Source organism: Neofelis nebulosa, chromosome 1 (genome assembly GCF_028018385.1).
Source record: "Neofelis nebulosa isolate mNeoNeb1 chromosome 1, mNeoNeb1.pri, whole genome shotgun sequence".
Classification (NCBI taxonomy): domain Eukaryota; kingdom Metazoa; phylum Chordata; class Mammalia; order Carnivora; family Felidae; genus Neofelis; species Neofelis nebulosa.
The window spans coordinates 74,877,464-74,949,552 of record NC_080782.1 but is presented as its reverse complement, the minus strand read 5'-3'; positions in this window follow the sequence as shown (position 1 = coordinate 74,949,552).

Here is a 72,089-nt window from a genome sequence, read left to right as displayed (position 1 = left end):
TGGGTAAATTCCTAGCAGTGCTATTGCTGGGTCATAGGGTAGGTCTATTTTTAATTTTCTGAGGAACCTCCACACTGTTTTCCAGTGTGTTTTCCAGAGTGGCTGCACCAATTAGCATCCCCATCAACAGTGCAAGAGGGTTCCCATTTCTCCACATCCTCTCCAGCATCTATAGTCTCCTGATTTGTTCATTTTGGCCACTCTCACTGGCGTGAAGTGATATCTGAGTGTGGTTTTGATTTGTATTTCCCTGATGAGGAGCGACGTTGAGCATCTTTTCATGTGCCTGTTGGCCATCCGGATGTCTTCTTTAGAGAAGTGTCTATTCATGATTTCTGCCCATTTCTTCACTGGGTTATTTGTTTTTCGGGTGTGGAGTTTGGTGAGCTCTTTATAGATTTTGGATACTAGCCCTTTGTCCGATATGTCATTTGCAAATATCTTTTCCCATTCCGTTGGTTGCCTTTTAGTTTTGTTGGTTGTTTCCTTTGCTGTGCAGAAGCTTTTTATCTTCATAAGGTCCCAGTAGTTCATTTTTGCTTTTAATTCCCTTGCCTTTGGGGATGTGTCAAGTAAGAAATTGCTATGGCTGAGGTCAGAGAGGTCTTTTCCTGCTTTCTCCTCTTAAGGTTTTGATGGTTTCCTGTCTCACATTCAGGTCCTTTATCCATTTTGAGTTTATTTTTGTGAATGGTGTGAGAAAGTGGTCTAGTTTCAATCTTCTGCATGTTGCTGTCCAGTACTCCCAGCACCATTTGTTAAAGAGACTGTCTTTTGGGGCGCCTGGGTGGCGCAGTCGGTTAAGCGTCAGACTTCAGCCAGGTCACGATCTCGTGGTCTGTGAGTTTGAGCCCCGCATCAGGCTCTGGGCTGATGGCTCGGAGCCTGGAGCCTGTTTCCAATTCTGTGTCTCCCTCTTTCTCTGCCCCTCCCCCGTTCATGCTCTGTCTCTCTCTGTCCCAAAAATAAATAAAAAACGTTGGAAAAAAAATTAAAAAAAAAAAAAAAGAGACTGTCTTTTTTCCATTGGATATTCTTTCCTGCTTTGTCAAAACTTAGTTGGCCATACGTTTGTGGGTCTAGTTCTGGCATTTCTATTCTATTCCATTGGTCTATGTATCTGTTTTTGTGCCAGTACCATGCTGTCTTGATGATGACAGCTTTGTAGTAGAGGCTAAAGTCTGGGATTGTGATGCCTCCTGCTTTGGTCTTCTTCTTCAAAATTACTTTGGCTATTTGGGGCCTTTTGTGGTTCCATATGAATTTTAGGATTGCTTGTTCTAGTTTCGAGAAGAATGCTGGTGCAGTTTTGATTGGGATTGCACTGAATGTGTAGATAGCTTTGGGTAGTATTGACATTTTGACAATATTTATTCTTCCAATCCATGAGCAGGGAATGTCTTTCCATTTCTTTATATCTTCTTCAATTACCTTCCTAAGCTTTCTATAGTTTTCAGCATACAGATCTTTTACATCTTTGGTTAGATTTATTCCTAGGTATTTTATGCTTCTTGGTGCAATTGTGAATGGGATCAGTTTCTTTATTTGTCTTTCTGTTGCTTCATTGTTAGTGTATAAGAATGCAACTGATTTCTGTACATTGATTTTGTATCCTGCAACTTTGCTGAATTCATGTATCAGTTCTAGCAGACTTCTAGTGGAGTCTATCAGATTTTCCATGTATAATATCATGTCATCTGCAAAAAGTGAAAGCTTGACTTCATCTTTGCCAATTTTGATGCCTTTGATTTCCTTTTGTTGTCTGATTGCTGATGCTAGAACTTCCAACACTATGTTAAACAACAGCGGTGAGAGTGGGCATCCCTGTCATGTTCCTGATCTCAGGGAAAAAGCTCTCAGTTTTTCCCCATTGAGGATGATGTTAGCTGTGGGCTTTTCATAAATGGGTTTTATGATGTTTAAGTATGTTCCTTCTATCCTGACTTTCTCAAGGGTTTTTATTAAGAAAGGGTGCTGAAATTTGTCAAAGGCCTTTTCTGCATCGATTGACAGGATCATATGGTTCTTATAATTTCTTTTATTAATGTGATCTATCACGTTGATTGATTTGTGAATGTTGAACCAGCCCTGCATCCCAGGAATGAATCCCTCTTGATCATGGTGAATAATTCTTTTTATATGCTGTTGAATTCGATTTGCTAGTATCTTATTGAGAATTTTTGCATCCATATTCATCAGGGATATTGGCCTGTAGTTCTCTTTTTTTTGCTGGGTCTCTGTCTGGTTTAGGAATCAGAGTAATCTGGCTTCATAGAATGAGTCTGGAAGTTTTCCTTCCCTTTCTATTTCTTGGAATAGCTTGAGAAGGATAGGTATTATCTCTGCTTTAAACGTCTGGTAGAACTCCCCTGGGAAGCCATCTGGTCCTGGAATCTTATTTGTTGGGAGACTTTTGATGACTGATTCAATTTCTTCATTGGTTATGGGTCTGTTCAAGCTTTTTATTTCCTCCTGATTGAGTTTTGGAAGCGTGTGGGTGTTTAGGAATTTGTCCATTTCTTCCAGGTTGTCCAGTTTGTTGGCATATAATTTTTCATAGTATTCCCTGATAATTGTTTGTATCTCTGAAGGATTGGTTGTAATAATTCCATTTTCATTCATGATTTTATCTATTTGGGTCATCTCCCTTTTCTTTTTGAGAAGCCTGGCTAGAGGTTTATCAATTTTGTTTATTTTTTCAAAAAACCAACTCTTGGTTTCGTTGATCTGCTCTACAGTTTTTTTAGATTCTATATTGTTCATTTCTGTTCTGATCTTTATTATTTCTCTTCTTCTACTGGATTTAGTCTGCCTTTGCTGTTCTGCTTCAATTTCCTTTAGGTGTGCTGTTAGATTTTGTATTTGGGATTTTTCTTGTTTCTTGAGATTGGCCTGGATTGCAATGTATTTTCCTCTCAGGACTGCCTTCGCTGCATCCCAAAGCGTTTGGATTGTTGTATTTTCATTTTCGTTTGTTTCCATATATTTTTTAATTTCTTCTCTAATTGCCTGGTTGACCCACTCATTCTTTAGTAGGGTGTTCTTTAACCTCCATGCTTTTGGAGGTTTTCCAGACTTTTTTCCTGTGGTTGATTTCAAGCTTCATAGCATTGTGGTCTGAAAGTATGCATGGTATGATTTCAATTCTTGTATACTTATGAAGGGCTATTTTGTGACCCAGTATATGATCTATCTTGGAGAATGTTCCATGTGCACTCGAGAAGAAAGTATATTCTGTTGCTTTGGGATGCAGAGTTCTAATATATCTGTCAAGTCCATCTGATCCAATGTATCATTCAGGGCCCTTGTTTCTTTATTGACTGTGTGTCTAGATGATCTATCCATTTCTGTAAGTGGAGTGTTAAAGCCCCCTGCAATTACCACATTCTTATCAATAAGGTTGCTTATGTTTGTGAGTAATTGTTTTATATATTTGGGGGCTCCTATATTCGGTGCATAGACATTTATAATTGTTAGCTCTTCCTGGTGGATAGACCCTGTGATTATTATATGATGCCCTTCTTCATCCCTTGTTACAGCCTTTGATTTAAAGTCTAGTTTGTCTGATATAAGTATGGCTACTCCAGCTTTCTTTTGACTTCCAGTGGCATGATAAATAGTTCTCCATCCCCTCACTCTCAATCTGAAGGTGTCCTCATGTCTAAAATGAGTCTCTTGTAGACAGCAAATAGATGGGTCTTGTTTTTTTATCCATTCTGATACCCTATGTGTTTTGGTTGGTGCATTTAGTCCATTTACATTCAGTGTTATTATAGAAAGATATGGGTTTAGAGTCATTGGGATGTCTGTAGGTTTCATGCTTGTAGTGATGTCTCTGGTACTTTGTCTCACAGGATCCCCCTTAGGATCTCTTGTAGGGCTGGTTTAGTGGTGACAAATTCCTTCAGTTTTTGTTTGTTTGGGAAGACCTTTATCTCTCCTTCTATTCTAAATGACAGACTTGCTGGATAAAGGATTCTCGGCTGCATATTTTTTTCTGTTCACCACATTGAAGATCTCGTGCCATTCTTTTCTGGCCTGCCAAGTTTCAGTAGAGAGATCGTTCACGAGTCTTATAGGTCTCCCTTTATATGTCAGAGCACGTTTATCTCTAGCTGCTTTCAGAATTTTCTCTTTATCCTTGTATTTTGCCAGTTTCACTATGATATGTCGTGCAGAAGATCAATTCAAGTTACGTCTGAAGGGAGTTCTCTGTGCCTCTTGGATTTCAATGCCTTTTTCCTTCCCCAGATCCGGGAAGTTCTCAGCTATTATTTCTTCAAGTACACTTTCAGCACCTTTCCCTCTCTCTTCCTCCTCTGGAATACCAATTATGGGTATATTATTTCTCTTTAGTGCATCACTTAGTTCTCTAATTTTCCCCTCATACTCCTGGATTTTTTTCTCTCTCTTTTTCTCAGCTTCCTCTTTTTCCATAATTTTATCTTCTAGTTCACCTATTCTCTCCTCTGCCTCTTCAATCCGAGCCGTAGTTGTCTCCATTTTATTTTGCAGTTCATTGATAGCATTTTTTAGCTCCTCCTGGCTGTTTCTTAGTCCCTTGATCTCTGTAGCAAGAGATTCTTTGCTGTCCTTTATACTGTTTTCAAGCCCAGCGATTAATTTTATGACTATTATTCTAAATTCACTTTCTGTTATATTGTTTAAATCATTTTTGATCAGTTCATCAGCTGTTGTTATTTCCTGGACGTTTTTCTGAGGGGAATTCTTCAGAAATAGTCCCTGGAGTGTTGCAGGACTGCGGGGCACTTCCCCTGTGCTGTCTTGAATAACTTGCGTTGGTGGGCGGGGCCACAGTCAGACCTGATGTCTGCCCCCAGCCCACCACTGGGGCCACAGTCAGACTGGTGTGTGCCTTCTGTTCCCCTCTCCTAGGGGCAGGATTCACTGTGGGGTGGCGTGGCCCGTCTGGGCTACTTGCACACTGCCAGGCTTGTGGTGCTGGGATCTGGCATATTAGCTGGAGTGGATCGGCAAGGTGCCCAGTTGCGGGGGGGGGGGGGGTAGGGGGAGGCAGGCTCAGCTCGCTTTTCCTTAGGAGATCTGCTGCTTCGGGAGGGGCCCTGCGGCACCGGGAGGGAGTCAGACCCGCCGGAGGGATGGATCCGCAGAAGCACAGTGTTGGGGGTTTGCGGTGCAAGCAAGTTCCCTGGCAGGAACTGGTTCCCTTTGGGATTTTGGCTGGGGGATGGGCTAGGGAGATGGCGCTGGCTAGCGCCTTTGTTCCCCTCCAAGCTGCATTCTGTCATCCGGGGTTCAACAACTCTCCCTCCCGTTGTCCTCCCGCCCTCCCGCTCTCCAAGCAGAGCTATTAGCTTATAACCTTCCAGATGTCAAGTCCCTTTTGCTGTAGGAACACACTCCGTCCAGCCCCTCTGCTTTTGCTAGCCAAACTTGGGGGATCTGCTTGGCTGGCGGGCCGCCCATCTGCCCTGCCTCCCTCCCGCAGGTCGGTGGAGCGTGCACCGCCTCTCCGCCCTTCCTACCCTCTTCCGTGGGCCTCTTGTCTGTGCTTGGCTGCGGAGACTCCGTTCTGCTAGTCTTCTGGCAGTTTTCTGGGTTATTTAGGCAGGTGTAGGTGGAATCTAAGTGATCAGCAGGATGCGCGGTGAGCCCACCGTCCTCCTATGCCGCCATCTTCCCCAACATTTCATTATTATAGCAGCCCTTTCTCTTGACAGATATCTATTCACAGTAAATAATTTCTTATTCTGAGGGTAAATATGCCTGCATGTAAACTAAACTAATAGTGCTAGTTTTGCTGTCTTGAACAACACAGAAAAAAAATCTCTTCCACCTGATAGTCCTTTTCATATTACAATGTGAAACCTGTGCTCCATGATTTGTTTCTCTAGACTAAATTCTTCACATTTTTCAACTAGTTAAAATGACATTTTCTAGAAAAGAAAGACTTGGAGTGCCAAAGTGACATTCAGGACTTTTCAAATCCCTGATAAAATTAATAATTCGACCCTGGGTTGTTATTATTGCTCACCCTATAAATTCTACTTCATACAAATTGGTCTGTCCATATGTAGACTGTAGACTTTCCCACCTTTATGCTTATGTGCTTACCCCTGCCTAGAATTAACATTCATTTCCTGCCTATTCAAATCCTACCCATTCTTCATAATAACATATATTTAATACTATGTGTATAAAATATCTAAAGTTTTACATGTGTTATATTATTTAACTTAATAAAAACTGTGAGGGACCCTGTCATTCCCAGTTTCACAGACAGAGAATGTGATGCACATTATGCTAAAGGCACACAACGTGACAAATCCACATAGTTTCACTTTAACTACCTCATTGCCTTCAAAACCTCATTCATATGCTACCTCATAAAATACATTTTTTTTGTAGTAATCTTATATCTCTTTAGGGACAGTAACCAAGGTCAGGATATCTTTAGATAAGCTAAATCTATGAGATACCTTTGGAAAATTCATTTACAATGCTGTTGTATTAAAATGGAGCATTCATAGGTTGAATATGGAAAAAGCAGCCAAGATTTAGAGTTTTCTAATCATGTGTTATAAATAAAGAGAATCAGGTTTAGAAAGGATTGAGAAATGAGCAAGATTCACAACTACAGGGATTACAGAATAAAACAAATGGCTAAAGAAGGACTTCTCAGAACAAAAACACGTATATAAAACCAGGTGCACTTTCATTTGTGCATCACTTTGCTCAAAAGATAGAAAATAAAAATGCCAGATAGTGAAGGATAATAAAACTAAATTATCTGCTTTGTATTGTTGGCATCTGTTCATAAGCTGGGTGTTTATTAAAAGCATATCTAATAAATTATAATTGAGCTCATATGATCAAGCTCACAATCAATATGGGAATGGACTCCAGAAAGACATAGGTACCCATGGGCATGATTTATTGGGAAACATGAATGTAATAATCTACCACAACCTGTTCTCTGAACCCAATGATTTGGGACTCTTTCATATGCAAACTACACTCACACTCGCCCAGAACCCCCAAAATATCTCGTCTTTTCATGGTGTTCAAGAAAATGAATTTGGTGCTATTAGGAAGGATGAATAACTTTTAAGACTGGAAAGCTTAATTTTGTCTAGAAAGATAGAACTCTAGAGTGAAAGAGGGGAGAAGACTAGAAAAGGAAGAGAAAATCAGCCCCTGACACCAGGGATGGATCTGGTACTAACATATAGGCCACAGTGTTAGGAGCTGTCTTGGTATTTTCAGGTAGATTGCAGTATTCTTCTGGTGAAAATAAATAATTTCAGAGAACACAAACACAAGATAAAGACAGTTTGAAACCATAATGAAATGAAACAGACAAAAAAATCACCATTACATAATTGTGTCTAAGCACAAACAAAAACAAGATCATTATGATGAAAATACCCCTTTTCTGGCTAAAATTAACATCCACTAAGTACTTACCAGTGATAGCTTTAGCTTCACTCTAGTATTTCCTCCTTCTAGATAATATTAAGATATCAAATCTTTTTTTTTCATTTTTTTAAATGTTTTTATTTATTTTTGAAGGAGAGAGAGAGAGAGACAGAGCATGAGGAGGGGAGGAGCAGAGAGAGAGGGAGACACAGAATCAGAAGCAGACTCCAGGCCCTAAGCTGTCAGCACAGAGCCTGATGCGGGGCTCGGACCCACAAACTGTGAGATCATGACCTGAGCCGAAGGCGGCCATTCAACCGACTGAGCCAACCAGGTGCCCCAAGATATCAAATCATAAAGTCACTTCTACCGCCTAAGAAAATTAAATTTAGAGCAAAACCTCACTTCCTGGAATCCTCTCTCAAATTACAGAACACAAGCCCAAATTCTACAATAAGCAGTTTCTAATATCCTCTTACTGAAATGCCCCATGGTTTCCCATAGTGTTCATTCTCTCTCAGTGCAGTGAGTCGATAAATCCACCCTGTTCTGTTAAAGGTGTATCGTGGTGGTCTTTGGCCGGAGAACATTGGCATTGGCTCTGTCATACCTGAATTCCCTGATCTGCTCATCTTCATGAGGTCTGGGTGAAGATGAGGCTTCGCAATTACAGCTACTCTTGATCTTAAGATCTCAAAACCAAAACAAGCAAACAAGCAAGCATCCACTCTATAAATGTAGACAAAGGCAGGATAACCATAAAAGCTGCTTGAATTCTTTCAAAAAGGGGAGGAGTGAGAGACTTTACTAAATGCCTCTCAGTAATGATTCTGAAATCTAGCTGAACGTAGGTTTACAGGGTCTCCTCTTCTAAGGGCAAGGAGTATTCCTTGATTAGCATCCTGTTCTGTTCCCTGGGAATGGTCCCTAATCTATTATTCTCTCTAGTATTGATTCTACTCTCTGAGTGTTTGGCTCTGCCCTCTGAAATGTGTTTCCATTTTCTTAAGAAATGGGTGCATTTGAAGCTGAATAGATTTTTGACGTCCAATCTCTGCAAAAAGTTGATGGTCCAGAAGCTACTTTTTATTTTGGATTGTTTTTGATCTTTTGTATCCAAACTCACAACTATCTTAAAAAATTCTCAGTTTCCTGTGAATCTAATCATGGCTTATTACATGCTCTAAAAACCATATCCAAAATTCTTTGTGCTTGTTAGACTTCTGTGTAATAATATCTACAAGTTGTTGTTTTAGTTCCTTGCTTAAAGTTCATGTATTCAGACATTAACTTCACATTTCTAAGGTCTTAACACTCTCAAATGATCCTTAGTATGAAGACATTTCTTTGAGAATCTTCTGTTTTAGGCAGGCAGAAGGGGTTTCATAAAGAGTTTTATTTTTTGACCCACCAATTCTCAGGTGCTCTATATTTCCTTAAAATTCTACTTGAAAACTAAACAGTTCTTTCTTCACTTTCTGTCTATATTCCTGTACCTCTGTCTGTCTGACTGTGCCGCTAAAAGCAGCCAGACAACTCTGTACATGTTCTATCATTTTGCCGCCACAGAACCCTCCTTCCAGCCTCCAGGAATGGTTTCCTCACTGTCTTTTCAACTTTCACTAATGGTCTGTTCACCATTCCTCTACCCTCCACTCTGTGCCAGTCACAAAATCAATGCCATATGTTTAGTGTTTTTGAAGGGTCACATCCCAGATTTAAGTTCCAGTTTCTCTTTCAGTTACTTAAAACAACAACTAGTTATTTGCTTGCTGTTCTACAGTATGGACTGAACTCAGATGGACGGTTTAGTCACATTGCACAGGTTCAGTCATCTAACGATTTAGGGCTAAGTGATCCAAAAAGGCTAGAGCCACGTGGCTGGAAGTTAGCTGGGGCTGTAGGTCAGGGTAGTTTGGTTCTCCTCCACATGGTCTGTTTTGACGCATAGCCCGGGATTTTTACAAAGCAGTGGCACTCTTTCAAGAAAACAATCACCAGTGCTGAAGTGTTTATCAGGCCTCAGCTTGTATCATTTTTGCCGATGCCTATTTACCAAAGCAAATCACAGGGACAAGCTCATTTAAGTAAGCATATACTAAGAGATATGAAATATTAGTGGACACTAATGTAATCACCTACCAATTTTATCCATACGTACCTGGACAGTGGGTAATAATATTTTTTCTGGATTTTATATCTTACTTAAAATGAGATTTAATTAGCTTTATAATAAAGATATTAACATATATTTAATGTTAACATATCTTAATGAATTCTTTCCTATGTAATCATGTTGTTTCAAAGACAGAAGTAATAAGTTTGGATTTGAATACATTTAAATTTTATACTTTATAGTATATATGGTTAAAATTTACAAGGTGATTTATAGCTTGTCAAAACAATAAAGACAAATTTCCAATATTGTGCTGCTAATATTTAATAATATTCTTATTTTTTTTTCTCTCTTCACCTATATGCTATGACACTGTACTAATATACTACAAGAATCTTCACAAATAGAAAATGCATGTAATTTCCATTTTACTTAAATACTGTACTTATGAAGAAGAGTCAACACAGTTAGGAAAATTCATACTTGACCATTTTATTCAGTACTTATCTGATACTTTGATACATTTCAAAATAAAATTCACACCATCATTCAAATTTACTTTATTTTCTGTCTTTCAAGAACAATGATTTCTCCATTAAATACTCTCCAAGAAACCCACTATGCATAACAATTTTAGAAGGTCATATTGCCAATGTGTTGTAACTGTCTAACATTTTTAAAAGTCCCAACTAGAAAGATTTTCTTTTTTTCAGTGAAGTACCAAATAACACAAATGCTTTCAGGTGCTTAGACTAGCTTAAAATCTATGTATTTGCCTGTATCTTCTAGTAATTCAAATGTTTCTAGCCACATAAAATTTGGCTAAATTAACAAATCCTTTCAGTAAATACAGCAAATAAAATATTGTAAGGAACACCCTTTATTTTCCATTCAACACTTAGATAACATTTGAGGTCACATAGACTTTATTATGTTTATCCCACCATCCCTGCTGGTATTAATAAAAACCACATTTTATTTAAATTAACCATCTCCATCTCTTCCTACAGGCTCTTGTTCAGACAAGGTGAGCATAGATAATAGTTTGCAGAGAGTAAACATGCAAGCCCATGAACAACAACAACAAAGAAGAATGAAATAAATTGTTTCTTGATGTCTTATATCTAGGCTCACTTAATCAATTATAATTATAAATCCTCCACAATTTTATTTGATTTATTTATTGCTGACACAGATAGCCACCAAGTAGGAAATCAGAAAATGGGGGAGAAAAAAAGAAGATAAGGCAGAATTTGTGATTTATTCTATTTCTTATCATGTATACATGAGTACTAATGAGGAAATGTATCACTTTCTGGTGCATGGATATGAGGGGATTGTGCTACTTCCTACTTACTTAGTTTCTAATATGTGAATGCATGTAGACATATAGGTACAGGAAAGGAGAAAATAGTGAGCAGAATAGAAATCCAGTATGCCAATATCCCTTTCGATTTAATGAAGACATCTGGACACATAAACAGTGCTAGAATCTAAAATTCTGTGTGGAAGTTTTACTGGCTATTTTGCACAAATACTTGTTTTGTTGTGTCGTTTGGAAAGAAAACAATAGGGCTTAAGGGATAATAATGTTTGACAACAAAAAAGATATAGGAGGGGCACCTGCCTGGCTTAGTCAGTAGAGCATGCAACTCTTGATCTTGGGTTTGTGGGTGTGAGGACCACGTTGGGTGTAGATATTACTTAAAAATAAAATCTTGAAAAAGATACAGAATATATGGCTTACAATAAGAATCATGTCTGCTGAAAAAGTAGGGTCTGGCTATCTGAGACAGTATATTGAGCATGATGTGGTGAAACAGTAAAATGCTGAACTCTTGCTACTAGCCAGGAATAGGGATTATACTATATAAGCTTTACTGTGTATTTTATTATTGTTCTTAATGGAAATTTATTTTCAGAATGATCACATTCGGGGACTTGACTTCCTGAAAATATAAAACAGGCAGATAATCACACTTCCCAATACTGTAACATACAAAAAAACATATAGGATAGAACCGAGTGCTCAAATTTAATGGAGGGAGAGATTGAGAGGGAGCAGGTAGGGCATGATACAGCCACTATAGGTTAGCAAGTAAACTGGGAAGACAGCAATGAAACAAATCTCTTGTTTTTGCAGTTCCTCAGGTACATGGACCAACTTTGAGAAAGTGTACATGAAGTCAAATGAATATATACAATATTACCAAGGGATTCTAGTTCAAGATGGTGGAAGGAGCACAGCTCTTTGCCTCCTCTCGTCCTTATCTCATTTAGCTCAGAAAAAAAAAATCCCATTTACCCAGTAAAATAACTACCATAATAAAGGAGAAGAAGGGGGTTAAAAAGGTGGATGGGGTGGAGGCCACTGCAAGGCTGATAAAACAGAAAAAGGAATATTTTCATGAATTTCTGAAATATCCAAAGCAAAATGTGATAGTATCAGTAAATTAGAGCAGAGAAAACTCATACAAAACATTTGAAGACAACAGCTACAGCAGAGGTGGAAACTAATGTATTTGGCAGAATGCAACAGAACCCAGGATCAAATTCAGGCTTCCGGGAGGCATACAGGAGGACACGAAAGGACTGTGAGGCAGATAATTATGGACAGAAATTGTCAGACTACCCTAAGAACTGTCAGGTCAGTCAAAACCTCTCTTCCATGGATGCAAGGCTTCAGGCTGCAAAATTTAATTCTCACTGGAGTTCAGAGAAAGAATGAGTAAGAGTGGGAGATGTACCCCGGAGAGGGTACATAGTGTGGGTTTTGGAAAGGGGTGAGAAAAAGGGCAGATTCTAACCTTGCTGTGGAGTACCACAGAGAGTCCAAGAGTGAATAAACTGAACATTTATCCACATAAAAAAGGAAAAAGATATATATATATACATATATACATATATGTATATATATATACACGTAGATAGATAGATAGATAGATAGATAGATAGATAGATAGATAGATAGATATGTATATATATGCTAAAACTAAGTAATTAAGAAATCATTATTTTCTTTGTTGTTATTTTAGGATTCCTAGTCTGAAGCTAAAGGAGGATTACTCTCTTTTTAAAGTTATTCTTTTTCCTTTTGGCAAGCAGAAGAATCTAGTTTACACAGTGGTCCCTGAGTAACTTGACAGAGGGGCCTTGGTGTCAGGTCTGGAACTGTCTATTTATTCTTCCAAGGGCAGTGATAAAATAGAGATAATAAAATAAAGTGGATAAAGAATCATGAATTGAAATAAATTTTCTGGATTATAGATTGAGCTCCTTTACTTTAAATAATCTATTTCGTATTTGTTAATCCTCTTGCTTAATTCTGTCTAGAGTGGGAAATAGTGGGTATAGATGAGTTAAACTAAAGGGCAGGCAAGAGATTTTGAACAAGAAGGTTTTGGAAGTTTTAACAGCTTGTTTATAATACTGGAAATTCTTAGAACAGAAGGTACATAATTTTTAAAGGCTAACATGAATGATTCTGTTTCCCCTTATACTTGTTCCCCTTCATCAGTATGGATAATCACAAACTGAATAAATAAGAATATATGTTTATAATACTGTTAGAATCTGTTATTGTAATGGTATAAATACTGTTAATCAGATGAAATTGTATGACCTAAAAACAAGGAAAATCACACAGACTTCATTTGTCCATCCATTTCCTACACAAATAACTACATTGATATATAGAAAAGGATATAAAGATTGGTGGGTGAAGACTGTAGTTGACTCTTCCCTGTACATATTTACAAGTAAATTGTCAACTTTTAGCTTTACTTTAAACTGGGTTGTCATTGCAAGATTATGTTATGACTTTGGTGTCCATTTATTATTTTATAAAGATCTTTAACATATTTATTTAGATTAATTCATATACCACCAAACTGACTCTTTTAAAGTGTACAATTCAATATTTTTAGTATACTGAGAAGTTACAAGATGAGAACTAAAAATAGAACATTGGTTTTAGTGAGCTAGAAGTCATCAAGGATCTTGTCAAGAGCAGTGTCCATGGAATAGTAGGGAAAAAAAAAAACTGGGGTGGGTTTCAGAGAGAATGAAGGAGAGAAACTGGAAAACTCTCAAGTATTGAAAACCCTTTCAATAAGTTAAATTGTGTTGTAAAGGAGAGCGAGAAATAGAATAAGGAGAAGAATAAATAGGGTCAAAAGAAGGTTTATTTTTGAACTTGCAAAATTAAGTATCTAGAGAAGTTCATAAATTGACACTAAAGTGTTACAAATGAAACTACAAATATTATTGGTTTGTTTTTTTTCGCTCTAAATTCTGAGAGCATAATATATACTTAATTTTTGTTTATTTTATTCCACATAGCATTCTTTCTACCTGATGTTGATAATACCAAACTTTCATTGTGATGTTTTTCTCTTTTGATATCTTACTTACTAATAAGGCAGTGAAAATACTGTTTTTCCTTCTTAAGAAAAAATACTTAAAAAAAAAACACTCTCTGGATTTTAATTCACAGCATCATGTCCCTGCTGAGTCTTAAATAAAGGGAAAAAAAAGAAAGAAAAAGTTCTAAATGAAATTCTAAGAATCAGTAATCAGGCAATTGTTATCAATTTTCCAAAACACATGAAAAGGAAGCCATCAATGTATTTTGCAACTCTTGCAGACTCTAGACTGATATTGATTTCTTTATTGATTTTCTTAATATTTTCTGGGGAGTATTATATGTGCATACTAAGGTATTGGCATTTTAATATCTTTCTCTGGGGAAAAATGCATGCAAGTTTTTGTTAAAAAGAAATGCTAAGTAATTGCACATCAACTTCAATACAAACAGGTAAATGAAAGGTTGGCTGCTTTTGTTTATTGCGACTCATGTGTCTCCTGAGGCTTAGTTTCCCGGTAATCATTTTAAAAAGGCAAGTGTCTGTAGATTATTTACCTCTTTACAAGACTTTACAAGATCTTATAGGCACATGCCCCTTTTATTAAAACCTGATCATGATGTGCTAAATGTCAACAAAGTCATTTAATCATGCAGCACCATGCATTTTTTATAATGATTCCTTTTAGGGCTTTTACCAAAATGTTTAGCAGGCCCATCTCACAACTGTTTTGAAAGAAGTATGTTAGACTAGGAATAGAAAAGCAGCAACGGATCCTTGTCTTCACTCTATTTGGTGTCTGCTTTTTGGGCTTGAAGATAATTAATAATGGCAAATGAAAAGCCAGAAAATAGGCTGTCATGTTCTATTTCTGAAAAATCTCCTTGACATTAATGTCTTTTCAAGCTCTGTTTTAAAAAATATTTCCTCATCTTGCCATTGTTTCAAGATGACATGTAGTAATAATATTTGTGGATATTAAAAACAACAAAAACTTATTCAAAGATGTGTAATGAAAAGTATTATTGGAGAAGGCATTTTGTGATCAAAAAATAATATTTAGGTAAAAGTAACTTTTCCCCAAATATTGGAAACTTAATTTTTAAAGAACATCATTTATGAGTCAATATATAGATAGATATATAAAGACAATGTATCCTAACTGAACTAGAAAAATTATCAGGTAGCTATTAGATATTGACCTAAAAATTAACATTTGCTCATTTTTAAAAATACAGCTTTCATGAAAGTAGTGCATAAGTTTATAATTAAATATTGTTAAGGAAAATCTTCTTCTTAGATCTATTTCAAGTTTCAACCATGATAATGCTTGCAGATGATAGAGTAGATATATCATAAAGTAATTTATCTGTAATTTCTCATATGGAAAACAATTTTAAAAAATCATGAAGTTAATATGATGTTTCATAGTAGGTGGAAATGTGTAATTGTCATTTATTCTTTAGAATAGAAGGCTACCCTATTATTCCAGACAAGACAGAAAATGCTGGGAAGATAATCACCCTGGCTTCAGAGGTACCTTATCCTTCATCAGATGTGAAGGTGAATATGACTTCTCCTGATTGGAATAAGAATAGATTTCTCAAAAACAAAAACCAAAGGAAACCATAGCAAACCTTAGTTAGGGTCATTTCTACAAGCAATCACTTAGAAAATAGACCTATTTTTTACTATTTTTGTTAATAAATCCTGAAATAATGATAGAATTTTGTTTGACTTAAGACAGATCATAACTGTTATGTTCTTTGCTTTTGAAAAATGAAAATCTGTTCCTAAATTGTGAAGAAAAATCAATGACATCCCTCACTGTTTTTATTTTTTATTCCTAATATGTTCACAGAATGAAAATGTTATGCAAATGATAAGAAATAATGGTTTAGAAATAGAGGTTTTGTAGGTCCCAAGATCGTACCTGTATTTCTTACTCCTATAACTCCTCAGGCTGCATGCAAACCCATTCTAAAATGTTTCTTGTTAACTTTTAGCAAGATACATACATATTAACATATTGCACATTTACATATTAAGACAGTCCATTCAATTCAAGTTGCATATTCAGAAGACTACTGTATTATAATGCCTCAGTCTATATATAACTAGTAAATTAAAAGACTACTCATGCTATGTAAGAAATGAGAACCCACTTGAACATTATATTACTCCTGTAGAGAAAATAAATGATAGAATAGTAGCTGAACTTGCAACAAATAGTTACATAGTTAAGATGATATATTTTGTTTATATAGTTTTCAACATTTAAAATAAGCTAATTACAAAACACAAAACAGGCAATTACCATTACAGAGAAAAATGTAAATATGAAAAAATTTTATTTTTACTTTTGTAAAAAGTTCATCAAAAAAACTTGGAATGGGGAAGAAATCTGAAAGAAGAATAGTAAATGAAAAGGGACGCAATATCCTCATCTTTAGGAAAGTAGAGGCACATATTAATTTTGACAGTCATGAAGAGATGTGTTGACACGGTGTTAGAGTTGTGCAGGTAACTAACAGAGGGCCTAAAACAAAAGTTGAGAGTTCAAAAAAGATACAACTTTTAATTCCAAGCTTTTGAGTATTATTTTAAGTGCATGAAGGAGTTGATTTTATTAAATCATACATGGTATGAGGGTAGGCCTTTTCATGCTGGTTTATCTGCATCCAGAATGGTGCTTAGCACAAGTAGGCCCTCAGTACATATGTGTTGGACGAAATAATTGTGGAAAATTTGCCATTACTTAACTGTAGGTTCTAAACCCATCTTGTCACTCACTACTTGGACAAGTTGCTGGAATTTTCATTTAGGTTTGTTTGTTTGTTTGGACAAGTTGCTGGAATTCTCATTTAGGTTTGTTTGTTTGTTTGGTCCTTGGGTAATTTTGTACAACAGCAGGGTTGAATACTTGTAACAGAGACAATTGGCTTACAAGACCTAAAATACTTACTATCTGATCATGTACAGGAAAATTTTTCTGACCTCTGCCCTAGAGCAAGGTAAAAAAGAAAACAAAGGAGAGTTCATATTTCTCCGGGCATGTGTAAGCAGGGCAACTGTGTGTATTTGCAGAATTGTTCTAATTGAAAGATGCTAATTTGTCACAGACCTGGTTCAGCCCTCAGGGTGGACTACGGGATCCCAGCTACATGACATCCATAATTAGCACACTCAGGTCACCCTGCAGATAGAACAAACTTTCAGGTCATATGAAAATGTGGACCCTTGGGACCGAGGCAATGAGGAAGATCCTATCTAAACAACATGCAGTTTTTGGGTGCCTCAGAAGTAAAGAGCCAAAGTAAAGAGGTTGAGGGTTCTCTCCTGGTTCTGTCTCATCTGGGAGTTTTAACTATCATGGGGCTTAGAACCTGGGGTGCTTAGATCAGTCACATGAAGGGAAGAGATGGTCACTGAAAAACACTTGGGGTTGTATGGTGTATGGAAATAGCCTCATGGTTTTGGAGAAGTCAGGTAGGAGCAATGGAAAACAATGAGTAAAATAAATTTAAAAACAGTGTCAAGTGATTACATGGTAAACTAATCCATGAATTGAAAGAAAAAAAGAATAAGGTGTACCTCCTATACATACACAAAACACTTGGAAATTTTGTGTAAATTAAAACATACATGTGGACTTGCAGATTTTTCTGCAAGATTTTTCTGGTGGGAAATAGTTATAGTGACCATATCAGTGCTTTGGATCTACCAGAAGTTGGATATATAGATCTATTTTTAATCAGGCCAGTAAAACAATAAAACCTTTATTTCAGTTGGACTAGTAGGAAAGCAGTAGGTATACCAGAGTGCTCACTCTGTAAAGCAAGGAATTGCAAATTTGGAAGACGTGAGTATATTAAAGATGTCTTCCAGCAAACTAGCTTATGTCATACTAGCTTTTTCAGGGATGCATTAAGTAAACATTTAAGTGCCTCCTAAGGGCATCATGATCACTGGAGAATGCAGAGGAGAATGGTATTTCAAATATTTTTGCATCCTAAAAATTAGCGTATTAAATTGATTAAAACAAGAGTGAGTTTTATAAAGTGATTCTGGACCTAACTACTTCTCCAATCTTCTCATTTCTCACTCCCTTTTCCCATCATTGTTAATTTCTTAATGTTTCAGCCCAAATTTCTTAATGTTTCACCATAACCTATACAATCCTTTGCATCCCTCTGTGATGGCAAATAGTAAATGCAGTGGGCTGGCATTGTTAATTTACTTACTTCGGGATCTCCTGTTTTCTACAGGTCCAAGGTTAATTGATTAACCTACAACAACATCAATAACAACAAAAGTTACCCCCAAATCATCCCTTCATGTATTCATATATATCACTGTACATCTTACAGTTTAACTGTGAATTTCATAGTGTTTAAAACTAAAGGAAGAAGGAAAGCCACTGAAACCATATTCCCCTTTTGTATGGAAGTTGATCATTTCCTGAGTGTTTAAACACAGATACTGTATTTAATCCTCACACCAGCAATAGTAGGAATTATCATCCCCTGTTTTACAAACGTGGAAACTGTAAACCAGTGAAGCCAAATAACTTGCCCAAGGTCACAAAACTAGAAAGTGCTATTACTGGGACTTACGCCAAACTCTTTTGATTTTCTTCCAACACTCTTTCCATTATGTGTGGATATGTGCCAACCTGAACTGAAATACTGTGAGAGAGAATGCTTGTAGCTGGATAATCTGTATATGTAATTTGAGATTCATTTGTAGCTCAATAACATTGTATGTTTGCTGGAGAGAAAGACATGGTAAGTGGGTAGGTCCTACTGGGAAGGGCCAACTTAATTGTGATTCTGGGGCAAAGCTCTTGTACTGAAACTAACAATTCCTTGGGTAATGTCATTAGAAGTTTATGCAGCTGAGAAAGTGGTGTCCTTGGGAAACTTCTCTAAAGAGATACCTTGGTTTTATTAACTTCATTACATAATTAATATTCTAGTCTGATATCAAGTATGAGGTTTCTGAAACTTTGCAAAGCAATCCGATTAGTATTAATTCTGTTTCTGTTTGGTTCATGTCTTATTTGTCTTCCTATTTCTACAATTCCCAGAAGGATTTTTTTTTTCCCTGAGAGCAGAAGATGTTTATGGAAAATCTTATTTTAAAAAAAGTCACAGATGTAGCTATGTGCAAGTGAAAAATGTATCACACTATCATCTTTTGTCAGCATGAAGACATAAGCCATTGTGGGAAAAAAAGGAGAATAAGAAGTAGGCAAACAGGCAAACCAAACCTGGAAGTGATCAACATCAAACTGTGTGAACATTTTGAAGAGATTTTAAAAAAGTGATAAAATAACATGACATATAGGAATTCCATTAGTCTGAGACTAAGTAGATCTATATTGTTTCCAAAACTATCTCTTTACTCATTCTTTGACTCTCAGTACTTTATTATCAGTATTGTAACATAGTTTAGCAAATGAGAAATCAATTGGGCACGTATACAAAAATGTGACTAAGGGAACATTAGATTGGGGCATATGACAGAAGTCTGTCACTCTGAAATTACATAAAGGAGACGTCTGTTGCAAAGCCCTGATCAATGCTTGGAAGTCATGTACTTTGCTTTTCAGACTTTTGGAGTCACTCCACTTCTACTGTATCTAACAAGATGAAGCTGACTATCTATGAGCTTGTAATCCATGGAGAGAGGCCAGTGGTCCTTTAAAGCAAAGCAAGTCACAATCACAAAGCCCAGACTCTAGGGACAGATAAACTGAGCTTAATTTTCCATCTTGCTCATTTTTCACTTTACTTTGATTTAGTGACTACTTCTCTCAGAGCCTTGGTTTTTACACCTGTAATAATAATTTTAACAGTAATAATAATAATAACAGTGACAATGTTAACCTTTCACATATTTTGAGCAATTACTGTGTGTGAGGCATTTTTCTAATTTCTTGGCAACTCTTTGTGGCAGGTACTGTTATTATCATACTGTACAGAAGAGGAAATTGGTGCAGAGTTAACTATCATAAATCATCTGAGTCATGTCTTAGGAAGTGGAAGAGATAGGATTTATACCCAGGTCGTCACTTGCAAGAGGTTTTGTGCTCAATCACTACATTATGCTGCTTTTTGTTACTACTATCTCAGTTTGTTTGTCTGCAAAATGGTATCATAAAATCCCTACCTCTTTTATGAAGATTAAACAACTCAATAACTGTACAGTATTTAGAACAATTCCAGACACATAGTGAAACTTTATAAATGTTTGTTAAGTAAATGAAATAAAATTTGTCCAATTACAGAGCTGGCACTTGGTGAAACAGGCATTCTTACCCACTGAGTATATATCTAGATCCCTCACTCTAAACCACTGCATTTCTGCTTCCTGACATTGCTTTTAATTAAAACTGCTTTGCACAGATATGCGATATTATAAATAACCTGTAAATTCCTGGTGTATAAAAGTATTTAACAAATAATAGCATTCATTATTGAGCATCCCAGAATGTCATATCTGACTTCATAAAGTCATTGGTTTAATTATTTATAATAATAATAATGTTAGTTGAGCCTTTACTGTGTACCAGGGACTCTACTAAGACTTTTCATATGTATTAACTCATTATTTTTTTTTCACCAACTACACTGAGAAGGTACTGACTATCTTAACAAACTAAGGAAGGAGAAATTAATAAACTTGCCCAAATTGCCAAACATTCTAAGTAGAAGAGCAAAGATATGAATTCAGACTCTCTGGCTGCAAATTCTTCCCTTTTACCCACTTCATTATATCACTATTTCACTCTTGTGGAATGCATTCTGACAACACAATTTGGTAGAAAGACTCTAGACCATGAATTTTAGATTTGGATTTGCCATCAAATAACTGTAACTTTAAACACATGACAGCCTTTTTTCAGCACTCTCATCTGTAAAACAAAATCATTGAACTAGACAAGAAAGCTGTCTTTTACTTATTATTTATTTATTTATACAACAAATACATATTGAATATCTGGCATGTGCTAGGCTCAGTGCTAAATTATACCTCACCAAGATACGTATGCAAATAATCCATTCTTCTGCTAAATCAGTGGTTCAGAAATTCTTCTTTTAAGAATATATGTTGAAGTAAAACTGCCTTGGGATCTGATGACTACTTTACCTTCAAAACATTATTGTCAGTGAACACTGCTGTTACCATCATTATTGCTGTTACTGGCATTGGAGTGGAGACTGCAGACCACTCGTGTAGAATTAAAAATAAGAAAAAAAAATTCTCCTACTTTCTTCTCTACATACTGTTTCTGAGGATGTGATTTTTATTACATCCTAGGAAAAAAATTAGATTGCCATGGTTATAGACCATAATTTAATGACTCCTTGTGTTTGCTAGTCTGTAGTATTTGACTTTCTGTTCATTTACAATATACTCTACTGGCACGGAGTCAGTAACATTTGTGAGTTCTCCTAAATTCTACACATTTTGGCTTTATGTAATGGCATCTTTCTATCTCAGATTTGCTCAAAATTTGTTTTCAATCTGAGCGATGAATAAGATATATGTATATATGCTCGAATGTTTGAACCAGAGCAGACTGTGATAAGGATTGTGCTATCTTTTATCCACAGTTAATTTTTGTGGAGCTCTTTCTCACTGATTAAGAAGTGTTTAATATGCATTTAAGAAGTGCGAAGTCTTAATATTGCCTATATTTTAAGTGCATTATATATGTATATATAATATTTGACTAAATATGATGATACGACAAATTTAGAAATGATATAAGCATTCATTGATTTAATAAATTTTTGCTTAATTTTTTTTCTCCCAAGTTTTTATTTAAACTTCAGTTAGTTACATTCAGTGTAATATTAGTTTCAGGTGTGAGACTTAGTGATTCATCCCTTACATACAACACCCAGTGCTCATCACAAATGCCCTTTTTAATACCCATCATCGATTTAACCCATCCTCCTGCCCACCTCTCCTCCGGCAACCCTCAGTTTGTTCTCCACAATGAAGAGTCTGTTTTATGGTTTGCCTCTCTCTCTTTTTTCCCCATATGTTCATCTCTTTTGTTTCTTAAATTCCACATATGAGTGAAATCATGTGATATATGACTTTCTCAGTCTTTACATGTACTGACTTGCTCAATCTTAGCACAATTTTAAAATGATATTTTGGCATAAATTATATTTCTCAAAGAGATGCAGTTGCCCAAATACTTTTGACTTGAAAGCAATAATTTTCACTTTCCTTTAGAAAGGAGTCTTCTCCTTTCTTCTCTTTCTCTAAAGGAGAAAACTTACCTAAAATGAGCTAAAGCTAATTAGAAATTTTGCTGACTCTAGTTACAAATGACTCTTAGAAATTGCCTTGCCATAAGTAAATCCAGATTTAAACTAGTCTTTCTCTCTGACTCCCCTTCTCCTTCCATCTCTGAATCTTTTCCTTGGCTGTTTCCCTCATGAAAGCCTATTGTTTTATCACTTAATTGCCCTAGGGTCCACAATATGTGCCACACTATCAATTCTCCTAGAGCAGGGGTAGGGATGGGAGGAGGTGGACAGTAAGATGGAGATGGTTGGTCACATCAGTTAGAAGGAAAGCCATTCTGGAAAAGAAAAGAAGGCTCTCTTATGAGAAGAAGGCAACAGGGATCCTAGGCAGGTAATAGACAAACGGAGAAAACAAAACCAAACATCACTACGTCTTTACACTTGATGTCACTTACATTAATTTTCTGTAAACACTCATAAAACTTATATTAGGACATGCTTCCTTGATTGACAACAAACACATTTAATGATAAATGTGGAGGTAATTTTCTATTAAAATTATTGGTAGATTGAATTTTATTCTTCTGCTTCTGATTATTTTTCATCATTCTGGCTCACTCAATTTTCGCAGTCATTTATCCTTCTTTCTTTTCCATCCTAGAGGAGTCAGACAACAATGAATGGGGAAAGAGTTGTATAGAATTGGCAGGACTATAGCTGATTTTTTCTTTTATTTATTTTTTTTTCACTGACTGCCTTTTTAAGCAACTCAAATACCTAAGTGTAAAACACAATAACTGCATAAGATGGGGGCAATAATTCAAAATACTTTGAAGTCTTGGTCTTCAGACTTAGCTGTTGAAATTGAGTTGGTCAGTGGCAATGTACATGCTTTGTAGAGGAGTCATGATTTCATTAAATTCTACATTGATAATCCTTTTGTGAGATCTTCTCATTCTGGGATCATATAGTCACATACACTTGACTTTCCTTTGTTCAAAATCCCATGAAATATAGTCTATAAATGAATGCTTTAAAGATAGGTTTGAATCAAAATGTTACAATTTGATAGGTGAGCTAGTCAAATATTGATGTAAATATTGGATTAATTTAAGAAAATATGGCATCCAGGGGCGCCTGGGTGGCGCAGTCGGTTAAGCGTCCGACTTCAGTCAGGTCACGATCTCGCGGTCCGTGAGTTCGAGCCCCGCGTCAGGCTCTGGGCTGATGGCCCGGAGCCTGGAGCCTGTTTCCGATTCTGTGTCTCCCTCTCTCTCTGCCCCTCCCCCGTTCATGCTCTGTCTCTCTCTGTCCCCAAAATAAATAAAAAACGTTGAAAAAAAAAAAATTTAAAAAAATAAAAAAAAAAGAAAATATGGCATCCAGTTAATTAGCCTTGTATTTATTTCTCCAACGAAACAGATTTATTCATCATCTTCCACCATTCTGCCCTTGAAACAATGGAAACAACAACAATCTCATTAGGATCAAAGTCATACTTATTTTATGAATTCAAGGAGATGCCCTCATGTCAGTGTAGACTGATAACTAATAGCTGGATATGAAATATATAATTTTTATTTTGCAGGATACAGGATTGGCACAGTCTCAAGTATACAACCTAACATTTGGGGCGCCTGGGTGGCTCAGTCGGTTAAGTGTCCAACTTCAGCTCAGGTCATGATCTCACTGTTGGTGGGTTCGAGCACCACATCAGGCTCTGTGCTGACAGCTCAGAGCCTGGAGCCTGCTTCAGATTCTGTCTGCCTCTCTCTCTGCACCTCCCTCCTTACACTGTGTCTCTCTGTCTCTTGAAAATAAATAAATGTTAAAAAAAATAATACAGCCTAACATGACAATACAGAAATAGAGAAAAACACATCTTCCTGCTAGTTCGAAGACTAAGTTTGAAGAAAGTCGGTGTGTATCTAAGCAATAATCAATCTCTCCATCAGAGCCTTTAAGGATCAAGGACTGCATCTTTATGAATGACTTTTTCTTTACTAGAAAAGGTAAAGGTCAAGTTAGATGACATCTTGTGTAGCTTGAAAACAGGTTTCATTTTGTTTGTTGATTGTTTTAAGAAAAGCACACACATACACACACACATACACACACCACACATTGCTATGGGATTTTAAATGATTGTAAAAAAAAAATCCTGCAGTAAGCTGATGGAGGTCTTCCACAAAGCATAACATGTGCTCATATTTTTTTTCTTAAGATATGTTTAGACAAATTAAATCAGGCTGAGATTAACAACAAAGCCAGTTCTTTAGAGGGAAAGAGACCAGAAAAGAGAAACTTAAGGAGGTTATGTATAAGAGAGGATATGTCTCCTGGTGGTAATTTGTGTTTGATAATAAATTTATTACTTATTCCAAGAATATATGAGATGGCTTACAATTTAACATTCCTTCATATTTTTGTCAGGAGAAAAAATCACCTGTTCCCAAGTTGATGTGCATGAGTAGAGTTCTTTTTCACATTATATTTGCTCTCCAATAACCAGAATAGGTGACATTTAAAAAACTTCCCAGGTGGTTTTGAAATACAACATTTCCACCTCCATCACTAGTAAAGGAACAGAGTTAATGAATATTCCTCTCTGGCACTATAACCTTGATTTAGTTTTCTGGCATCTGTAACCAAAAGGAAAGCATATTGTATCTGTATGCTGGTTTCAGACAGTTTTGCTGAAGTTGTGTTAGATTAGTTTGTGTCTAAGGGATATTCTATAAAATGATGCGTTTTATGTTTAGCTACGGTTTTTGACAAAGATTTAAAAATGCTTCTATAGCACACGTAATGTGTAAAAAAAATTCAGTCTATCATCTCAGATGTACAAGACCTCTAACTCTTTTATTTTGTAATAACTAAACTGACATCTATTTTGGAGGTCCCATTATTTATGACAAAAATAAATCTAAGTTGATTCAATTCTAACTTCATTTCTGGATAGATGTGCTTAATATCTTTTGGAGTGGTATAATGACATAGCTTTTTTGAGTTATGGGGATTACATAATCATTGTTCTCATATGTCAAAACTAACATTCTCTGGATGTATGTCCTCTGATCTTTCCCTCTGTTGTCAGTTTATTCAGAGAATCTCGATGTTTGTTATTGACTTCAGGTCAACAACTCTGCTACTACTCAACCCTTTCTGTACTCTTTTATGGCTATAAAAACTTAGTGTGGTTTTCTGTAAGGCACTTTGCACTTTTGTGATAGTCCAAAAAAGGCAAAGGCTTTCTATTCCTCAAGACATTCTGATTTTCTCAGTTCTGTGCCAGAATGAATGGAAGCTGTGGGATGATAACTGAGGCCATTTCTATATTAGACTCAAGAGGGATCTGTGAGTTTGAATTCATTTCTAGGCATTAAGTGGGAAATAGGGCACAGTTTCTTGGTGCTTTTGAATCCTTTAACCTATCTGATATGCCCATTGTTTCTTTGTGATGACATCTACTGATTCCTACCTTTCTTTCTATCAAACTCCTTTTTTTATGGTATGAGTTTCAAAATTCAGAACAAAAATTGGCTACTTTATATCTCTCTTCTTTTCTTCTGTGATATTTTTATTTTTTTAGTGTTTATTTATTTTGAGAAACAGAAAGAGAGATCAAGGAAGGGAGGGGCAGAGAGAGAAAGAGAGGAATAGAGAATCCCCAGCAGTCTCCATGCAGAACCTCAAGGCTCAGAGTTGCAGGGCTCAGACTCACAAACCATGAGATCATGACCTGAGCCGAAATCAAGAATCAGACACTTAACCAACTGAGCCACCCAGACACCCCTGTAATATGCTTACTGTAAAGCAAAGTCTATCATAAGTTTTATATGTTCAAATAGAGAAGGATTACTGATGAACAGGAAATATTGGCAGAAAATGTTAGTAGCTTCAAATAAAATCTTACATTTATAAACCAGATGTTTTGTTATGACAAAGTGTACCATTAGATTATAGTTCAGACTTTGTAGACTCTTCTCTTACCTTCTCAAATCAGATTCTGCTGCATGGATTCTTTTGGGAATCACTACTACTCATCAGCATAATGGGTCCTAAGATGAGTGGAAATCCCACCTCTTCCCACGATATGCAGAAATGAAAGAAACCTTAGGGAAAATTGCCTTCCAACAACCAGACTGAACCCTTGGGATATGGGCAGGTAAAAGAGAAGGCATTTGGTTGTCAGGAAGAGGGGTTCATTGATTTCTATACAAAAGCTAGCAACCATTCTATCAATCTATATATTGAGTTATAAAACTATTTGATATATCACAAATAAATTAACATTCATTTCATGTGAATTTTAAACTTTTTTTAAATTTTACTTTGTTTAATGTTTATTTATTTATTTTGAGAGAGAGAAAGAGAGCATGGGTACGTGTACATGCATGCACTCAAGTGGGGGAGCGGCTGAGAGAAAGAATCCCAAGCAGGCTCTGCACTGTCAGCCCAGAGTGCCTCACAGGGCTTGATCTCACAAACCATAAGATCATAAGATCATGACCTGAGCTAAAATCAAGAGTCAGATGCCTAACCAACTGAGCCACTCAGGCACCCCTAATTTTAAACTTCTGAATAAAGTTTCTATATTAGATAAATTTATCCCCTATAATTTTGGTTCATATACTTTATTATGTTACGGAAGTCATCCTTAATTTAGAAGACTTATTTTGAAAAGGCAAAAGAAGTTTTTCTTCTTCCTCCTAGTAGGATTTGATCCAGCATTTGGCAGATAATTTCTTCCAGGGCAATATAACATAGGCTTCTGTTGGAATTATAGAAGTTTTAGAATTGGAAAGTGTTCTTAAAAATGATCTTCTCTATTCTCTTAGTCCATTTAGGCTGCTGTGGAATTTCTTTTACAAGGGCACTAATTCCATTTATTAGGGCTTCACCCTCATAACTGATTAAGCTCCCAAAGGTTCCGTCCACTAATACCATCTCCTTTAGGAGTTAAGATTTCACCGCATGAATTATAGGAGATCACAAACACTTTTAGACCGTGGCATTCTCATTATATAAATCAGAAACCATACTACCAAGTAGTGTCTTGCCCAAGAAAATTTATTCAACATGTGTTTATTGAGTACTAGTAATATGCTAGGTACTGTGCCAAACCACAGGACAAACCTCCCCAGGGCTTCTCACTGTGGAATTATACATACTGGCAAGGATGTTTCAATAAGAACATCATCATCTGTACTTTGTTAAGTGTTAATTTTATAAAAAGTAATTCATTCTTTAAAAATACAGAGCAGGGGCACCTGGGTGGCTCAGCTGGTTGAGCATCTGACTTCAGCTCAGGTCATGATCTCACCCTCCATGAGTTCAAGTCCCATGTCTGGCTCTGTGCTGACAGCTCAGAGCCTGGAGCCTACTTCAGAATTTGTGTCCTCCTCTCACTCTGCCCCTCCTCTGCTCATGCTCTGTCTCTCTCTGTCTCAAAAATACATAAAAACATTTAAAAGTTTTTTTGTTTTTTTTTTTTTAAATACAGAGCAAACAGATTAAAAAAACTTGAGCTAGGGGTGCTTGGAAGGCTAAGTTGGTTAAGTGTCTGACTCTTGATTTTGGCTCAGGTTGTGATCTCAAGGTTTGTAAGATGGAGCCCCACATCAGGCTCTGCACTGACAGCACAGAGCCTGCTTGGGATTCTCTCTCTCCCTCTCTCTGCCCCTCCCCCCCCCAAATAAATAAACAGCATTAAAAATATACCTTAAAAAAAAACCAAACTTGGGCTACATATCTTTCAATAAGACAGTCCTCCTCAGAGAAAACTCCTGTGAGAACTAGTCTTAGGAGCAAAGTGTGTTCCTCTCAGTGGTACAGATTTGAAGATTATTCTTAATTACAGCCATTGCTCAAGTGAGAGAAAATACGTGATCACTTCTTTTCCTTTTAGATTATTTTTTTCTATTCTAAAGACACAGATTATGCTGTCCAGCTGTCTAGAATGTTAGGACCAGATTAGAAGTCTCATTTTTAGATTTCTTATGTAGTTGAAAGGGATACATTCTTACTTTGAGGGGAGCAACTTTTGGGGACTTTGTATAACTTGTGTGGACCTGAGTGATACATGGAAATGTTTTCCATAGACAATATAGAAAAAAAAGTCTCAAAATAATATCTTTATTATCCTTGTTTAATTTTATTTTTCTGATTCCAAAATAGTATCACTCCAACGTGGATTATTTTAAAAATTAGGAAGATGAAAATAAGAAAATATCATAAAAATTGCTCATAATTCTGTCAGTGAGAAAACTATATTAATATGTTTTATAATGTACATTGGTAATATTTTTATATACACATGGTCCTTTTAAAATCACTGTGATCATACTATAGATATTTTTGGTCTTTTTTCACATTATTTATATTATCAATTTTGTCTATATTAAGTAATTTTCTACAGCATGGTTTTAATGTCTGAATAATATTTCATTATTTGTCTGCCATGGATTATTTAAACTACTTTTTCTAGTTGCATTTTCAGATCATATTATTCCCATTTTATTTCTTTTTTCAAAGGACAAAATCATTGAAAGAGTTTTAGAAACACAGGATCATAGCTTTTTAAAGTCTTTCTGGCAAGGGATTTTCCATTTTCTTTTTCTATTCCCTAACCTCTTTACTATCAATTGACAGAATGTTAATTTTTTATAAAAAGTAATTATGGCAGCATCTCCTTCCCTTTTAAATAAGCAGCAACTTACTGGAAAAATTGCTGCTTTTTCTTTCTTTTTTCTTTAGAAGGAAAATGTAATTTGTGTTTTAGTCTTTGGTTCTAATTAGCAATTATCATGAATTACCAAAGGCAATTTGTATTTCATAGAAATATTTTCTAAGCTGACCCTAAAGTAGATACATGGAAACTTATGGCACTCCTCTTTGGTGCTCTTTGAATACTAGAGTTTTTGCTTCAACCAAAATATGTTAACTTTAACAATTTATTCTACCTTCCAAAATACTTACATTGTTATGTGTAACGGGACAATAATTGTACCAAAAATGAGTTCTGATTCAATCACCTGAAAACATACCTGTCCAGCCAAGCAAAGAGTTCATTTTGTAAACAAGAATGAAAAGCACATCAATCATGACATGTCAGGAAGAGCAGAAGGAGAAACAAACCAAAGACAGGAAACAAACTTGGAGACCTCTATAGTCAGCTCTGTGCCATTTTACCCACATTCTTCATGTGAAATTATGTACATCATTATGCAGACTTATGGACAGAACAAGTGTAGAGGGTGGGATTTATTGAGTGTTTCAAATTAGAATAATGAATGCTTTGAGTTAAGTTTTTAACTCCAAGACTATTTTTGAATGAATAATATTGATATTAGCCTTTATAGTCATAATTTTTTCTTAAGTTCATTGAACTAAATAAAATAAAATAAAGGTAAATTATTTTATTTAGAACATTAGAGGTATATGTTTGTTAAATATTTGGAAATAATTATTTATAGGCAATCATAAACCATTTTATCAAAAACCATATTATCAAAAAATAACTTGAGAAAAGAGTTCTAGAAATTTGGGTGTGGGAGAACAGTGATAAATTCTTTGGTAAGCAGAAAATTAAACCAACTTTATATAATTGCCTGACAAATTTACTTATTGAGAATTAGGCTGGAGGATTAACAAATATGAAATAGATTACTTAAAGCAAAGAAGCTCAATATTTAATCCAGTAAATGTATTTCAGTTCATGGAGATGTATTTCAGTTCATGGGTGTTTTGGTCTCTTTTATTTAATCCTTTTCATCTTAAATTTGGCCTTCAGTTTTGTGTGGAAGGACAAATGACTGTTATCTTTACAACCAACAATGATGTCTTTCAGATAAAAAATGTAATTCAAGAGTCCTATTTAAACAACTGGATATTTAACATCTTATTCTAATTAGAGGATCACAGTAAATCTATCTGACTTGCTACAGATTTTCAGGTGGCCTACGACACTAAGGAAATACAATGTTCTATCATGTATTTTTAAGTTATTTTACTCTACAGCATTGTGGTTTGCAAATGAGTTAAGGTAACATGTAGCCCAACATTATGAAAAACAATAGAAACCAATGTTACTTTTAGTTTTAAGTGTTTGAAATTTTAGTATTTCAATAGTCATCCCACTTTCCACCTCAGATTACTTAAAGGGTAAGAAATATAAAGAACCTAAAATTTAAGGTGAATCCATAATAAAAAAGAAAATTTAGTCTTTTATAGAAGTAACATATTAAGTGCATCGTGCTGGGTTGCATGAGTAAGTTTTAGGTTGTGTGAATATGATGCTAAAACTCTGTATGTTTAAGATAACGTCAGTTTCCAAAAGGAGGGAGAGATGATGTTCTTAGAGCACCGAGCAACCTTTCCCTCTACACCCCTGCCTTGGACTCTGCAGAGTATTCTTTACAGAAGTGAAGAGCACTTGATGAAGGAAGTTAAGCAGAAGCAAGGGCATGTGCTGGCGAAAAAAAGACGTTACGTACACAGATTAAAGAAAAGATTTCTAAGAGATGCAGTCACCTCAGTGACACATTTGGGGGGAAATTTTTAGCTACAGAAATTAAAAGTTTCATGCAGAAAGAAAGGTATTTGATTTTTAGGAAGTGGAACCTTCCAGACTACATAAAGCAAAATGAAAAGCAGCTCATGGATAAGATGTGCTGTTGTCATCAAACCACAGACTAATTAAAATGATGAAGTTATAATAATGGTAAAATGGTGATGCTAAGTAATCTACTTGAGGATTTGAATGAAGTCATTGTCTTTCAAAAATTTTGGCCCTGGCCTTATCCTCAAGATGAACATGCATAATGTATAGAACTAACTTCCTTTTCCTTCTAATGATTATATTTTTGAATTAATAGCATGTGGTCTTATTTTCTGTTACTACATATTACTACAGTTTATTATTAGCTTTTGGACATGCATGAAAGAAAATAAAATATTGTTTTCATTTTGCTAACATGTATTTATTCAAGGCTACAATCAAAAACTCACTTTTAGGAGAACCTGGGTGGCTCAGTTGATTAAGTCACCAGTTCTTGATTGCAGCTTGGGTCATGACTTCACAGTTTGCAAATCAAGCCTGAGCCCCACATCAGGCTCTGAGCAGACAGAGTGAAGCCTGCTTGGTAGTCTCTGTCTCTGCCCCTCCCCTGCTCTCTCTTTCTCAAAATAAATAAGGTTAAAAAAAACACTTCTGTTTTCTCCCTATAAATACTTGATTTTGGAATTTATATACATAAATTGTGTGTTTGAGAGAAACAGAAATCCAGTCCATTGCAATACTGAATAATTTGGCTAATCCTTAATTCATACTGACACAGTCCCTAGGAATCTGTGTCCAAGGAAGGGAAAATGAAAGTTTTGAAGTAAATTAGTCAAAACAATCTTGTGTTTAGAACACTTAACTTATTTACATAACACAGTTCCCTTATAAAGTTACCTTATTTTGACTAGACCTGATCCTTTACACTATTAAAATTAAGATTATTGTATTTTTCTCTCACTACTGTTATTTAACAAGTACTGGAAGTCCTAGCCACAGCAATCAGGAAACAAAAAGAAATAAAAGGTATCCAAATTGGCAAGGAAGAAGACAGACTTTTACTATTTGCAGATGACATAATACCGTATACAGAAAACCCAAAAGAGTGCACCAAAAAATTGCTAGAACAGATACACAAATTCAGTAAAGACCCAGGATACAAAATCAATATATAGAAATCTGTTGCATTTCTAGACACCAATAATGAAGCAGCAGAAAGAGAAATTAAGGAATTCATCACACATTACAATTGCACCAAAAACAATAAGAAACCTAGGAATAAACCTTACCAAAGAGGTGGAAGATACGTATTCTGAAAACTACAAAACACTGAGGAAAAAATTGAAGGCGACACATGGAAATGTAAAGATACTCCATGCTCATGGAACAAAAGGACAAGTATTATTAAAATATCTAAACTACCCACAGCAGTCTACACATTTAATGCAATCCCTATTAAAATACCAACATTTTTCACAGAACTAGAACAAACAATCTTAAACTTTGTATGGAGCCACAAGAGATGCCGAATAGCCAAAGCAACCTTGAAAAAGAAAAGCAAAGCTGGAGGCATCACAATTCTGGACTTCAGTTTAAATTACAAAGCTATAGTGATCAAGACCGTATAGTACTGGCACAAAAATAGACACATAGATTATAAAAAAGAATAGAAAACACAGAAATGAACCCACAGCTATATGGTCAACTAATCTTCAACAAAGCAGGAAAGAAGATCCAATGGGAAAGAGTCGGTCTTTTTCAACAAATGGTGTCAGGAAAGCTGGATACAGCATGCAAAAGAAAGAAACTAGGCCACTTTCTTACACCATACACAACAGTAAATTCAAAATAAATTTAAGATCGAAATCTGAGACCTGCTGAGGCACCTGGGTGGCTCAGTTGGTTGGGCTTCCAGCTTCAGCTCAGGTCATGATCTCACAGTTCATGGGTTTAAGCCCTGCGTCGGGCCCTGTGCTGACAGCTCAGAGCCTAGAGCCTGCTTCAGAATCTGTGTCTCCCTCTCTCTCTCTGTCCCTCCCTCTCTCTCTCTCTCTCTCTCTCTCTCTCTCTCTGAAAAATAAGTAAACATTAAAAAAGTTAAATCTAAGACCTGAATCCATAAAAATACTAGAAGAGAACACAAGTGGTAACTTCTTTGACCTTGACCATACCAATTTATTTCTAGATATGTGTCCTGAGGCAAAAGAAATAAAAACAAAGATAAACTATTAGGATTTCATCAAAATAAAAAGCTTCTGCACACCTAAGGAAACAATCAACGAAACTGAAAGGCAACCTATGGAATGGGAGAAGATATTTGCAAATTACATATGTGATAAAGAGTATCCAAAACATATAAAGAACTTACAAAACTCAACACTCAAAAAACAAATAATCCAATTAAAAATGGACAGGAGACATAAACAGACACATTTCCAATTAATACATCCAGATGGCCAATAGACATATAAAAAGATGCTCAACATCACTGATAATCAGAGAAATACAAATCAAAACTACAGCGAGAGATCTCCTCACATCTGTCAGAATGGCTAAAATCAATAATACAAGAAACAATAGATGTTACACGTAAGGATGTGGAGAAAGGGGAATGCTTTTGCACTGTTGGTGGAAATGCAATCTAGTGCAGCCACTCTAGAAAACAGTATGGAGTTTACTCAAAAAGTTAAAAATAGAACTAACCTGCTATCTAGCAATTACACTACTAGATATTTACCAAAAGAATACAAAAATACTAATAAAAAATACAAAAATACCTTCACCCTGATGTTTGTATCAATCATAGCCAGATTATGGAAACAAACTTAGAGTCCATAGACTAATGAATGGATAAAGAAGAGTGGTGTATATATACAACGAAATATTCCTCAGCCATATAAAAGAATGAAATCCTGCCATTTGCAATGATGTGGATGCTCTAGAGAATATTATACTAAGCAAAATAAGTCAGAGAAAGACATATACCATATGTTTTCACTCAGATGTGGAATTTAAGAAAGCAAATGAACAAAGGGAAAAAAAAGAGAGAGGCAAACCAAAAAACCAGACTTAACTATAGAGAACAGATTGATGGTTACTGGGTGGGGGGATGGGTTACATAGGTGATGGGGACTAAAGAGTGATCTTATTGTGATAAGCACCAAGCCTTGTATGGAGGTGTTGAATCATTATATTGTACACCAAAACTAATACTACACTGTATGTTGACTAACTAGAATTTAAATAAAAACTTTAAAAAAAAGAATTATTGGATTTTTTTTGGTACTAACACGATGTGACCATTCAAATAGATTTCTCTGATTGTATTTGTTTCTTTTGTTCTTACTGTATAAATAAGGACTGATTTTTAAACCAATGTTTTATCAGTTATTGACAAGATTTTTTCCCTGATGAGGCATGTATTAAAATATGCAGTGAATAATTATTCACAAGGAATCATACTATCCATTCAATATCATTTTACTCTTATTTGATTGGCGGTGTACCAAAAATTGAATGGTTAATAGGAAATCTTTGCATTACGGAGCATTTACCAACTCTGTCCTGGCCATTTACCAACCTGGCCTTTTGTTAATGATATTCTCCTTTATACAACATAAAAATTACTAATCATTTGTTTATAAAATTAGAAAAATCTACTTAATTACAGTCATTCAAAACCTGTACTTTATTCTAACTATGTTACTGAGAAAATTAAATTCAATTTCTACATCTCAGACAAATCCATCTCTTTTTTGTTTTAGTAGTTTATTTTAAACATAATTTAAATTTACCAAAAATTGCAAAAAAAAATTACTGAGATTCCCATATGCCCTTCACTTAGCTTCCTCTGATATTATCCTTTATGTAACCATACCATAATTATTGAAACCAGGGAATTAGCATTGGTTCAGTAGTCACAGACCTTGTTCAGATTTTAGCAGCTTTTCCCCCACTAAAGTCCTTTGTTTGTTCTCGGATTCAATCCAGAAACCCATATTTCATTTCATTGTTATTTCTACTTGGACTCCTCCAGTCTGTGATAGTTCCTAAATCTTCTCCTGTCTTTCAGAATCTTGACACTTTTGAGGAACTGAATGGCTCAAGTCAGTTAACCGTCCAACTTTGGCTCAGATCATAACCTCATGGTTCATGGGTTTGAGGCCTGCATGGGGTGCCATGTTTGCAGTGCAGAGCCTGTTTAGGATTCTGTCTCTGTGCCGCTCACTCATGTGATTGCGCTCTCTCTCTCTCTCTCTCTCTCTCTCTCTCTCTCTCTCTCTCTCAAATAAATAAACTTAAAAAAGAAAAATCTTGACACCTTTGAAAATCACTTATCTGAGCATTTACCTTTAATGCTCCTTTAATTTCTTTTATGTTTAATCTCCTTTAATTTCTTTTATGTTTATTTTTGAGAGAGAGAGAAAGAGAGAGAGAGAGAGAATGTGAGCAGGGGAGAGGCAGAGAGAAAGGGAGACACAGAATCCAAAGCAGTCTCCAGGCTCTGAGCTGTCAACACAGAGCCAGGTGGGGGGCTGGAACCACCAACCACAAGATCACGACCTGAGCCGAAGTGAGACGCTTAACTGACTGAGCCACCCAGGCACCCCTCCTTTAATTTGGATTTGTCTCATGTTTTATTTAGAGCAATTGTGTTGTTATGTTTAATACTGTTTAATTCATTTGTTAGTGCATGAAATCCACTTTGGCTTTGCTCCACACTTGATTTCAATGTTTATTTCTGGGAGTAGTGAAGGGTATGTAAAACATTAGTATGTTTCTAAAAGTCCGAGTTATAAAATAGTTATACTCACAGAAGTTTACTTCCTCTTCATCTCCACTGCTTCTTTCCCCATTCTCCTGTTCTTATCATCCCTTGACTATGTTCCCTACAGGGTAACCAGTGAACTTACACGTTTCTATATTCTCATGACCCTCTTCTTCATATTAAGGGTAATATAAATGGATACTGTTTTGGAGTTTTGCTTTTTTTTTTTTTTTTTTTTTTTTTTTTTACTTAACAATATGTTCTATAAACCATTCCATTGTCAGCTAGTAAATGGCTTCCTCATTATTTTTTACAGCTGCATAGTGTTCCATTGTATAGATGCACCATGGTTTTTTTCAACCACTCTCCTTGTATAAGTACTTGGGTTGTTTATAATTTTTTAGAATTACAAGCAACACTATATTAAATAATCTTATGAATATATATTTTCAAATAACTGGAGCTACATCTTCAAGAGAGTTTCCGACCTGTAATTGCATAAAAGTAACTAAGGAAGTATATAAGCACTTTTATTAAGTATAATCACATATATGCACAAAAGTGTTGTGATACTTTGCATTATCACCAGCATTGTATGAGAGTGATTATTTCCCAATAGATGCCTCCAAAATGTACTGATGAAAGATAGACAGGTAGGTGATAGATAGATAGATAGATAGAAAGATAGATAGATAGATAGATAGATAGATAGATAATTCCCAGTCTGATAGGTAAAAAGTATTATCTTGGTGTTATAATTCCATATTTTAATTAGGAGTGAGTATAAACATTTTATTATATATTTAAGGACCATTTTTGACTTTTATTTTTGAATTGTCTATGTATGTATTTTTCCCATTTTTGCATCAGGTTTTGGGTTCTTCGCCTCTTAATTTTTAAGAAGAATATTTATTTTAGGGATATAATTCTTTTATATGTGCTATATGTTGTGAAAGTTTTCTGTCAGTTTTACAGTATTCATTTTTTTTTATATTGAGTTTTGCCATGGAATTTTTTCAAAGATTATTTATTTATTTTGAGCTCGAGGGAGAGCAGAGAGAGAGAGAGAGAGAGACAGAGAGAGAGAGAATCCCAAGTAGGCTCCACGCTCACAGCACAGAGCCCAATGCAGGGCTGAAACCCATGAAACGTGAGATCATGACTTGAGCCAAAATCAAGAGCCGGATGTTTAATTGTCTGAGCCACCCAGGCACCACATCCATGGAATCTTTTAAGTAACCAATTTCAGCAGTATTTTCTTTTTTTGCTTTAGATTTTGAGTCAGTTAAAAAGCCTTTCTGTACACCAAAGTTAAAGAATATTTTGCCATCAGTCCATTTGCTATGTTTTTGGTAGTCATTATTTAGTTGGATGAAGCTCATCCTTTACTGTATTCCTCAAGAAGTGGTGATGAGTACATAATTTCTTAACTTCTAGTTAAGCTCTTTTTCTATTGTCCTTATATTTTAAAGACTGCCTTAGCTAGACATGAAATCTGTTTTCCACAGTTTTTTCATTACTTTTTGTTTTTAATGCTGCTTGATTGTTGTTTGTCTTTTAGATTTATTTTGAAATATCAGATGCTAGAAATTTTTTTTTGTGTTTGTAAGTTATTTGAATTTTTGTTTGGTGTCCTTGATTTTATTTTTATCTTTGAAATCTATTTTTTATAAGATATATTTTGTTGTCCATCATTCTGGGTAAATTTTCTTAGATATCCACTAAGCTCTTCTAATGTGTGTAGATTGAGAATCTTTTCTATTTCTGGAGTATTTTTTTGGATTATAGTTTTAGATATTCCCTTCCATATTCTACTTCAGGGAGTCTAATAATACAGATATTGTTCCATTTTGTCTGTCTTCCATTTCCACTATTTTCTCCTTTTTAATATTTATTTTTTTCTTTATGCCATTGACATTTTCTTGGTCGATTTCTTGCCTTTCTTCAAAGTTCCTTAGTAAATTTTGATTTGTGTCTATTCTACCCTGTGCATCTTATAATTTTCCTTTTATTTCTGAAGTAATTTTGTCTTCTCCCATTATATTTTAGAGTTCAATCAACTGTTTTAATTTCTCCCACATTTCTCTCACATTTTTGTTCATAGTTTTTCAATTCACTGAATATTTAACATATCCTCAAATGCTTGGTTGAGTACATTTAATTCTATTTTACTTCTGCTTCATTCTTATTTTTTTCAGTGGGAAATTTTCCCTAGTTGACCTTTGTGAAAATGTGTTTCCTGTTTTACTACAGTAGTTGTCTACAAACTTAATCCTTTATCCTTTGTTTACTTTTATGATAGTAGAACATTTTCCAGACTTCTAGTTTAATGGCGTCCTTTTCTACTGGCCTATCAAAGTCCAAGCATATAATGTGGGTTTCTGCATCTATGTTTTACTGATAGCAGAGTAGTTGTGAGTCTTGTGAGTTATGAATTTGTCTTTCAGGATCCTAAAATTTCCACGTTTTCTCCTTTTCTTCTTTACCACCTAGTTGCCAAAATTTGCTTATTTCTTCTGTTTTGCCTTTGTGTCCATTAAAATCTATGTCTTTGGAAGTGGGTCTATGTAAATCAGGCTTGCCCATGTAAATCAAGCCTATACCTTTGAACAGCCTGCCTGGCCCTTTATATGGGGACTGGCCCATTAAATTATTCTCAATTTTAAACCCCTTCCCTTAGTCCATTCTCCTGTCTACTCAGTTACTTATTTTGTATTTCCAGATTTGTGATTGGTTTAATCTTCCTGATGTTTCCACAATTTTCCCTTAGTCCCTTCTACTGGTATCAACTCTTTGTTTTCCATTTATATTTTTCCTGGTGTGGCTTTGTTCACTACAAAGCATTGTTTTACAGTAGGGGTGTGGTGGAAGCATGTAGAACCTAGACTGGAATTTTTTTTTTTTTTAGTCACAGCTATTTTTTCCGTGTTTTATATACTCTGTCTTCAAGCAATACTAATAGTATGGTTCTCCATAGCATTTTCATATCAGTGAGGTCATTTTTACCTTTTAGGGACAAAATCTGGGGAGGCTAATTTCTGCTGACCTACCATTTTCTTCCTCTATTTTATTCTTAAGTTCAAATTTTCTCAAATGGTTACATACTAAAATTGTACAGATAATTTGGATGTTTTTCTCCTTCCCCCTTCTGACCTCATTAAAAATATAAATGCCACTGAACTACAACATCCTATCAACACATTTTATTACTTTTCTTGACCTTTAACAATTGTTTGAAAGTAATTATTTTAGCTTCAAATAATGATTGTAATCCATCATCACACACTTCAATAATTGTTGATCTGCATAGAAGATTGTCTCATATGCACATTAATTGTCTCTGAGTAAAAGAAGTTTATAAGTTAGTAAGTAGCAATATTCCAGGTTCTTAACAATAGATCTTTGTACATTATATACTTCAAATGAAAAAAAAAATGTAGACTTGTTGAGATTTTCTCTTATTTGACTTTCAAATTATTCTAGGATAATCACTTAATAGAGCAAAAGTGCAGCCCATTATTCTTATTTTGTAGTTTTTTCCTTCCACAAACTTCCTCAGGTGGTAAGAATGACAATCACAATTATACTTGCTTTGAACTCTATGCCAATATAATTGCCTTACCAGCAGTTCTGCTCACTTCTTCCCTATGTTCTGAGTCATCCTCGGAGCTGTTGCAAAGGTTATGAATTCTCACCAGTGCCCAACTTGTTCTATTTTTTCTTGGAGTACTGCCAGACTTTATTTCACAGTCTCTGTTGCAGTTTAGTATGGATCTATGACTGAGTTATGATCAATGAATATGAATAAAATGATTTGGACAACTTCTAGATCTGGTGTTTAGAAATACCTCACTCATCATTCTTTCCCTTCCCCTAACTATTGGCTTACTGTAATGAACGCACACAATACAGAGGAAGAAATGTGGGTTCCTGAATGAATTTAAAAAGCATGGCATGCCCCCCTATCCTAGTTTGGATAAAAAATAGCTTTCATGATGAAAGCTTCTGAAATTTTTATTAATACAGCAGTAAACTATTGCTAGCTAATTCAGGTACAGTTACCATGTGAGATCGAAACTTACTATGCTTCTACCACTAAATTCTTGTAAATGAGTAAGATTTTTCCCACCAATGTAGTTACAATTGTTAATGTTCTGTTTCTACTGAACTAAAGTTTCATTTTTTCTAGAAGTACTTGAGTCTGCTGAGATATTCTGACCTTGTAGACATTGCAGTTTATTTTAGGTCCTCAGAATTAATTTTCACCTTGTTTCACAGCTTCCTTCATCAAGAAACTTGGAACAATTTGCTGAGACTGAGCCAGAGAGTGTATCACTATAACATCTGTATATGATATATTCCAAATTATTCCACTCTGATATTGTAGACACAGTGAGACTCCACCCAGGTCCTTGTTTAAGTAAGGATTTATTTCCATCTGTGGGAGTGCTGTCACCAGAAAGCCTCTAGGTTTCAGCTCCTTTAGGAGTTGCCTCAGCTTCAGAGAGCTGCCCTACCCAAGGTCATGCCCTCCTTAGAGTAGCCCAGATCTGGCTGATGAGTGAGGTGGAGTATTAAGATCTGGGCACATCAGCCAGATGCAAAACGCTGAAGGGCAATATTGACTTCAGAGCTTTCCATCATTTTGGGTGAGGGTTGTTGGACCGATACCATAATTGGATAATTCAGCTTACCTCTGATCCCACCTTATTTTTCCATAGATGTTGATTCAAATAAGCATCTTATAACCCAAATTCCATTTCATTGTTTGTTTGCAGAGCACCAAACTCACTATGTATGCCTGACAATCCATTATATTTTCTTCAAAGCTAAACAGGTTTAAATTTCTTTTTTTTCTTTGCTTTTTTTGTTTTTTTCATTCCAAGCCTCATAAAGGCCTTTAAGTTATCCTCAATTGTTTTTGGCAAGAGTTCTTACTAGGTCTGAATATAATACTTATTATGATTTAATTGACAAAAAATAATTGTATAAGTAAATAAAACAAACCAATCTAGTAAGTAACAACAATAACAACAAAAAAGTAGCCAGGCTGATAAAGGAAATTTTAAAAAGGATAAAGAAGTCAGTGTAATAGTTATATTGCAGTGTTACAACCAAAGTAACACTGGTCCTATATTGAACAACATACAACATCACATAGTTTTAGTGAGAGTGCCTACATTCCACAATGGCTGCTTTAAGAAATCATTTTAGTGAAAATAAGAACTGCTTCTCTCTCCCACTTACTCTCCTCCAAAAATAAAATTAAAAGCAAAAACTTACAACATCAAGGCAAATGAATAAATGAACCAATGAACAAATACATTTAAAACGAATCAACCAACCAACAAATAAGCCCACTCATGTTGTCTTGTCATAACAATTATACTATGTCCCTTGTGTCTCAATCAATATGGAGATTGAATGTTCCTGGAAAAAGTGGATTTGTACCTACCACTCTTATTCTGCAGTGGTACTTGAAGGATCATTTATTGTGAGCATCAGGAATAACAACTAGAGTGCAAAAACAATATTAAGGCAATGTATCCTGTAGTACTTTGCAGCTCAACTGATAATAATTAGTTAAGTAAACTAGATACTCAAAAGATGGAAATCAAAAAGGATGGAAACAATTATAAATGAAAGTAGTCTGAGAGAGCATAGTACAAACCTGAATGTTGGTGGAGGGTTGCCTTTTATGGAATGAGGAATATTCACTGCTAGTTTTAAAAATACTTCTACTATTTTGAAAGTAACTTAAAGACAAATTTGAAACAAGTGCCTTGGATATGTTGTAGTGATTATGTATTCAGTTGAGAAAGATTTTGATTCAGTGACCAAAAATATAACATTAAAATATTCAATCTGCAAGTTTGATATTTGATAGAGCTAAGGTTGTTTTTTTTTTCTGAAAAATACCCCATTATGCACAGAAATTCCAGAGTATCTGCAGATTTTTGAAACGGCTGTATTAGGACTCAGTTTCAATTCCCAAAGAAAGTCTCGTTGACAGAACAAAAAGACATAAGATGTGCTTGAGAAAGTGGAAGTAGTTGTTCTGTGAACAATTGAAACATCTAGTGCCCTAATTATTGTTATTATTGGAAAATTAGTGATTTGTAGTAATATCAATAGGTATTTAATTTAATTGAAGGATAGGAACTTCTTCTTTTTCCCGCAATATCCAACTGAGACAAATAATGTGTAGAGATTTCACATGTTTTCTTAGTAACAATTAATGAGTGACAGATTTAGCAACAGAATATGTATTGTCTGGCTCTCAAAGCCAGGTAGCTCCCTTCCAATCTCTGTGAATATGAATTCAATTACTGAGCAACTATTGTATTTCTCATAAAATGAGTAAGTTGGTAAATCTCTGTCAGAGTAGTAGTAGCGCCATATATTAGAGGCTAAATGAAAGAAAGAAGAACCTCTTATCAAGTAAAGCACCAGAAATGAAAAAGACTTCCACTCTCCTGTTGAGTGCTAAAAGGAAGAAAGACTATAAAATAGAAATTAACAGTTCTCTGCTTTCTGATGTAATATATCTGTTGTCTGGAATTAACCACAAACTCATACACCCAACCGCTGTGTGACAAATCATATGGATTGAAGTAGAATCATAGTGAAAATATTTGAGTCTTCCTCTCATATGTAGGCATTCTTTGGAACCTATCATCAGCCTGTAAATATCTACTACACATTATAAATTATAATTATGCAGCCATAAAATGTTATAGCACCAAAGAGTTTAGTATATTCAATATTTATTTGATTTTAAGAAGATTTCAATACATATTTTATTTAGATAAAATTCAATCTAATTAAGAAATCAAATGAATTGTATATTTTACGTAATGTATTATATAAACTGTAAAACGTGTAAAATACAGATTATATTAAATAATGAAAATAAATTAGGTCCAAAGCATTTTTAAGATACTCTACAAATGACATTTTAAGAAAAATAGCAGATGTATGAAGCTATTCAGTGGTGTGCTTTGAAATTTGTCAGTTTAATTTAATTTAAACATGTGTCAAGTTTTGCCAAATGGAACAAATTAAACTCTTTTCTATTTTTTATGCCACACCCAAACCTTAGTCACACATGTCTTTTATCTGAAACTATGCTCTTTTTTCTTAACTAATTCAGCAAACATGTAAGATGTTCTTCATATAGCTCTCCAAACTTTGTTCCTCGGTAAAGTAATTTTTTTCTTGCTTTAACCACATGATCAAATGATCATATGGGAACTACTGTATTTTGCATATACCAATATTCTCCCACCATTAATTGGCCCAAAGATGGCTACTTGACTCAAGGTAGACCAATAATTTCTACCTCACTTTAGTCCGGGTAGTTTATTGAAGGACGGTATATAGGATTCTCAGAGAAACAGAACCAATAGAATGGATGGATGGATGGATGGATGGATGGATGATGGATAGATAAAGATATTATTTTAAGGAATTAGTTCATGCAGTATGAAGCCTGACATGTTCAAAATCTTCACAGTAGGCTGGTAGATAAGAAATGGAGGGCAGAACCAAGCTTCCAGTTCAAGTCCAAAAGCCATCTGCCAATAGAAATTCTTCTTTTTCCAGATAGGTCAGTGTTTGTTCTGTTGGATAAGGCCCACCCATGTTAGGGAGGACAATACGCTTTCATCAAAGTCCACCAATTTAAATGTTAATCTCATGCCAAAAACACTCTTCTGGAAACATCCAGAATAATATTTGACCAAATATCTAGGCATTGTAGCCCAGCCAAGTTAATACATAAAATTAATTGCCACAGGTACTTTCATGAAGCTGGATTAGTCAGTACTCTTGTCATGGAAATCACGCAAGCCATCTGAGATATTAATCTGAAAGTTTCCAACTGCCACATTTTTTAGTTGTATAGATAAAGGTATTCAGAGACACAAAAAGATAGCCCCTCAAAAAGCAATGATGAGAAACTGGAAGATAATTGAATATAAGAACCAGGAGTTCCTAAGGCAGGAGAAGGCGGTTTTCATGTCTCAGTTCAGAGAAAGGGAATTTTTCCTTCTTCCACCTATTTTTTCTGTTCGGCCCTCAAGGAATTGGATGATGCCCACTTGCATTGGTGAGGACAGTATTCTTTACTCAGTTATCGATTCAAATGCTAATCTCTTTTGGAGACATTCTCACAGACACACCCAAAAATGCTTTACCAGCTCTCTGGGCATCCCTTAGCCCAGTCAAGTTGACACACTAAATTAACCATCACATCAATCAATACATGCTAATAAGAAAAAGATGCCAATAGTTTAAGGCAGGATTTCTCCAAGATTTTTTAATGGAGCCCTTTTAAAATAAAATATTCTCAGTTAATAACCATTAATTTATTTTTATTAAAATATTATCTTTAAGTTATGAATTACAATTATAAATTCCTTATGCTTGTAACTATTACATACCATAATAATAAAAATATAAGAATAAATGCAAATAAAACTAGAAAACCAATTTTTAAAAAGTAAAACTAAAATTAACCTAAGAGGATGAATAATTATTAATTATTCTGGCCACACTTTGATCATGGTATTTGGTATCGCCTGCTAAGACATGGGTTTTATTTTACTTTAGCATATGTCTTAGTTTGCTAGGACTGCTATAACAAAGAGCCACAAACTACATGGTTTAAACAACCGAAATTTATTATCTCATATTTCTGGAGGCCAGAAGCCTAAGATCATGGTGTTGACAGGGTTGGTGCCTACTGAGAACTGTAAAGAAGAATCTGACCCATGCTTCTCCCCTAGCTTCTGTTGATTTGCTGACATTCTTTGGCATTACTTCGTTTGTAGATCTCTGCCTTTATTTTCACATTGTGAAATGTGAAATTTCCCCTTTTCTTAAGGATACTGGTCTTGGTGAACTAGAAACCACCCTAATGGCTTTATCTTAATTAATTATATCCCCAATGACTCTATTTCCACATAAGATTAGACTTACTGGTGTTAATACTTCAACATATGAATAGGGGTGGGGGCACAATTCAACTCATAACAGCATGTCTCTATTAGTTTGGACATTAACCATGTGAATAAAATTTTCTACTTTTCTCTATTTGAACTTCTCTGAAGCCTCCATTCATGTAATATGCCATGACTATTTTTTCTTATTTACTTTTTAAAATTTATACCTCTTAACGTGATTCATCACTTAATCACTGAAACCATCAGATAGCAAACAAATTTAAACTCACTATCCAGATTCATAATATGCTTAAGCTACATTAAGTAAAATGATAATTTACATTACAACTTATTGTAGAAATTCTCAGTTGAGAAATATGGGTTTGATGTGTGTAACAGATGCCTTGTAGCCCCACCCAAATCTTCTTGACACTCACAGTCCTGACAGCTTCTTACTACAAACACCTGTGACTCCATGTCTGGAGGCATTCTCTGGCTATAAAAATATTCTCAGTCTGTGGTCAAGGGTCAAAGCAAAGTGCAAACAATTTAATGCCCCCTTGAGTAGTATACAACTAGTTGATGGATGGAGTTGAATGGGAATCACACTTTGGGTGGAATAACTTGGAAGCATTTCCTATTGGAATCGAGCTTCAGTAACGTACAAAGGTAATTTTCTCACGTATGTACCTGTATTAACTTCCTTTCCTTCTCTGTCTCATGCTTCTGCTTTGTTATTAGTTATTCTTGAAAAGACCTACCCAGTTAACTGCTTGTACCTATGAAAAGGTCTGCTTATGGAGGAAACCAGGATGAAATACTATGTTAGCTATAGTTCAATGCATAAATTTTAATGAGGACATTTCTAAATCATCATCTAAAGGAACATTTTTGTTTAGGGGAGCTACACCTTATCAGTGAAAGTTCTGTGAATCCCAGTTCTAAAAATCTCTCATATTCTAAAATATATCTACTTTCAGTCCTCTTCTCATTCCCGTGCCCCTGGTAGTGTCTCAATGTCTCTCACATATATTTTTACAGCCTCCAGAAATATGATCCTAACTCCACTCTTCCCTTTTTTAAAATACATACTCCAAAATAGCTTCCTGGTTAGCTTACTCCCTAGCACTCTTTACCAAATACCCTTTGCTCTAGTCACAAAGAACCACTGGAACCTTCTCTAAAATGATTGATCTTCTCATGAGTCTGTGCCTCATTCATGGTTTTCCTTTTGCCTGGAATGATATTAAAATTCTCCAGTGGAATTTCTGCCAGCATTTCTTGACTCTACAAAGAACGCTTCCCTTATCCTTTAGCATCCGTTTTACCCCTTACTCATAGCATGGACTCCCTCTTATTTGTGATATAATTTTATACCTCTAGCATTATTAACACATACCAAGATATTGTACATGTTTTCACATGTTTTTCTTAATTTCTTAAATGTTAGACACCTTTAAGAAAATCATATTCATTTCAATGTTTCCTGTGCCAGATTGATAGGTGTTCAGTAATATATTATTGAATATGTGGGTGGACATTATAGTAACATTCTAGACTCCCTGCTTGGCCTAGAACTTGGATCAGTATGGTGAAGTACTTTACTGAAGATTTTCTGGCAAAGTCATCAGGGTCAGTGGTCAAGTGAGAACTCATCCCATCCCCCATTCCCAACCTTCAGTTAGATACTTCTGCTATCCTCTCAGACATGCATGCAACAAGAGGACCTGGGTTTGTCATGTCCTTAGTTTTGACTAAGAAAGTGAGATTTTTTTTTTTTATATTAGAGAGAGAGAGAGACAGAGAGAGAGCGAGTAGGGGAGGGGCAGAGAGACAGAGACAGAACCTGAAGCAGCTCCAGGCTCCGAGCTGTCAGCACAGAGCCCGATGCGGGGCTCGAACTCACGAACCGTGAGATCACGACCTGAGCCGAAGTCGGATGCTTAACTGACTGAGCCACCCAGGCGCCCTCGAAAGTGAGATTTTTGAGCTGAGAGGTGATGATGATGGTCTGGAGATTGGTATTAGCCTATTACCTAGAGAAGATGGTGTGGGGGAACATCAGGGAAACTACAGTGCAGTTAGACATACACATTCAGACTCAGGAAAAGAAAGGGAGATACCACATTCCTGCTTTTGCCTGGGTCGAGTATGACTGCACACTACTTTCGACCATGTAGCTTCACGCAGCCTATTTCACCATCTGTTGGAGTAGCTCTCCTGGTTTTTAGAGAGGGTATCAGAACAGACAGCTTCTATAAAGAGCTTTTTATCCTGTCCACAGCCTCCTTGAAGCCAATCCAAAAACTGTCAGCTTTGACTTGGGTTTGCTACTGCTAAATTGCAAACAAGCACATCAGTTATTACAGGTTCTGGATGTGGAGAAACATACATTGGTTACTTCATAGCAGTGATGGTCTGTTGTTTGTATTTGAGGATAATTAGGGAGGAAAGGAAGCTACTTTAGCAAGTACAGTACCGGCCCTCACGAAAAACTGATTTTTTTTTCTTTGTTGGAGATATAGTAGCCGAGTCAATCTTTTTCAGCCTAATAATGGAGTCAGTATTTTTCAGCCTGATTTTTCATTCTAATCAGGTTAATGTGAGTCTTCATCCTTTGCCTATTTCTTAAACATCAATAATTTTCAGAGATTTAATTCACCTATTTTCTCAAGTTTCTTTACTTCTCTACTAACTCATGTATAATTTGCTTCAGTGTTATAAGTAATACACATATGTCCCAGACTTAATTCTTGGCTCTAAGTATGATTATATTTTTAACTATATTTAAAATAATCTAATGTGGGGATACCTGGGTGGCTCAGTTGGTTAAGCATTAGACTCTTGATTTCAGCTCAGGTCTTGATCTCAGGGTCATGAGTTCAAGCCCCACATTGAGTTGGAGCCTACTTAAAAAACAATAATAATAAATAGAATAGAATAGAAAATAGAATAGAATATTAGAATATCCAGGGAAATCTTCCCATCATTCAGCCACCCTAACAAAATTATTGTCACTGTTTAAAAGTTCCACTTAACTGGAGAGTGTGATGCTAAGTGAAATAAGCCATACAGAGAAAGACAGATACCATATGGTTTCACTCTTATGTGGATCCTGAGAAACTTAACAGAAACCCATGGGGGAGGGGAAGGAAAAAAAAAAAAGAGGTTAGAGTGGGAGACAGCCAAAGCATAAGAGACTCTTAAAAACTGAGAACAAACTGAGGGTTGAGGGGGGTGGGAGGGAGAGGTGGGTGGGTGATGGATATTGAGGAGGGCACCTGTTGGGATGAGCACTGGGTGTTGTATGGAAACCAATTTGACAATAAATTTCATATATTGAAAAAAAATAAAACGTTTCAATAAAAAAAAGTTCCACTTAAAATAAATAAATAAATAAATAAATAAGTAAATAAATAAATAAATAAATAAATAAGTGTGTGTGTGTGTGTGTGTGTGTGTGTGTGTGTGTATGCATATAAAATTTTAAATAGGCTCCATGCCAAATGTAGGGCTTGAACTTATGACCCTAAGATAGGAGTCGCATGCTCTACCAACTGAGCCAGCCAGAAACCACTTTATGTAGCTTTAAATAATAATGTATTTATAATTGTGACCTGACTTTCATTTGACCCTATATCTACATGCTGTTTAAAAACCTTCATAAATTATTACCACTAAGATAACAACTATAATCTAATTGACCATTCCTTTATCACTGAGTACATTGCCCTCAGAAGTTTCATGTAACATTTCAGGGAGCATTTGCATAGTTAGAACTTCTATCCTGCTTTTATTTTTGCATAGGAAAATGTCTCATAATTGAATAGAAATTTAGGATGGATAGGGTCAAAATGTGTGAGTTTATAGCTTTTGATAAATATTCTAACAAAATATTCCATAAAAGTTGTGAATGCATATCCTTTTTGTGGTTGTAATTTTGATCTCACATATTATTGTATTAATTTTTTACTTAGTAAGAGAAATAAACTCACATTAGCATTTTCAATTAGGTTTACTGTGATTCACTTGAACAAGTTAGGATACTTGTATATTTGTTTACCAGGTAACTTTCTGGGTTTGTGAATTGTTGTTTCATGTTATTTCCTGTATTTGTCAGCAGCCTTATATTTCTAGTTCAGTATTGTGTTCATTTAGATATGCTATAGGACATTTTTGTATGCTTTTTTAAACCTTTTACCTAATTGTGATCATACTATAAATATCTTCATGTTCTGCTATTTCAATAATATGTTGGCATGAGCAAATTTATATTATTATAAAGCCCTGAGAAATACTATTATTAACAATATCCTGCCATGTTATAGAACATTTACCTATCTTTTCTTCAATTTTTGTCCTGTGAAATTTTTTTTGCCTTCCCTAAAATAAATAATAGTAGGAAATATATTTGTGAAGATAACTTTTCTAAAATTCGTAGTTATTTCCTTCAGATAAAGACTAGTATTTGTGCTTTTTATAGTTATTGGCCCATAATTGAGTCTCAGTAAATATTTTTAATTAATTATATGTATGAATTTAGTGTCGAGAATGTCTGAGGTCTACCTTGAGTAGATCATACCTAACATATTGAGCAGAATCTTGATCATATCTTAGGAGGGAGATGGTCAACAAGCTTTGATTTTTCTTTCTGTCAGGATACTGAAAGGATTTTAAATTCTAATATACTAATTCAGTTTCAAAATTAGGACTAGAAATGTAAGGTTATAGAAAGACATTAAAATCTGTATTGGAACACATACAGTTCTTTCCAAAGAGTGATACATCCTAAATATTCTGAGGGCTTTTACTCATCCTGCCATTGTTTCATATTAATCTTTTCACCAGTTAAAATCTCTAACACGTGTTTTTGTCATGCCTCATCTTTACCATGCTATGTTATATTTGCGAAAAAGAAAAATGTTTTTCCAGCCTAAGATCAGTCATTTCCATTTAATGTTTTAAAATTTCATCTCATTATTTTTTGCTTGTCTTTTCATTTTATTGACATCATTTTGTATTCTCTGTTGTTTATAATATTTGTTAGCTCTCATAGCTTATGTGCCATTATATAGTTGATGAAAAAGACCTCAATGTCCTCCTTCTGAATATTAGTTTTAGATCCCTGCTTCCATGTCACCTCACCACCTGCAGCCCTTTCAGGTCTTCAGGAGTCCCTGAAATAGCACCTTTTGTAAGGATTCTTCTGTCAGCTACAAACACGCTGAATTTTACCGTCATCTATGTTTTCTTTCTTATTCATAAAGTCTTAGGAAACACTAATTATTGGCACTTAAATTTTATTTCATCTTATTATAAATAACAACATGAAAAATATGTTTTTGAAATTCTTTTCTCTCTTATTCAGAATCACTGATGTAATCATCTATTTACTAATCATAAATACAATAAATAAAATAAAATAACTGTAATAATAGTAATAATAAATAGTCATGAAATGGATAGTCATATACTAGTTATCCTTATTCACCAACCAGAATTTTAAAATATTGCCAAACCATAACAGCCAACCCTTACAGTGCCTCATCATTTCATCATGTTTTAATGTGAATCTTAAGTATAAGGATGAGGGAAAGGTGCGAAAGGGAGTGAAAGGTACTTACTACTTATATCAGTTCTTTTGGGAGGATGTAGATGCTGTTGCCTTGGCATGACACCCTCCTTCATGCATATGTATTACACTGTCGTATTGACAAATAGCAACATATGTTCCTATAACATTAACTGGAGTGCTGCATGATATTAAAGATTCAAAATCACCACAGATGCTAACAAAGATCACCTGAATATTACATAGCTTCTTCTACAATTTTACCAACTTTCATGTGAGCAGTTGTACCTGGATAATCACAGCCATATTCAGATTACAGTTCATAATTCGTCCCCTTTAAAAATTGAGAACACCACCTGTTTTCATTCTGCTTAAAAAAAAAAAAATAAGGTTTGATGAGATTAGGAAACACATCCAGTCTTTGTTTTTAGCTGGCCCATTTTGAAAATTGGGGTCATGGATGATGGCTTCCTGAGTGGGGCAGCAAAAGCAATGGTAATGGAGAAACATTAAAAAGATTCAGATGTGTGGTTCTAAGCAGCATTCGCAAATGTGTGAGTGCATTGACATGCTTGATTATGCAAAAGCTGAGCTGTGCAAATCATAATAATAAGCTTTCTCATTAGATTTCCTGCATTTTCTGCTTCTTGATCAGCCAGAAATACAGCCAAGTGTTCCCATTCTTTTGAAATTTCCCATTTACACTTGTTTCAACTACTCAGAGAAAAATAGGGAAAATAGAGCAGTGAAATAAGATTTTAATTAAAGGGGAAAATGGAAAATGTTCAAATTTCATAAAACTCAAAAGACGTGTACACTTTGGTTATAGTCAGCTTGAAAACAAAATTTTACTTAGCACTCATAAAAGTTAAATCAGTTCGTAAGTCAATTACTAAGTGAAGAATGTAGTTCAACTACTTTAAAAAGTAAACCTGAAAATGATAATTGAAGAAAGCTTATCAAATCATTTATTTCACAGAAAAGTTTTGTTCAGAGAATCAGAGCCATCCAGAATAAAGCATAATAATAATAATAATAATAATAATAATAATAAAGAAGAATTATTTTAAAGGAATGATAAAACTAAAAATATTTTAGTTTTCAAAGATATGTTCAGGTATCTTCAAAACCATTTTACTTGTTCAAAATATTTTCTTTCTGTCTTTAGTGGAAATAAATAAATGTAATAGTTACTTTAGGAAAACTATAGATAAAATTAGGAACTCATTCAATATAACCAACACAGTCTTTACACTGGTAATGCATCAGTGTATATCTTATAGATAAATGATACATTAAAGTGATTTTGTGGTAATAATTATGCCATTCATTTGGCTTCCCAATTTAGTATCAACTAAGATAGTGACCAAGAGAAGCTGAAAAAAATCTTGGTCTTAATTATATACATTGGTGTTAGATATTCAACAAATGAAAGTATTTTCTCTTGCTGTAGATAAAAGCTGGGGCATTTTTTCCCTTTATTTATGTGGAGACAAATACTAATTTGCTTGATTGTCCCATTATATTTGAAATTATGCTGCATATATTATGTATGTTAGTGTTATAGTGAGAGAGAATCACAATAAGAGCAGAGGGAGAAAGTAATTTACAGAGTGTTTTGAACCCCAGGATTCCATAATGTTACAGTTCCATCCACCTCTGGACTTCCCAACCTCAAGGAAACTGCAGTTCTTAAAGTCTGATCCTTGTTGTTTCATCACAGATCAAGAACAAACATATGCCATAGGGAGATGAGGAACTCCAGCTTCCAAAACCTGCCTGGATTAGGTTGCACATCCAATGATCTCCTATAATCTGTCTCTGTGCCCCAAGTTGGTTCACCCCAGCCACTCACATATTTCAAACTTTAGTTGCATGAATATTGTGACTAGTAGAACATTCTATTATTTTGTAAGTATAAGTCCATGGTGTCATCTGGTATATCCCTTCTATGCCCTACATTTGTATTTTACTTTTCTATATCTCATACACTCTACTCACTGAATTTTAGTGTTCATTCACTAAATTCTTATAACAAGCAGATGTGAAAATCACACAGGTGTCCACTCAGGAAAAGACTATACAGCCCTTCCCTGGAGCTCAGTATGTCTCAGCACCACAGTCCTCATGCTGCCCATCTGTTTTTCACAGTGCTCTTAATTTCACATACTCTTAGGTATAAAGACTGATGGTTTCATTCTGTTATCAGTCAGACACATGTTTTAAAAAAGAGACTTATTACAAGCCCCTTTCATCTTAACTTTATGGGAATTATATTACATGAAAGTCTTTCTACTTTCTTCCCTCCATGACCTATGCTGTTTCCATATTCTTCAGAGTATAGAAAATGTTCCTTAGGACCACTATATTTACTCTTCCCCCACCACTCAACCTCTCTGAACCCCCCCTATCTTCCTGCCCTCCTCCCCCCAACATGTGTGTTACTACTAATCCTCCCTGTGAATTCCAACTTGCCCCTAGTCTGCATTTATTAAGTATTCGCCATGGGAATCTAACCCAAATCCTTTTAAGGGCCCTGTGATGTGATGTTGAACTTCACATGAGTCAAATGATGAAAGGTATATGATTAAGATTTTAAGAGCTTGAAACTTAGCAGTTTGGGATACTTCATTATATTAATAACCTAAATTATAATTTTTTTAACATTAGGAGGCAAGAGAAATTAACTTATTTCAATAGTTAAAAGTAATATGCAATTCATACTTATCATTTTGTAGAGAAAAACATTTAGATTTGAATATTTGTATCATAGGTAGCAGGGACAGCTCTAAACAAAACAGATAATGGAGAATTATTGAATGAATTATGCTAGGAGTTATCTATTCCTGACCACTCCTCACTCTGTACCTACCTCCCTCTACTTGGAATGTAAGCACTTTCATCATGTTTCTTGTCCATCCATAGGACCATACACATTTACCGCCTAATTTCTCTAGTAATATTCTGCAAATTTGTTTCTCATCTTACAAGCTTTAATAAGATTCAAATGACTAGCTGTAGTATTATTTGTAAATCTGTTTTCATAGAGTGTTCAAGATACACAATTCTTTAAGCCAAAGTTGTAATTTAATGACAAGATGCTTACCCAACAATTGACCAGTGTTTTGTTTTGTTTTTTTTCTTTTCTCACCAGACTTGTGTAGACTATGAGCACCATAAAAGCAAATACTTAGCTAACAATATTGTGTTATGTATTTGACAGTAGCTAAGAGAGTAGATTTAAAAAGTCCTCACCGTAAAAAAATTGTAACTATGTGAGGTAATAGATGTGTGTGTGTGTGTGTGTGTGTGTGTGTGTGTGTATGAAATCATTATGTTGGTGTATCCCTATAATATATATCATTTGATATATATCAAATCATTATGTTGTACACCTTAAACTTGCAGAATGGTATATGTCAATTATACCTCAATATAGTCAAAATAACTGGGACAAAAAAGTATCTCCTTTCTTCCCCCAACTATTATGTACTCAAGGCTGGAGTACAAAGTATAGTAAAGAAAAAGTAGTCAGTATTTTTAGAAAAAAGTTGGCAAATTAATAAATGAACATGAGTGTCTCTAATCCTAAAATGAGATAATGTTTTATACAAAAAGCAACACTGCCAATGAATATATTTTATATACATGTATAAATCAGTAATGCTAAGCACTATATATAGAAAGCAGCTTATATACCCATATTTGTTTAAAAATCAGGGGTGCCTGGGTGGCTCAGTTTGTTGAGCATCCAACTTCAGCTCAGGTCATGATTTCACGGTTTGTTGAGTTCAAAGCCTGGCGTCTGGTACTGTGCCAACCAGGAAGATTCTGTGTCTCTTTCTCTGTCTCTGCCCCTCCCCAACTCACGCTCTGTCTCTGTGTCTCAAAAATGAATAAATGTTAAAAATATTTTTAAATAAAGCAATACAAACCAAAAGACTCACTTCATTTTATTTTTAGGCAAAGTTGTATAATTTATTGAATTCTTAAGGTGTTAGTAAAAAATTGAAAATCTGCAAGAACCTTGCAAAGCATCCCCTTTAACTCTATATTGTCTTTCCTTAGCACTTAACATGTTTACTTTCATCAGTCAGTCTAGTAACATAATTTTTACTCAACTCCAGATAATTCTTTAGTGGGAAAGATTTCTTTTCTCCTTGTAACATTGTAGGAAATTGTTTCCATGTGATATCTCTTACTAGAGGCTTTGGTCAAAGTTGGTCAAAGAGGGTGTTATTCAACACCCTCTTTGACCTTTGACTCTTCCAAAAGATGCATCAGAAATATTCATCAATCCTGGAAATAAATATTCACAGGCACTCTCTATCAAGTCTAAAGACTGATTCCAGTCACTCCCGATTATGTTATAAAGTATCTCATGAAAAAAAAAATTAATCTCTTTTTCATTTGTTTCTTATTTTCAAACATTTTAAAATCTCAATATCTATCAAAAACAGAGTAGTGTCCAGGAACGACATCTGGGATTGCTTAACTAATCTAATTTTCTTAGGTTATTTTACTAATATTCAGTCAATTAAGAAATGGTGGTGCTCTTTATGCTGCAATTCAGTGTGATCATTTGCAAGCTGCTTTATTTTCTCTATTTAATTTTTTTTAAATGAGAGACCAATGAGTCCAATTAATATTAACTCCACAAACAATTAATTTTACATTAAAAATAAATGGCTTCAATTGATCACAATTCTAGTCAACTGCTGGAATTCAGTGCTAATTTGGGAATGGCAGGGAACAAAGATTCATGAAGGTTAGGAATTAGATCTCAGTTGTATTTCAAAGAAAAATTGTTTGGATTAGTGAAGAATGTTGATAAAATTTCATAGTGAGCAATGATAAAATGACTTCCTGAATGCTTCGATACTGAAATTAACCTGTATAATAAAGTACATTAAAGAATAAATGGTCAGTGATACTTTTGAATTACACAAGAAACATATTTATAAAGGAAAGGTAACTAGTACCTGTTATTGAGAGAGAATACTTAGACATTTTTTTTAATTGCAACATAATCCTATAGGATATAAAGAAGCTCAGATTTTCTTTTAGAGTTTATTTATTTTTTTTACTTATTTTGAGAGAGACAGATAGTGTGAGCGGCAGGAGGCCAGAGAAAGGGAGAAAGAGAGAGGGGAGAAAGAATCCCAAGCAGGCCCTGCCCTGCCAGTGTGGAGCCTGATGCGGGGTTCAAACCCACAAAGCCACGAGTTTATAACCTGAGCCAAAACTAAGATTTGGACACTTAACCAACTGAGCCACCCAGGCGCCCAGCTCATATTTAGTGTTAACAAGTTACAGTATTTCCTAAATTCTATTTTAATAATAAATAATTGGTACTTACAAAATAGCAGTAATTCAATTTTAACTCAGTAGCATGCAGATGATCTGTAAAGCATTTCAAGAATTAGTCCTGAAGTAAATGGACATTCATATGCAAAAAAATTAACATAAAATGGTTCATAGACTTAAATGTAAGATGAAAAACTATATAGCTTTTTGAAGTAAATCTGTGTGACCTTGGATTTAGCAATAAGTTTTTGACACAGTTTTGTAATAAAGAAAAATTGATAAATTGGTTTTTATTAAAATTTAAAACTATTAGTCTACAAGAGATAGCATTAAGAGTATAAAAGACAAGCCATGTACTAGAGAAAAATATTGCAAAGCATATATCTGATAAAGTACTTTTTTCCAATATGTATGAAGAAATATTAAGATTCAACAATAAGAAAGTAACAACCCAATTTTAAAATGGGCCAAATATTTGAAGAGACAACTCACCCAAGATAAAGAGATGGCAAATAAGGGTAAAAAAAGATCCTCGATAGCATTTTTATTGGAAAAATGCCAATTAAAACAATGAGTTAAAAGTACACATAAATGAGTGTGGTTAAAGTCTAAAATGGTAACAATACTAGCTTTGGGTTATGATGCAGAGCAACAGGGACTTTCACTTATTGTTATGGGAAAATGCAAAAATAGAAGAGCCATTTGGAAGGAACTTGGTACTTTCATACAAAACTAAACATATTTCCTAAAGATTTTTTTTAATGTTTTTATTTATTTTTGAGACAGAGAGAGACAGGGCATGAGCAGGGGAGGGGCAGAGAGAGAGGGAGACACAGAATCCGAAGCAGGCTCCAGGCCCTGAGCCATCAGCACAGAGCCGGACACAGGGCTCGAATCACGCACTGTGAGGTCATGACCTGAGCCGAAGTCAGATGCTCAACCGACTGAGCCACCCAGGTGCCTCTCAAAACTAAACATATTTCTTAACCGTATCATTCCACAATTGTACTCCTAAGTATTGATTTGAAAATTTATGTCCAAATGTAAACCTGCGTGCAACTGTTTATAGCAGCTTTATTCATAATCCCCTTAAACTGGAAGTAATCAAGATGTACTTCAACAGGTGGATGGATAAACAACTCTGTTATAACCGTAACATAGAATACTTACCAACATTAACAAGAAATGAGCTGTTAAGCCATGGAAGGACTTTGGTGAATCTTAAGTGTCTATTGTTAAGTTGAAGAAAAAGTATGTATGAGGTCATTTATATGACATTTTGTAAAAGGCAGAGATAGATATACAGATGATAAATGGATCAATGGTTGCCAGGAATTCAGGGTAGGGGGTTTGTATAGGTCGAGTACAGGATTTTATGGGCTGATAAAACTACTCTGTATGATAATGTAATGTGGAATATATGAAACTATGAATTTTCAAAACCCATTTTTTTTTAGAGCAGAAAGAGTGAATGCTAAATTCACAAAATTATTATATGCAAATTAAAAATAAATCAGTTAGGAATCTAGAGGATCTGGCATGGAATGCAGAATGTGACCAAGCAGTGTAACTGTATTATAAATGTAGTGAACAGCCTCACCAAAAGACACTGGGAAAGGGCACTAACCTAAGTAATGGGGAGATGAGTAGAGTCTATATGACTGATGGTAAAAGTAACTATGCATAAGTATTGGATTCTAGTTGATAGTTGCTTCTAATGGATGTAATGTTAAAAAGGCTGAAACTACTATACTGTTATGCTATGATTTTATAATTAAATACATAGATGGAAGTAGTGAAAACCAGGGTTCCTTCTTTTGCAGATAAATCAAAGGGAGAAAGCAAAAAAAATCCGTATAACAATAGAATAGATTTGAAAAAATAAGTATGGACTCATTTTCACTTTTACAGACATATATCACTCATATTTAATGTGAAGGCAAAATATACCATGAGAAAATAACTTCATTATTTTTTCTCCTTAAGGTTAAAGAGAGCCACTAAAGAATTTTGAAATGAAAAATGAGATAATATATTTTAATGAGCTTAGAACTCTGACACAGAGTAAGCACTAAATAATATAAATATTTGCTGTTATTAGGAAAATCAGTTTGGCAGTAGGGTATTGGAAGGTGCATTGTTGTTGTTCAGGAGAGAGATAATGTTATGTATCTTTATCTTTTGATGAAAATTAAATACATTTAAGCAAAATGTATTTCAGTCCACATTCCTATCATTAAAGAAAAGTCAGTAGAGAAGACATCTGAGGTCAAGCCAAGTATTAAGTCCAGGATGAGACAAATGAATGTCTTATTTCCCTTTCTATGTGCAAAGCACACAACTCCTGTTTTCAGTTGCATATCACAGAATCAGGAAATGAGGAGTTGATGAGAGTTTGCCTAGTTATTTTTGGTTTTTTAGATTTTGCCAAATTTATTCTTGTTTAATATCAAGAAAAAATAATAAACATTGAATTTCAAATGTGTAAAGGAAATTATTCTAGTATCTGAAGTTGCAAACAGAATATTCTGCAATATTCTTCTTATCGTTGAGAAGTTCATCCTATGTTTGGGAATATAAGTAGAGACGTAAAGATTATAAAGATACTCAGAAGTTCCCTGGAATTTAAATCTTTTATTTTACTGACTAAGAAACTGTGGTTCTGAGAGCCAAAATCACTAGCACAATGCCCAACATCTTGGTGTTGGACCTGGACCAAACCAGGTCTTGTGATTCTGTTTTCACCTTTTCTTCTACTTTATCTCAATTTTCCCCTAGAAGATTGTCAAATATGAATTATCTCATTTTAAAAATAAGTCTATGATGGGGTACCTGGATGGCTCAGTCAGTACAGCATGCAATTCTTGATCTCAGGGTTGTGAGTTCAAGCCCCACATTGGTTGTAGAGTTTGCTTTAAAAACAAAAACAAAAACAAAACAAAAACAAAAATAAAAACAAAATGTTATATATTGTTGAAAGAAATAATTCCTCAGATTTCAGTAAAGCTGGAGTTTATTTACTCATCCCCATGCAGTATAAATAAATTACCTGATAGCTAAACATAAAGGAGATAAAGGGTACATATGGATCAGTCTCCTCTTCTCTTGTCTCATGATGGGATATCCGCAGGAAGCACATGTTTTAGAACTTTGTTCCATGTTGTTTAGAGGCAGCTGCCTCAGAGATGCCAAGGGAGTATGCTTATTCAGGGTTGTTGCTAACTGCTGGGTTACTGCGATTCATACTACAATTTTTATACATTTGACCCTAACTAGGCAATATGTAGCATTCAGAGAGCAAATAGGTTTAATCATTAAAATTAATGACATAGATGAAAGAGCTAGAATATGTTAGGATGGAGTTATATCTACGTGTTGCATAATGGTCATTTTTTTCTAACATTTCCAATAACACGGTCCTTTCTGTGGAAATAGAGTTACTTGGAGGGCAATACCTTTTGGTCTCTGTGCCATGATTGGAACCTTAGTTGGGAATTTTATTCTTTTTCCTTTTCAGACTTATCATGTATAAAGTCATAAGATTTTCTGCATGGCAGACTAAAATTTTCCTTCGGTGGATTGTTCCTGTGGAAACTAAGAGATCCATTTAGATCGCACATTATGACATGCCCTCCAGGTTAACCTTTATCATTAATAAAGGCAATATATTGATTTCTTGATGCCTTTTTTTCTTGAGCATAGATATAGCTGCCGTTCATTGAGAATTTTCAAACTCCCAAAATCTGTATCACAGATATATGGAGAAGAGTATATGAAATATAATTTACCCTTTTCCTGATTATAAAAATTAATAGAATGTGGAATATAGTAAAGTAAGAAGAAATGATTGCCTTTAATGTTTTCACTTGGTCTTTTGAATATATGTGTACATAAAGCAGGATATAAAATTGACTAACAGTATATTCCTGTTATTTTCAGAATTACCAAGTTTAAAATCTGCTTAAATCAGCTTGAATAGGGATGGACCAGACATATAGTAAGACATTTAATTTTTAACACATTTTTATATTAAAAAGTACATTGCAGACAACATACAAATGCTTAAATTCTCATCAGATATTTCTGACGATTTTTGTAGCATAGATTTTTATTTTTATTTCTACGTTTATTTGTTTTTAAGAGCAAGAGAGACAGAGCACGAGCAGGGGAGGGGCAGAGAGAGAGGGAGACACAGAATCCGATACAGGCTCCAGGCTCCGAGCTGTCAGCACAGAGCCTGACATGGGCCTCGAACCCATGGAACGTGAATCATGACCTGAGCTGAAGTTTGACACCCAACCGACCGAGCCACCCAGGCGCCCCTGTAGCGTAGATCTTTACAGGTTAAATATTCTTGAAAAAGTGAAAAAAAATTTTTTTGCATTTAGCAATATTTTTTTGCATGTGGCATTTATTAGCAAAGAAAGATGGTCAAATGTTTTTCAGAGGTTGGTATTTATTTCCACCAGGGACTGGAAGAGGGTACAGTTGTGGTGAGGAGATCATATAGACCTGTGATCTCTGGTACGTTAGTCACTGTCCACATATGGCTATTTAAAGTTAAATTAAAAATTTAGTAGGGGCGCCTGGGTGGCGCAGTCGGTTAAGCGTCCGACTTCAGCCAGGTCACGATCTCGCGGTCTGTGAGTTCGAGCCCCGCGTTAGGCTCTGGGCTGATGGCTCAGAGCCTGGAGCCTGTTTCCGATTCTGTGTCTCCCTCTCTCTCTGCCCCTCCCCCGTTCATGCTCTGTCTCTCTCTGTCCCAAAAATAAATAAAAAACGTTGAAAAAAAAATTAAAAAAAAAAATTTAGTTACAGTGCGCCTGGCATATTTTAAATACCTTGCAATATTTGGTGTAAAAATACATGAATAAGTACACTAAAGGATGATGAGACCACTGGAGTTAGTGATTCAGAAGTAATGTGTGACTTTGCAGACAGCAGTTGTACCACTCTGCTAATAAGAGCTGATGCCCTGTTGCTGTTGTACTTATGGAATGAGGGTAACTGAGGCAGTCCATACAGATTACATTTAAAATAAAAGTTAATCCAAGGGAGTAAACAAGAACCTTAAATATGTTTATTAGCAATTATTTAGAATATCTGAAAAAAAACTGACACTTTTAATATTTTTTGAAGTGTTTGCCATAAGCTCATCAATTACCGTTAGATGATCGCTTCAACTTCAATTGTATTGCGCATGAATTGCGTGTCACATAAACCGTCTTCTGGACTAAAGCTTATATACCAAGAAAATAAAAAATAACTAAACTGTAACTGTAAGATGTCAATAGCATATAAATTATTTATATTGGTATTACTAAAAATAAAAGTCATCAGGACCCCATTTTATAAACCATAAGGAAATAAAGAAAATGGATATTTCCCCTCTTATTCTTAGCCTATCTATTTTAAATGCTCTAGTTAATAATTATTTAATAGAAACTTTATAATTCACAGTGTTAGATAATAAAAGGAACTGGAATTACAGTAATTTTGCATCACAAAACCACAACCTGACACTTAAAGCCCTGAAAATCAGGAAACCAGAACCATTACTGGGAAAGGAGGTAAAATACCTTGCTTGTGTTTGTTTAATAAAAGGATAAAGCTCTCACCATTATAAAGGTGAGGGTTTTTAATTTAATTGAGGGTTTCCTTTTCTGCCTTTCCAGAAAGTCAAGCATTTTGGTCTTCTGCAGCAATTGGAATTTGTCTTCCTGTCACCGTTTTGTTCATCTTTTCACTTTGACTGCATACAACTACTTTATATTGCCTCACTTTGCCTGGATCTTTTCCTCTGTCCAAGGAAATAATAATTGAAACAGATTATTTTTAAGAAAATACTGAAACTAGGGTGTTACTTCTGCAAGATCATACTCTTCTTTCTTCTTCCCTTTCATGGGGTGACTAATGAACTATAAAAGAACTATAGTTTAACGGAAGGCACATGATGAACAATCTCAGTGGTCTCAAAACTAATGATTACAGAAAAGAGAACATGCTTTAGCCATATTGTAACCAAGTCATTCTCATATTAAATGAATTGATGTTTACACACTTTAAAATTTTGCTGTCTATAATTTTTTTTCTCCTGAAAGAATACATATTTTTTCTCCATTTTCCTGGAAACATACCTTCTGTTTCTTTGGTTTAAAATCTTTACCTGCCAAAGTTAAAATTTACCATTCTGAACAGTAATCACAATAACATACATTTTCCTTCATGTTTTCACAATGATTAACAAATTCTGAATATCAATTCAAAAACTTGGTATTTTTTAAAAATAATTCTTTGTGGGGCGCCTGGGTGGCGCAGTCGGTTAAGCGTCCGACTTCAGCCAGGTCACGATCTCGCGGTCCGTGAGTTCGAGCCCCGCGTCAGGCTCTGGGCTGATGGCTCAGAGCCTGGAGCCTGTTTCCGATTCTGTGTCTCCCTCTCTCTCTGCCCCTCCCCCGTTCATGCTCTGTCTCTGTCTGTCCCAAAAATAAATTAAAAACGTTGAAAAAAAAATTAAAAAAAATAAATAAATAAAAAATAAAAATAATTCTTTGCTTCCTTATAAATTTCTACTAGTTGGTCATTCAAAATCTACCTCAAAAGGGTGTTTTAAAAATAAGTTAAAGTGAAATTTATTTATTTATTTATTTTTGTCATTCAATACATAAGTTCCTCTAGTGTGTCATTAGATTTGAGAAATCATTCCTTCCCCTTTTTGTTTATTACTACCTTGTAATACTTCCAGAGATCCATCATTGCTAAACTTAGTCATTGCTAAACTGCTGGGCTTTACATACATCTATCTTTTACACTCCTCAGCAGGTTTTCCAATGTATTCATCATCCCCGTTTTGAGCCAGACTCCTTTGATTACCTGGTAATACTAGGATTGAAGCTGAACATACATATATCTCTACAGTTAATTTTGTCATAATATATTTATGAAAAATATTTTTTCTTCAATAAAAATAATTTTGCTGCCCTCTAAATTTGAAGAAAGACATCTTTTATTATTTTTAATGATAGCACTTTCTTTTTCTTTCCTTTTTTTTTTTTTTTTTCGATTTCTCAGTTTCTGGCAAGATGTGTGCCTCTTGGTTGCTTATATTTTTAATACATTTGGCTTTCTTTTGTTAGTTGATATATGTATTTTTTATTTTAAGGTATACTAGATGAATGAGACTAGTGTTCAATAGAAATGTGAGCAGCATGGAATCATTTGTTGATACTGTTGGTTTCAGCAGTGGCTTGAAGAGTACACTTAACTGTGAAATACAGTTGTTTAGTTAGTTTTACTTCCTGCCTGATCAGTGAATTCGACCAAATACATGATGTAGTAGGAAATTGTATAGTTTCAAATCAAAGTGGATAAAAGCATAATATCAAACTTTCAGTTACCTTCACAAATTCATTATAATATGTGACTTGCAGTTTCTTCTACTATATACTAGGAATAAAACAAAAAATGCCTCCTCATCTTAATAGGATCCACGGGGATTTTTTTTTTTTTCTTTTCTCAGTGCCAGGAAAAGCTGTGATGTTTCTTTTCAACTTTTTTTTTTCCTTTTTAAATGGAAACGAAGTAATATAATTAAACCTATACCATACTTTGGTATGATGGTTCAGCAACTCGTAGCCAAATTTTCAACCCAACCTTACAATAGTCTGCATAGTCTTATACATTATTTAGCACTAACCATGCCCAAAATATTTCCCTATTTAAATGATTTATTTAAAAAAATTATATTTATTTATATTTGAGAGACATAGAGACATAGAGCACAAGTGGGGGAGGGGCGGAGAGAGAAGGAGACACAGAATCTAAAGCAGGCTCCAGGCTACAAGCTGTCAGCACAGAGCCTGACGCGAGGCTTGAACTCAAACCGCGAGATCATGACCTGAGCCGAGGTCACATGCTCAACCAACTGAGCCACTCAGGCGCCCCTAAATCATTTATTTTATCTTCTCTTTTATCTTAATGTATTTTTTTTTCCTGTCTTATAGCATGCATTAGTAAAAAGTCACTTCATTACTAAAAAGCCATCTCATTTGGAATGAGGTTAAGATTAAATAAATTAATGGACTAAATTCTCATGACATACATAGTATAGATTACATTTTCAAAATTATATGAAATGCTAAATACAGTGCCTTACAGAGATGAGGACCCCATTAATATTTTTTCCTCCCTTCTCTTATATTCCCCACTGAGGCCAAAAGGGAAGTCTCATTTCTTTTATTCATTCAATCATCTCCAAAATAATTATGTAACTTCAGTACCATTAGGATTTCTATTCCCCTTGGAACTTTGATAAATTTGTCTAAAATATCCATTTATAAAACCAATGTGGGCTCATCGGCCTCCTTACAAGTTCTGCCGCTACCTACTTGTAGACACTTAAATTCTAATCCAGTACAGTATTGTTATAAAACTGACCACCCATGTCGTGTGGAGTATGTATTGGAAGAGTGAGGCAGGGAGAGAGCAGGGAGCCCTTTATGTGGTAGGAGAAAGAATGCGAGCTGGCATGAATAAAATGTCTATGAAAGGTGGGAGACGTCCATCACCTCCTTTACTACAGCCTGTACATGACTTCTACCCTAGTTCAGAAGGGCTAGGGCATTCTGTTTATTAGGACGGCTAGTGTTAAAGTTTGAAACCTTCAGTAAATAAGTTATTGACTAGGGGGAGGGCATTGGTCATGAATTCTTTTCCATTTGTAAAACATAGAAATTAGGCAGATTTTTTTTTTTTAATTCACCTTGTCTTTCCTGATAAAGTCAATATTGAAGAATAGATTAGGAGGAGAACCAACTGTTCTAACTGGTTCTTTCTAGCTCCTGGATCTAGGCCTTAACACAGCCAACCTGAGGATTTAAGTTGAGTATTAGCACATACTTACCCACCATTGGTGTAAACATCAGTTGTCCAGTGTGGAGAGAGGGAAGTGAGGGCCTGAGTCTCCCACACTTACTGTCTTATAATATATATATTAAACATATTCAATTCAGAAATTAAATTCAACCCCTATTCAAGTACTCCATAATGTGGAGGAATAAGTAAATGGGCAACAGGATAAGATTATTTAGGCTAGAATCTCACTTTATTAGAACCAGAAGAATGGGGATATAAAGGGTTGTGTATGATGATTGTAAATTACATATTACAGAAACATAAGGGTACAGGGGGAAATGCAGATGGGGAGATTAAGAACCCATACATGCATGAGAGGCTGACCTTTGGGATGAATAGTCCAAAGTTTCGTTATCGTGTTCCACAATTAGGTCAACACAGGCTTTAGGCAAGACATCCTGCTAATAAGCATCACCATTCCACCGTCTTCCCAGAGCTGCTCAGAAGCGTGATCTGCCTTTGTCCTTAGACAATGACATATAAGACTAGTAGAGTATGAGTCTGTTTAATATATTTACAACTAGAGTTTAGGGAATCTACAAGCTACTGAAAATTTTATTAACTGCTCTTGAATTAAAGTGTCAGAGGCCTGAATCAGTATTATTCCCTATACTCTTCATTATGGCATATTCAAGATAATGAGCTCATTTACTCACAGTAAGTACCTTTAGTTAGTAACTGGTGTTAAGTTGAAGAAAGACTCTTCTGATTCTCCTTTTCCTTCTTGTTGCTATTGTCCTAACCCAGACTCTCCTTACAAAATGTTCTGGAGTTGTTGTCCCACAAGTCCCCCAGGGGTGCTTCAGTGGCTTAGTCGGTTAAGCATCCAACTTCGGCTCAGGTCATGATCTTAAGGTTTGTGAGTTTGAGCCCCATGTTGGGCTCTGTGCTGACAGTTCAGAGCCTGGAGCCTGCTTTGGATTCTGTGTCTCCCTCTCTTTCTGCCCCTCCCCTGCTCACATTCTGTCTTTCTCTCCCTCCCTCTCTCTCCCCCCACCCTTTCTCTCAAAAATAAACATTAAGAAAAAAAAATAAAAAGTCCCCTAGATTCCCAAGATGTGCTCCAATGCCACATGTGCTCTTTCTAAAACGACAGTTGAATTCTCCTTCATGAAAGTGAAAGTTTTTAGTCTTAGCAAGGACCATGCCAGTCCTTTTCCTTTTGATGTGCCTGGTGCCAAACAAGTGGTTTGGCACATGATTAGCACTCAATAAATATTTGTTGGATGAATGAATGAATGGCCATGTTATTATCTATTTAAAAAAAAAAAAAAATATATATATATATATATATATATATATATATATATATATATATACCTCTCCAATATGTGCAAGTAACTAGCTGTACAAATTCTTTACAAGGTACCCAATGAACTGGATGAGCTGCTCCCAACTTACTGTCCCATTCATTTGTTGATTCTTTCACTTGCACTTCATGTGCAAAGACATGGCAGTAAGCAAAAGAGACATTATCTGCCCTTGAAGAGCTTATATTCTTGTGAAGGATGGACAAGAAAAAAAAAATAATAAAACTATAACATGCAAAGAAGTAACACATGAAAATAAGTAGAACTGGGTAAGAACAATCTTGCTGGTCAGATAGACCTTTTAAATAAGGAGGAATTTGAGAAAAGACCTGAAGGAAATGAAATTAATCATGTAAATACCACAGGGCAAAGTGTTCCAGGCAACAGATCTGAGGGAGTGTGCTTCACCAAGATTACATTGGACCTTTTGTGACACTGTATCTTGGCTTTTACTCTGGGTTAAATGAAGAACAAATGGAGAGTTTTGTTCAGAAGACAAATGTGACCTGCCCTTTTTTATGGGATTACTGGAGCTGACTGCTGGGTTGAGAAAATGTATATCAGAAAAGGGTGATAGGTGACATGCAATTGAATAAAAGCCAGTCAATAAAAATAAGTTGAAAACTTTATATGTTGATATTCAAGGATGTTGTGACTTAATGTTAATGAAATAAGATAAATTATAAAGAAGGCTATTAACATGATCCTAGAGAAAAAAAAACCTGTATATGAAATTATCAAAGTAGTTTTGCTCTGGCAAAATTAAATTAAAGAATATTTTCACTTTGTAAAAATTCCTTCATATAATCTGAGTTTTATATTAATTTAACTTATTTTTTCATATGAAATTTATTTAATTTTAAAAATTAATTTTGTTCTACATGTATTGAATGATATATGTCATGCCATTTATTTATTTATTTATTTATTTATTTATTTACTTACTTACTTACTTATTTTAGAAGGGACAAGTGTGAGCCAGGGAAAGGAACATGGTGAGAGAGTGAGAGAGAGAGAGAATCTTAATCAGGCTCCATGCTCAGTGCAGAGCCTGACACAGGGCTCGATCCCACAGCCCTGGAATCATGACCTGAACCTAATTCAGGATTTGGACACTCAACTGAGTCACCTAGTTGCCCCTGCTGTGCCGTTTAATGAGTACTTGTGGTGATGCAAAGGTAGAGTAGATGTTTTCTCCATTCTCAACGAGCTTAGAGATAAATGATTGTTTTACTATAAATTACTTCCCAACAGAAGAAATGTGATAGGTCAAAATCAGATTATGTCACTATCCTCCAATTATAATTTCCTCACTGTTAATATTGTCCCCAAATATTGTTCTTAGAGCTTACTATATCCTTTTGATAGTTTTTCAGTATCAATCAACAAATCTCATACTTCCTTTATAGTCCTTTAAAAGTGACCTCCTTCATCCACATCCATGTCAAATTTATTCTTAATCACATCAGCCAAACCTTTAGTATTATTATTTCAATTTCATTATCTTCTATAGTCATGTTCCAATAGAGTTCAATAGTTAGTGATTTCTACTTCCATTTGCTCAATATGTGTTCATGTTTGTTAATGTCAAGTCTACAAAGTCATCAGTGACACACTTTCATTCATTTCACATCATTAAATATTTGTTGCCTCAATTTTCTAGTGACTGAATGAGGAGAGTGTTCTGTAGTTGTTTCACTTACGCTTTCAGACTCTATCTACACCTCCAGGTTTTGTTTCTTGCACTTCTGACAAACATTATGAATACATTAAACCCAATTGTTTTGCCTACTCTACAGATGCAATTATGCTGCATTTGAGGCTTAAGACACTGTAATTGTTTTTGGTCCCTAGTCTCATTACCTTCTTACCCTTCTCAACCTCCGAACGTATGCACCATCTGTCAACTCCTAAGTACTTTCCAACAGAATCCAAAGCAGCGTCCCAATATTCTCTTTCATCAGTCTCAGCAATTACATTTGTCAATATGGGAAACTGCAATAATTTTAAGTCATATATAATCATTGTGAATTTAACAAGTAAATCAAGGAGCCAAGGGCTACTAGGTTTGCTCCTCTTCCTACTTTGTATTATTCACATGCAAAATTCAATTTAATCGGTTGTGTTTCCCACACATTTAAAATGAAATCTTCTTAATAACTTGTTTTCCTTGCTATGCCTCTTAGCTTGCTTCAGATGCATGTTTGATGTGAGCCAAGGCATCAGCTGCTTTTCAGAAATTAAATCATTAGTCCTATTGTTTTATTTTCATCTCATGTTTTTACCTAATTACATATTTTGCAAAGTTAATTTCACCTTATTAATGTGTTCAATATATTCTGTGCAAATGATATGAGATTTCCAGGACTCCAGCAGATTCTCTCCTGATCCTTCTTGAATCCTGGGGATGAGATAGAGAAGTTAAATCTCCCACCTTTTGCCCTATGGACACTACTTTTCTTCCTCAGGGGACTATGGAACAGATTCACTGGAGGTCTTCTTATTTTCCCTTGCTTCTTCTAGAAATCAGGAGTATAATTCATGCAAGCTTAGTGCTTTGTCAACTTTTAATAGCTCTAATTGCCTAATTATCTGCTCGGGTGCAATTATGAAACCTCCATACTGAGCTTGTTTTCAGGGCTATGCACACTGTTATATTGTTTGAATGTACAGTAGTCTGCTTCTTAAACAAGGCACAGAGATTTATCTGTGATGAAAGCCATTGGATCCCACATTGTTCTAGTATTGGGGAAAAGTATGTGTATCATTGCCATGAGTAAATGGTAGAAATGATCAATCAAAATTGTTGTCATTGATTAGCTTCTAATTTGAGAATTTTCCTCTTTATTTTGATTCTGTGAACTTACATCAGCTGTGGCAATGTGCCCCAACTTTTTCTCTCAACACTTTATGAATAATCCATCTGTGAATAAATTGGTGAATAACCTTGTCCACACTTGAAAAAAGAGTAAAATTAGACACTTCAAATACATTCTTTAAAAAGCAGATTTTTAGCAGTATGTATTCAAATGGACAATGATAGATTTTTCCCTTTAATTTGTATCTAACTTTCATTTAAGCCTCACTTTCAAATTCTACTAAGCTGATTGCTACAAAACTCTAGCTTATCAAAAAGTATTGTTGATAGCATCATTTCTCAGGGTCACACAGCTACAGGCTACATAAAAGGTGTCTTCTGATTAGAGATATGAAAATAAAGTTCTCATTTCTCCAAAAAAGTATAATTGACTTTCGGAATGAAGTCTTGCATACCATACCTGCTACAATGATTCATTTGGTCTGAGTCTTCTTAATTATGGGGGAATTCTCAGGTTGGATGCCATTCTTTGGGTAATTATACCCCCTTACAATAGTGAATAATATTTCATTAACTTAAGTGCTAAAGAGGAGTTGTTTCTTCTTTAAACACATTTTGACTATCCACAAATCCAGCACATTTTGACACATATGGTTTCTATTTAACAAATACATTTTGATTTAAATGTATGATAGCAAGTAGAAAAAGGAGGGTAGAAAGGTATTTTCTAGAAATAGAATTAGATAGAAAGCTATGTTAGAGTAAGGCTTATGTGCCTCTACCTAGTTGCTGGCATAAAATTTCTGACTGTATAACTAGATCAATCCTACAGCATGATGAGGACTTCCTCAGTGGCTATATTAATTTTCTCTTGCTGCATAATAAGTTACCACAAACTCAGCAGTTGAAACAACACACGTTTTTGACTCACTGTTTCCATCGTCAGCATTCTGGGTTTGACTTAGTTGGGCCTTTGCCCAGGGTCCCACAAGGCTACAATCAAGATTTTGTCCTTTCTGAAGTGCAGAGTCCTCACTCAAGCTCACACATTTTTTTGGAAAATTCAGTTCCTTGTGGCTATAGGACTGAAGCCCCCAGCTCCAGAGGCTCCCTGCAGTGTTCTTCAATGGGGCTTTCTCCACAGTTAGTTCACATCATAGCTGTTTGCTTCTTCAAGGCCAGCAGGAGAGCATCTCTGCTGCTGTTTGTCTCTTCCTTCAGAGAATGCCTGGATCCTCTTTTAAGGAACTCTACTGATTAGACTAAGCTGATCCAGGATAATCTCCCTTTTGATTAGCTCAAATTTAATTATCTACAAAATCCCTTCACCTTTGCCATTTTCTATTGGTTAGAAGTAAGGCACAGATTCTGCCTGTATTAGAAGAAAGGAGATTATGCAAAAGTGTGGATGCCAGAAGATAGAAATCACAGGGACCATATTAGAATTCTGCCTACCACAGTGGGATTAGAGTTCAGCCATTTGTCTGTTCACCTTAATTTCTGATCATTACTCGTCATTATCTTTTGCTCATTGCTTTCAACTGCATTGAATGCTTTCTATAAGCAAGATGTGAGGGGTGCTCTAGAAATATGAAGATGAAAAGATCCCAATCCATACTTTAAAGGAAATTAGCTAGTGAAGAGGAGAGAGAACAAATATGACCCTTCAAATTTTAATACAAATCATACTCGAGGCTCAAAAATAAATATTGTAGACATCAGGAGGAAGGAGGCGATACTGAACAGTATGTGTGGATCACTTCATGAATTACACAGCCACTTGCATATGGATAGTTGCTACCTTGAAGCTCCCATAACTAAATAGAACAGGAGATAAAGCATGGGCTATCCATTTTTAACTAGTGAATAGATAATATGAGGAGGAAGATTATAGTTTCTTTGTTAGCTACTTTATTTAGAGTGAGAAAGAACTGCCAATTAGGGCTGTCTGTAAATGGAATGACACACTGATGAATAATAAATTTGATTTCTGGAAATTAGTCATAGGGCTGAATCCTTGCTCTTCAGGAATGATAAACAGAGAGGTTTTTTATTGAAATTGTATTTCAGTTTGCTACACCTAAAGTTCTTCCCCATACATTTTGTGGATACTGTGAAAAAAATTCTATTCTAATTATTTCTACTCTACTGCACCTTAAATTGTATTTTAATTTTATTCTAATACTCCTCTAAATTTAAAAGACCAAGACTTTTTTTTTCCTATCTAGGTAAATGCATCTATAAATGTTCAAAATAGTTTTCATTTAAAAAAATGAACAACCAATTAATATCACTTGCTTCAAAAAAAAAAATGAACAACCATAGGAATTAAGATACGGAATCATGGGTTGAGAAGAGACTTTTGAAGTAATCTATGAAAACACCTGTAGTCTTTTAGGTCAGATTATGTTGCCTATCTTACTCTACAACATCTTGGAACTTCAGGATTTTTTTCCATTTATTAAATACATATTTAGTGTTAAATGCATTAAACTAGAATAACAACATTTTATAAATAAAGGACAATTTTGGAAATGGGTAAATATTTTTTTAACTATAAGAATTAGAAATTATACATAAGTAGTTACTTAATATAAGAAGTTAGTCAATTTAGAAAATATTTAACTTGTCATTGTTGGTGTCTCCTTGACTCACAGAACTCTTAATATCTGAAAAATATATGTACATGCCTACTCTTCATTTTAGGTCATGATATGAGAAGAAATACTGCATAGAGTGGGATCCTATAGCTGCCCCCTCAAGCATTTATGAGTTAAACATTTACTAAATATGGAACAGAACTCTTAGCACCTCTTGCTTTAATTTATTTTTTTCAATGTCATGCTGCTTGTAATTTTGAATAACTGCTTTTACCTGCTGTGAGGAACAGTAACCACTGAGCATTGTGTTTTTGCTCAAATCCTATTTGTTGTTATGGAAACAGCATCTCTATTAAGCTTCCTGCTGCACAACGGTTGTAGAAAATGTTACTTAAAATGTTCACCAGCAAAGGAAATGGGGAAAAGTGAATTCAAACAATACCTGGCTATTTCTGTTATATGACATGAAGATATTTGAAATACAAAATGTAAATAATGATGACTGGGCAACTTCATTATACCAAATCAATGCATTGAATAAGAAAGGGACTATTGTGTAGGTATGCAAATTAAAAGAGAAAAAAAGTAGAATGAGTTATTCAATTTTATAGAGTTCAAAATGGTTTTGAGTTTATAGAATAAGAGGTTTTTTGATTTGCTGGTTTCATGAGAAATGAAACTTGGAGTTCACTTCGGGAGAAGGCTGGATTAAATAGTCTATTATTCTATAGAATTCCCTTTGCCACAAAATACATTTGTATTTAAACAACATAATTATATATCATTCATCTGTTTCAAAATGTGACAATAGACTTGTTTTAATTTCCTTATATAATTTGCTTATATAACTTATTTATATACTTATTTTATTAGATTGCATATAATTATGCATCTGATGGTAATGCCTTTGACTATGCAACAGACACTTATATTTATTTGTATTTATAATATAGTGGACTTCATTGGCTATACCTCAGTATTTCACCCCTATATAATATTTAAATGAGAAAGATAAGTATAAAATCAGAGCTCAATTCCTATCACACAAAACTTTTATCCTTACATCCCCTATTCTTGTAGGCAGATTCAAAGAATGAAAAATGTTTACACAACATAATTGATTGTCAGTATCATTTCTA